The 72,089-nt window shown below is 37.9% G+C and overlaps 1 protein-coding gene across 1 annotated transcript; it reads right to left on the minus strand.

Annotated features, from left to right (window-relative positions):
• Window positions 1-37,878: 37,878 nt before the first annotated feature.
• On the minus strand, window positions 37,879-39,359 carry LOC130951656 (protein FANTASTIC FOUR 1-like). Its single transcript, XM_057880351.1, has one exon. The coding sequence runs from the start codon at window positions 39,176-39,178 to the stop codon at window positions 38,285-38,287; it is 894 nt and encodes a 297-aa protein (XP_057736334.1). The 5' UTR covers window positions 39,179-39,359; the 3' UTR covers window positions 37,879-38,284.
• Window positions 39,360-72,089: the final 32,730 nt, after the last annotated feature.

The following is a 72,089-nucleotide window of genomic DNA, read 5'->3' on the forward strand; positions in this document are numbered from 1 at the left end:
CTATTTGTATATTCTTTGTCTGATATAACTGTGTTTGCTATATATACTATTGCTGGTGGTTGGGAGGTTTGAAGGAATTGGAAAGGGAAGTATTAGTTAGACTGAAGAATCTTTAGTCAGATGCCCTTATATGGTTTAGCTTGTTTATAAGCTTTGATATTATCTGGAGGAAGCTCTAGGATTGCCTTTGGCTTTCCTCTATTATTATGTATTATATATGTGGAAGCTGTTACCATGCTGGGGACCTCTGGTTCTCACCCATGCGGATTTTGTGGTTTTCAGATGCAGGACGCGAGGTTTCCCGCTGAGGCATGCTGGAGACTTCTAGAATTGCGAAGATTCCTTGTTCTTGGGGACTATGTTTTAGTTTATGCGTTTTGCTTAGATACTTTATCTCCATTAAATAATACAAACTGTGATGACTCCTCTTATGGGAGATTTCGGAGAATAGGTTTTCTGTATCTGTGTCCCTTTGGGTTTCCTTTGGGGTTTTCCTTATTTTATCATATGTATATATTGTTATGCTCGGACCGGTTATCTTCGCATCCGGATCTTGAGTCTTGATATTCCTGTTTTTGACACTCTGTTGTATATATATATAATCACGCGTTGGATTATCCTTGTTCGTTATGTTATCGATCTGAGTGTTGCGCTTTAAGGTTGCGGTTTTTGTTTACCCCTTTTTCTACAAAGGCTCCTAGTTATAATCAATTATTCATATTACTATACGTACTAATTTTTGTTTTAGAGGTCGTAATACCTTGCCATCTCTGAATTATGACTTAAGCATAAGACTTTGTATGGTAGGGTGTTACATTATGGTATCAGAGCAGTTCGTTCCTGTAGAGCCTGAGGGATGGACTGATTATGCTTCTGTGCATTCTCTGTGTGTGTGTTATGTGCTGTTAGTATATCTGCTTGATATAATTGGCATAAACGTTCATGAGCATGCATTTGGGACTTTGAAGTACTAGACTTCCGATATTGAGACTGATCAACTTAATATCGATTGTTTGGTATGTATAGGAACCAGATGGCGCCTCGTGGACGCGGTAGAGGTAGTGCGAGAGGTCGTACGAACGCTCGTGCGCCGGAAAATAACCCTAATGACCCGGTGAACTTTATGGCTGCGTTGGAGAACATGGCTGCTGCTATGCAAGCCACTGCTGAGGCTCTTGGTCAACAGATAAATAACCATGGTAATGATGGAGGTGGAGTTCAAGGCCCGATGACACTGGCAAACTTTTTGAAGGTTAATCCACCTAAGTTCAAGGGGACTACTAGCCCGACTGAGGCTGATACATGGTTTCAGGCTATAGAGCGAGCGCTGCAAGCGCAAGTGGTACCTGAAGGACAGCGTGTTGAGTTTGCTACCTATATGCTTGTCGGTGAAGCGTCGCATTGGTGGCAAGGTATCCGACGTCTGCTGCAGCAAGGCGATGACTATATCACTTGGAATGTTTTTCAAGAAGAGTTCTATAAGAAGTACTTTCCGACTTCTGCTAGGACAGCTAAGGAACTTGAATTGTTACAGCTGAAGCAGGGCACCATGTCCATATCAGAGTATACGGACAAGTTTGAGGAGCTGTTCAGGTTCTCTCGCATGTGCCAAGGGACCCCGGTGGACTATGAGGAATGGAAGTGTGTTAAGTATGAAGGAGGACTCCGGAGTGATATCTTCAGTTCAGTGGGACCAATGGAGATTAGGACTTTCTCCGAATTGGTGAACAAGTGTAGGGTTGCTGAAGAGTGTGTGAAAAGGGCAACTGCTGAGAAAGGGAGTCAAAAGGGATCATTTCCACAGAACCGAGGGAAGAGCGTTGCACCTAGAGGTTCGTCTTTCAAGAGAGGAAGCTCTTTTAGGAGGCCCAACAACAACAACTCCCAAGGAAAGAAGTTTGGGAAGCAGCCTCAGAATGATCAAGCTTGCACTAGGTGTGGGAGTCACCATCCGGGAGCACCATGCAAGGCCGGATGGGGTTTGTGCTACAATTGTGGAAAAGCGGGGCATAAAGCCGCCAATTGTCTGGAGAGGCAGAAACAAGGTGCTGGGAAGGCACAACAGACTGGTCGGGTGTTCACCACTTCAGCTGTAGGAGCTGAGGGATCTGAGACACTCATTCGAGGTAACTGTGAAATAGCTGGTCAAACTTTAAATGCTTTATTTGATTCGGGAGCATCACATTCATTCATTGCATTTGAGAAAGCCCATGAGTTAGGATTGAAGATTGTAACCTTAGGTTATGACCTAAAGGTATATAATGCTACCCATGAAGCCATGGTAACTAGGCTAGGATGTCCGGAAGTTTCCTTTAGGTTCAAGCAGCGTGATTTTATTCATAACTTAGTCTGCTTGCCGATGATTGGTCTTGATCTTATCTTGGGATTGGACTGGTTATCTGAGAACCATGTTCTGCTGGATTGTTCTACAAAGTCGGTGTACTTTATGCCGAAAGATACAGAAGGGCCGGTCGTGGTGAATAATTATTACTTGAATTCGATGATGGTGAACTGTTCCGGAACCGAATGTCAGGGTATCATGTTGTTAACCGCGGGCGTTTCGGGTGATGATCAAAGGTTGGAGCAGATTCCGGTTGTGTGTGAGTTTCCGGAAGTGTTTCCCGATGACATTGATGAGTTTCCACCTAACCGAGAGGTTGAGTTTGCTATTGAGTTGGTGCCCGGGGCGGGACCAATCTCAAGTGCTCCTTATAGGACGTCACCGTTAGAGATGAACGAGCTAAAGTCTCAGTTAGAGGATTTGTTGGGAAAGAATTTTATACGGCCAAGTGTCTCTCCGTGGGGTGCTCCAGTATTACTGGTGAAGAAGAAGGATGGGAGTATGCGGCTCTGTGTGGATTATAGGCAGCTGAACAAGGTTACAATAAAGAATAAGTACCCATTGCCGAGGATTGATGATCTTATGGATCAGTTACAAGGAGCTGGAGTTTTCTCCAAGATCGATTTGCGATCCGGTTATCACCAGATAAGGGTGAGGGGTGAGGATATCCCTAAGACCGCTTTCAGGACTCGTTATGGTCATTACGAGTACACTGTGATGTCTTTTGGGTTGACGAATGCTCCTGCGGTATTCATGGATTATATGAATAGAGTTTTCCGTCCGTTTTTGGATAAATTCGTGGTTGTCTTCATTGATGACATACTAATTTACTCCAAGACTGAAGAAGAGCATGCGGAACACTTGAGGACCGTGTTACAGATTCTAAAGGAGAAGAAACTTTATGCAAAACTGTCTAAGTGTGAGTTTTGGAAGAGTGAGGTGAAGTTTTTGGGCCATGTGGTGAGTAAGAAGGGAATAGCCGTAGATCCAACTAAGGTGGAGGCTGTGATGGATTGGAAGCAACCAACCACCATAACAGAGATAAGGAGTTTTCTGGGTTTAGCTGGCTATTACCGAAGGTTTATCAAAGGCTTTTCACAGATAGCTTTGCCAATTACAAAGTTAACCCGCAAAGACACTCCATTTGTTTGGACTCCTGAGTGCGAGGAGAGCTTTCAGACATTGAAGAAAAAGTTGACCACTGCACCTGTGTTAGTGTTACCCGAGCCGAATGAGCCATTTGAGGTGTATTGTGATGCCTCATTGAAGGGTCTAGGATGCGTGCTGATGCAGCATCGTAATGTGGTGGCGTATGCCTCACGACAGTTGAGACCTCATGAAGTTAGTTACCCTACGCACGATTTGGAACTCGCTGCGGTTGTGTTTGCCTTGAAGGTGTGGAGGCATTATCTCTATGGGGTTAAGTTCCAAGTTTTCTCCGATCATAAGAGCTTGAAGTATCTCTTTGATCAGAAGGAGCTTAATATGAGGCAGAGGAGGTGGATGGAATTGTTGAAGGACTACGACTTTGAGTTGAATTACCATCCGGGAAAGGCGAACGTAGTGGCGGATGCGTTGAGTCGGAAGTCACTATATGCGGCTTGGATGATGCTTCAAGAGGAGAAATTGCTCAAGGGATTTGAGAGTCTAAAAATTGGTGCTCGAGAAGTATCCGGAACCTTGTGTTTGAGCCGATTAGAGATCTCAAGTGACTTTAAGTCCGAACTCCTAAAGGCTCATCAAAATGATGAAGCGTTATGGAAGGTGTTACCGGCTATTGAGCAAGGAAAACGGTGGAGAGTGTCGGAAGAAAAAGATGGGTTATGGAGATTCAAGGGTAGGATCATTGTGCCGGATGTTGGCACTTTGAGGCAAGATATTTTAAAGGAGGCACACAAAAGCGGATTCTCCATTCACCCGGGAAGTACTAAGATGTACCGTGATTTAAAGGCGATGTTTTGGTGGCCGGGTATGAAGAATGATGTGGCGGAATATGTTTCAAAGTGCTTAACTTGTCAAAAGGTAAAGATTGAACATCAAAGACCTTCCGGAATGTTGTAACCTTTAGAGATTCCGCAATGGAAGTGGGAAAGTATTGCAATGGACTTTGTGTCGGGATTGCCAAGGACTAGGGCTGGTTTTGATGCTATCTGGGTGATTGTGGATCGACTGACGAAGTCAGCTCACTTTTTGCCCATTCGGATGACTTACACCCTTGAGGAGCTAGCACGGTTGTACATAAAGGAGATTGTGAGACTTCATGGTGTACCTGCTACTATAATCTCTGATAGAGATCCTCGTTTCACTTCAAGGTTTTGGGGTGCATTTCAGAAAGCTTTTGGAACCCGATTAAGCTTGAGCACGGCTTACCATCCTCAAACAGATGGTCAATCTGAGAGGACGATTCAAACACTAGAAGATATGTTGAGAGCTTGTGTTTTGGACCAACCGGTGAGTTGGGATCGGTATATGCCATTAGTGGAGTTTGCATACAATAATAGTTATCATGCGAGCATTGGAATGGCTCCGTATGAGGCCTTGTATGGGAGGAAATGTCAATCTCCGCTATGTTGGTATGAAGCAGGAGAGAAAAGCTTGTTGGGACCGGAAATGATAGCTGAGACTACTGAACAAGTCAAGAAAATCCGTGATAGGATGCTTACGGCGCAGAGTCGTCAAAAGAGTTACGCCGATCAGAGGCGAAAGCCCTTGGAATTTGAGGAAGGAGACCATGTTTTCCTTAAGGTTACTCCGACTACGGGAGTAGGTAGGGCGATTAAAGCAAAGAAGTTGAATCCTCGATACATTGGTCCATTTCAGATCCTAGAGAGGATTGGACCGGTGGCGTATCGGATGGCTCTACCACCTCATCTTTCGAACCTGCACGATGTGTTTCACGTGTCGCAGCTTCGGAAGTACACCCCTGATGCTAGCCATGTGTTGGAACCTGAATCGGTTCAGTTAAGGGAAGATTTGACGCTTCCAGTGGCTCCAGTCAGAATTGATGATACTAGTATCAAACGGTTGCGTGGAAAAGAGGTTTCTTTAGTGAAAGTGGCTTGGAGTCGAGGCGGTGTTGAGGAACACACTTGGGAACTTGAGTCGGAGATGCGAACGAATTACCCGCATTTATTCTCAGGTAATTGAATTTGAATTTTGTGGGCAAAATTCCCAATTAGGTGGGTAGAATGTAAAACCCGGTTAATTAACGGCTAATTAACCCATAAATGAGAATTTGTTCTAGAAAGCCTAAAATGTGATTTTTATGGCTAAATGTGATAGAGGAGATTGAGACGAGAATTTTGGTACCAATTTTATAGAATTCAGACCAAGATTGGACCGAACGGGCCAAACCGGGCCAACCGGACCCAAAGTGGGCCCTTGGCCCAACATAACTTAACCAAAACCCTAGTTTTCAGCACTCTCTCTCCTCATTTGTTACACACACAAGCTGAAATTAGAAAGAAAGGGAGGAAGAACACTCTCTCAAGTTCTCTCCCTTGGTTGATCTTCAAATCACCATAACTTTTGATCTAGAGCTCCGATTGCCGCCCCGTTTGCGGCCACGCGTTCACCGCGGAGAGCTCTACAAAACCCATACAACCAATCTTGAGGTAAGCCACGTATTACTGTTCGAAATCTCAGCCCCTATTTTCGAGTTTCTTGGGTAAAATGTTGAGATTTTGGGTTCTTTGATGTTATAGGACCCAACTCTCTTGAAGGAGAAGGTTAATCTTGTCTCCTTGGACCTTGGGTGTGGTAAGATTCTCAACCCTAGTGTGATTTGTGATTTTATGATGTTTGGGTTTTGAGATGTTGTGTATGGGTATGATGGTTGTGGCTTAGGTTGTGTATGTGTGGATATTGGAGCTTGATTGGTGATTTTAAAAAGCTTGGAAAGGGTTTGGTGGTGCAAAATCTGTTCTTGGAAGTGTTGAGGCCTTGAGAGCTTGTGGATAAGTGGTTTAGAAGTGCCCCGGTGGAGCTTGGGAAAATCGGCTAAGGTATGGTTTCGGTTTTCCGTATCTAATATGTAATGTGGTAGGAAATACTTAGGCTAGAGGCCCTAAGATAGGCATTGAATTGTTGATGTTGTTGAATGATTGAGATATATGATGTGGTCATATATGTGATGATGATTATTAATGCCTTGGTGGTATGACGTATGAGAAATATGCATGTTGTGATATGTGCTTGATTATTGGTTATGGTTGAATTGTGGGTTGAACCATGTTGATGGTGAGTATGATGATGTTTGTGTACCATAATGATTTATTGGACTTGGTGTTGTTGAGAATTGGCATGGAAATAGTATATGATATGTCAATATGTTTGAGTTTGAGCCACTTGGGTGAAGTGGGCTAAAATGATGAGATAGTGATTTTGTATATTGTGGTTATGTGTCGATGTGTGAGTTGAGGAGGCTTGATGTTGGATTTGATACATTTTGAATTGATTTCAAAGAAAAGGGATGAAATTGGCATGTTTTGATTGATTTTGGAAAGAGTTGAAAATGGTTTGTTTTGAAAATGGCATATTGTGGTTTTGTATGAAAATGTGGTTTTTGGGCATACTTTGACGGGACATAACTTGGACTACGGATCTCCGTTTTGTACCAAATCTGTTTAGAAATGAAATTGGATCCGGGATGTCCATGCCGTTCGAAGAACGGGTGAAAAACGATTTAAAATGAGGAAGTTATGTCCGTTGGAAGATTGGGGTGTAAATCTGTGAAATTCTGCAGCTTTTTTTTAACTTAGAAAATTTTTAGCAGAATGACCCCTTGCGCATGGGCGCACCTGGCGCGTGCGCGCCGATCTTCCGAAAAGTGCCATTCACGCGTACACGTGATGTGCGCGGGCGCGCCGATTGTGCTGCACCCAATGCCCAGCCATTTTCCAGAGAGTTATGCCAGAACTGTGCCGGTGTTGTGCCTGGGGCACGAGAACACCCGCGCGTACGCGTGGTTGACGCGTGCGCGGCGATGGGCAAGTTTGGAATCCACGCGTTAGCGTGCATGACGCTTCCGCGTCGATGAGTTTTCGAGGCCATCCACGCGTGAGCGTGGAGTGCGCGTACGCGCGGCCCTGTTTTCATCCCAAAGTTGATTTTTGAGTTTTAAAAGCCAAATCTCATACTTCTAAGCCTCCGATCTCACCATTTATGTCTTAAATCATTATGGCATGCCTAGCTATTAAGAAGGGGCTAGTGAATGAAATAACTTGCGAGTGAAGCAAGGGATATATGAATGATCAATGAAGATCAAGATGATTATGTGAGATGCGGAGGATGGTGGTGGAAGTGCTTGTTATGCCATTGGCCGAAGGGCCGTGATTATTTATGAATATGGCTGGTTATGGATTTAACCGTGAGCCGGAATAGCTGTGTATGCTATGAATATTGGCTGGTTCTGGATTGAACCGTGAGCCGGAATGGCTAGTATGGATGTTGATCCATGGATGAGAATTCACGCATGTTGATGCTGAATTATTGATAATTGTGATTTGCACTTCCACTATCAGAGATACGAGTTTCCCTGGGTAGTAGCAGTGGCTAGCCACCACGTGCTCCAGGTTGAGGCTTGAGACTCTGTTGACCCTATGTCGTAAGTGTGGCCGGGCACTGTGAAAGGCCCGGATGAGCTCGAACCCCCGTAAATATTCACCAGTGAGGGTGATGGATATGGATCATGTTTATGATCAAGTTTATAACGAGTATAACTCGAGTTTGGGGATGCACGACAGAGGGACAGTCCAATGGTTAGCGACCAGGACTTGTCGGGTTGGCTATATAACCGACAAGATGATATCATCGGCCACTAGGGACAGGCATTCATCATATGCATACTATGTGAATTGTTTGAGATTGCCTATTTGAATGCATATTACTTGCTAATTGTCTAAATGTCTTAACTGCTCCTATTTGTATATTCTTTGTCTGATATAACTGTGTTTGCTATAATATACTACTGCTGGTGGTTGGGAGGTTTGAAGGAATTGGAAAGGGAAGTATTAGTTAGACTGAAGAATCTTTAGTCAGATGCCCTTATATGGTTTAGCTTGTTTATAAGCTTTGATATTATCTGGAGGAAGCTCTAGGATTGCCTTTGGCTTTCCTCTATTATTATGTATTATATATGTGGAAGCTGTTACCATGCTGGGGACCTCTGGTTCTCACCCATGCGGATTTTGTGGTTTTCAGATGCAGGACGCGAGGTTTCCCGCTGAGGCATGCTGGAGACTTCTAGAATTGCGAAGATTCCTTGTTCTTGGGGACTATGTTTTAGTTTATGCGTTTTGCTTAGATACTTTTATCTCCATTAAATAATACAAACTGTGATGACTCCTCTTATGGGAGATTTCGGAGAATAGGTTTTCTGTATCTGTGTCCCTTTGGGTTTCCTTTGGGGTTTTCCTTATTTTATCATATGTATATATTGTTATGCTCGGATCGGTTATCTTCGCATCCGGATCTTGAGTCTTGATATTCCTGTTTTTGACACTCTGTTGTATATATATATAATCACGCGTTGGATTATCCTTGTTCGTTATGTTATCGATCTGAGTGTTGCGCTTTAAGGTTGCGATTTTTGTTTACCCCTTTTTCTACAAAGGCTCCTAGTTATAATCAATTATTCATATTACTATACGTACTAATTTTTGTTTTAGAGGTCGTAATACCTTGCCATCTCTGAATTATGACTTAAGCATAAGACTTTGTATGGTAGGGTGTTACATCCTTCCAGGAGAAATTTGGATGATTTCTCCATGATGAGTTATAGGTGTTTCCATAAGGTTCACCTAAGTAATTAACCTCTGCCATGGCAGGGTTTTCAGGATCATAAGCTTCTTCAGAAGCTACCTCTCTAGTACTGTTGGATGCATGTTACAATCCATTCAGATTTTGAGAGATCATGTTGACCTGTTGAGTCAACACTTTGTTCTGAGCCAATATGGCATTCAGAGCATCAATTTCAAGAACTCCTTTCTTCTGAGGTACCCCATTATTCACGGAATTCCTCTCAGAGGTGTACATAAACTGGTTGTTTGCAACCATGTCAATGAGTTCTTGAGCCTCTTCAGGCGTTTTCTTCAGGTGAATGGATCCACCTGCAGAATGATCCAATGACATTTTCGAAAATTCAGAGAGACCATAATAGAATATATCTAATATGGTCCATTCTGAAAACATGTCAGATGGACATCTCTTGGTCAGCTGCTTGTATCTTTCCCAAGCTTCATAGAGGGATTCACCATCTTTTTGTTTGAAGGTTTGAACATCCACTCTCAGCTTGCTCAGCTTTTGAGGAGGAAAGAACTTATCTAAGAATGCAGTGACAAGCTTATCCCATGAGTCCAGGCTATCCTTGGGTTGTGAATCCAACCATACTCTAGCTCTGTCTCTTACAGCAAAAGGGAAAAGCAAGAGTCTGTAGACTTCAGGATTAACTCCATTTGTTTTTACAGTGTCACAGATCTGCAAGAACTCAGTTAAAAACTGGTAAGGATCTTCAGATGGAAGTCCATAAAACTTGCAGTTTTGTTGCATTAAAGCAACTAGTTGAGGCTTAAGCTCAAAGTTATTGGCTCCAATGGCAGGAATGGAGATGCTTCTTCCATCAAACTTGGACGTTGGTTTTGTGAAGTCACCAAGCATTCTCCTTGCATTATTATTATTATTATTTTCCTCTGCCATCTCTTTCTCTTGTTCTAATGTTTCTGAAAGGTTGTTTCTCTTAAAGATGTTTTTGGATTGTTGTAATTTAGCTTCTCTTAATCTTCTCTTCAGAGTCCTTTCAGGTTCTGGATCAATTTCAACAAGAGTGCCTTTATCCCTGTTCCTGCTCATATGAAGGAGAAAAAAACAAGAAAAGGAAAAGGAATCCTCTATGTCACAGTATAGAGATTCCTTTATGTTAGTAGAAAAAGAAGGGGTATAAGAAAGAAGAAGGGGGTTCGGTTTTTTTGGATGAAGAGAGGTGAAGAGAAGTGTTAGTAATTAAATAATTAAATAGAAGAAGAAAAGAAAAAGGAATTTTCGAAAATAATTTTGAAAAAGGGTTAGTGATTTTCGAAAATTAGAAATAAATTATAATTAAAATTTAAACATGAAACAATTAATTAATAAAAAAGAATTTTTGAAAAAAAGAGAGATATTTTCGAAAATAGAAGAGGGAAAAGTAGTTAGGTAGTTTTGAAAAAGATAAGCAACAAACAAGAAGTTAGTTAGTTGATTGAAAAAGATTTGAAATCAAAATTGAAAAAGATAAGAAGATAGTAAGTTAGATAAGATATTTTTGAAATCAAATTTTGAAAAAGATAAAATATTTGAAAAAGATCAAATAAAAGATAAAAAGATTTTAAGAAAAAGATATTTTGAAAAAGATTTAATTTTTTAAAATTACTTAGCTAACAAGAAACTACAAGATAAGATTCTAGAACTTAAAGATTGAACCTTTCTTAACAAGAAAGTAACAAACTTCAAATTTTTGAACCAATCACATTAATTGTTAGCTAATTTTCGAAAATATGATATAAAGATAAGAAAAAGATTTTGAAAAATAATTTGAAAAAGATTTTTGAAATTTTCGAAAAATAGAAAAAATTGAAAAAGATATGATTTTTGAAAAAGATTTTGAAAAGATAAGATTTTTAAAATTGAAATTTTGACTTGACTTGTAAGAAACAACTAATTTTAAAAATTTTTTGACCAAGTCAACCCAAAATTTCGAAAATTTGGAGGGAAATAAGGAAAAGATATTTTTTTTTATTTTTAAATTTTTAATTTATGAGAGAGAGAAAAACAACAAAAATACTTTATGCATGAAATTTTTGGATCAAAACAATGAATGCATGCAAGAATGCTATGAATGTCAAGATGAACACCAAGAACACTTTGAAGATCATGATGAACATCAAGAACACTATTTTGAAAAAATTTTTGATGCAAAGAAAACATGCAAGACACCAAACTTAGAAATCTTTAATGCATGGAAAATATGAATGCAAAAATGCACATGAAAAACAAGAAACAACACAAAACAAGAAATCATCAAGATCAAACAAGAGGACTTATCAAGAACAACTTGAAGATCATGAAGAACACTATGAATGCATGGATTTTCGAAAAAAAATGCAAGAAAAATTTTAAAGCATGCAATTGACACCAAACTTAAAAATTAACATAAGATTCAAACAAGAAACACAAAATATTTTTGATTTTTATGATTTTCTAATTTTTTTTGTATTTTTATTAATATTTTTCGAAAATATTGTGAAGAAAAACGAAAAAGAAAAGAAAAAAATTTTGAAAAATATTTTTGAAAAGAAAATTACCTAATCTGAGCAACAAGATGAACCGTCAGTTGTCCATACTCGAACAATCCCCGGCAACGGCGCCAAAAATTTGGTGGACGAAATTGTGATCCCTATTTTGTGCCTTTTGGCATCATTGTGAAATTATTCCTTTTAGAAATTGACCTTCCTTCACAACTCCGTTCAACTAACCAGCAAGTGTACTGGGTCGTCCAAGTAATAACCTTACGTGAGTAAGGGTCGAATCCACAGAGATTGTTGGTATGAAGCAAGCTATGGTCACCTTGCAAATCTCAGTTAGGCGGATTAAATATTGATTTATGGGTTTCGAAAATAGAAAGAAATAAATAATAAAAAGGATAGAAATACTTATGCAGATTCATTGGTAGGAATTTCAGATAAGCGGAATGGAGATGCTGTAGAGCTCTCGGACGCCTGCTATCCCACTGCTTCTACTCAGTCCTTCTTACTCCTTTCCATGGCAAGCTTTGTATAGGGGTTCACCATCAACTGTGGCTACTTTCTTCCTCACGGGGAAATAACCTGTGCGGCTGTCACTCGCACAGCTAACCAGTCTGGAGGCATCACCCATGGTTGATAGCTACATCCCATCCTCGCAGTGAAAGCTAATGCTCACGCACTCTGTCACAGTACGGCCAATCACCGGTTGGTTCCCTCCCCTACTGGAATAGAATCCCTCTTTTGCGTCTGTCACTAACGCCCAGCAGGTTACAGGTTTGAAGCACGTCACAGTCATTCATGAACGGAATCCTACTCGGAATACCACAGACAAGGTGAGACTTTCCGGATTCCCAGGATCCTACTCGGAACACCACAGACAAGGTTGGACTTTCCGGATCCAGATAAATGCCGCCATCTATCTAGCTTATACCACGAAGATTCTGTTGGGGAATCTAAGAGATACACATTCAAGCCTTGTTGCATGTAGAACGGAAGTGGTTGTCAATCACGCGCGTTCATAAGTGAGAATAATGATGAGAGTTATTAGCTCATCACCTTCATCATGTTCTTGGGTATGAATGAATATCTTGGAATAAGAATAAGATAGAGATTTGAATAAAAGAAAATAGAACTTCATTAATCCTTGAGGTACAGCAGAGCTCCACACCCTTAATCTATGGTGTGCAGAAACTCCACCGTTGAAAATACATAAGCAAAGGGTTCAGGCATGGCCGAATGGCCAGCCCCCTAAACGTGATCACAGGATAGAAAATACAATCCAGGATGTCTAATACAATAGTAAGAGGTCCTATATATACTAGACTAGCTACTAGGGTTTACATGAGTAAGTAATTGATGCATAAATCCACTTCCGGGGCCCACTTGGTGTGTGCTTGGGCTGAGCTTGATCAATCCACGTGTAGAGGCATCTCTTGGAGTTGAATTTCGAGTTATGATGTGTTTTGGGCGTTCAACTCCGGATCATGACGTTTTTCTGGCGTTTAACTCCAGAAAGGAGCGTGTACTTGGCGTTCAACGCCAAGTTGCGTCGTCATTCTTCGAATAAAGTATGGACTATTATATATTGCTGGAAAGCCCTGGATGTATACTTTCCAACGCCGTTGAGAGCACGCCAATTGGAGTTCTGTAGCTCCAGAAAATCCATTTCGAGTGCAGGGAGGTCAGAATCCAACAGCATCAGCAGTCCTTTTTGTCAGCCTTTTTCAGAGTTTTGCTCAAATCCCTCAATTTCAGTCAGAATTTACCTGAAATCACAGAAAAACACACAAACTCATAGTAAAGTCCAGAAATGTGAATTTAACATAAAAACTAAGGAAAACATCCCTAAAAGTAGCTCAAACTTACTAAAAACTATATAAAAACAATGCCAAAAAGCGTATAAATTATCCGCTCATCAACGAGGCAGGGTTTGGCTTGCAGCAATATGCTGGTGTACCTTAGTGCCATTTCCCTCTTCCATGGTGAATACCATGATGAGATAAGTGAACATTATCATCTTCCATGATGAAAAGCCATCAGTAGGGATATTTTTATTTTTCCAGCCCCTAAGTATCTTCTTTTGGGGCCTTCCTCCTTGGTGGATAGTGTACACCCAACACCAAACTTACGTTTGGTCTTAGGAGGGATTGAATTGGTTCTATCCAAGGGAGGAGTCTTGAATGCTGAATCCTTTATGCAAGTGCCTCCCTTGTCAGGGGGTAATGGAGGGTCAAGAACCTTGAATACCATCTAGTCCTCATGCAAGGTAATCCTTGTTTCTTGTGCCTCTTGGATTCCCAGCTTCTTCATCACAGATGAAGGTAGTAGATTTAAATGTAAGCCAAGATCATACAAGGCTTTGTCAAAAGTGATCTTTCCAGTAGTCCATAGGATCTGAAAGCTTCCTGGATCTGGCATCTTCCTTGGCAGCTCATTCTGAATTAGGATACTGTACTTTTTAGTAAGTACCTCTATTTCATCTTCCCTTAGGTCCTTCTTTTCAAAAAGAATATCTTCTAGACAGGCCGTATAGGGGGTATTTTTTTTCAATACCTTTGCAATAGAGATATTGACTTGCAGCTCCTTAAGGGCTGCTGGGAAATGAGCCAACTGCTTATCTGCCGATTCTTTCTGCACGCCTAGGAAAGGCAGCTCTTGAGGCTCTTTTACCTTTGCAAGGGTGAGCTCTGTGGTAATCACGAGCTCCTCATGCACACCCAGAGAAGAATCAACTTGAGGTTCCTTCTCTTCTGTAGGGGCGTGCTCAATGGCAGTCTCAGGATCCTTCTGGTCCGTGATTGCTTTAAATCCCTCAGTAGCATGCTCCTGAGGTTCAACCTCCTTGGTGAAGACTACTGTCCTACCTTATTTTAAGGTCTCCATGTCTAAAACTTCTGTCCTAGCCGGGGTCTCCTTATAGGAGTATAAGTGCTGGTTATTGGCAACTATCTCATGAGCTCATCTACCTCTTCATGTGTCTCTATAAAGTATAGAAGACTATTTGCAAAGTGATCCACTGTCTTTCTGGATATCTCAGAGATTGCTTCATAGAAGGTCTGAGAACATATGGGGAGGGCAATTCCTGAATATTAGCTTGTACCTCTTCCAAGCATCATGGAGAGACTCACTCTCCTTTTGCCTGAAGGTCTGAACACCGGTCACTAGCTTAGTTAATCTCTGTGAGGGAGAGAACCTATTCAGGAAATTGTTAATAACCTTATCCCAAGTGTTCACACTTTCTCTAAGTTTCATATACCACCATTCATTTGCTTGATCACTCAGAACAAATGGGAAGAGTTTTAGTCTGGGGATTTTAAGGTCTACTCCATTGGCCTCTACAGTGTCATAAAACTGCAGAAAGTTAGAGATGAACTTACTGGGGTCTTCCTGTGGGTGTCCATGAAACTGCCATTTTTGCCGTAATAGTAGGACCTGGTTTAGGTTGACCTTAAAGTCATCTAAGTCAATAGGAGTGTCAAATGTATCGGAGCCTAGAGGTCTCCCAATTCGTGCATTTCCCTTTGGATCCATAGTTACTCCGGTGTCTGATGAGCGGATAATTTATACGCTTTTTGGCAGTGTTTTTAGTATGTTTTTAGTATGTTTTAGTTAGTTTTTATTATATTTTTATTATTTTTTATTTAAAATTCACTTTTCTGGACTTTACTATGAGTTTGTGTGTTTTTCTGTGATTTCAGGTATTTTCTGGCTGAAATTGAAGGTTCTGAGCAAAAAATCTGATCCAGAGACTGAAAAGGACTGCAGATGCTGTTGGATTCTGACCTCCCTGCACTCGAAGTGAATTTTCTGGAGCTACAGAAGCCCAATTGGCGCGCTCTCAACGGAATTGGAAAGTAGACATCCTGGGCTTTCCAGCAATATATGATAGTCCATACTTTGCCCAAGATTTGATGGCCCAAACCGGCGCTCAAAGTCACCTACAGAAATTCCAGCGTTAAACGCCGGAACTGGCATAAAACTTGGAGTTAAACGCCCAAACTGGCATGAAAGCTGGCGTTTAACTCCAGAAAACGTCTCTACACATAAAAGCTTCAATGCTCAGCCCAAGCACACACCAAGTGGGCCCGGAAGTGGATTTTTCTGTCATTTACTCATTTCTGTAAACCTTAGGATACTAGTTTACTATTTATAGGATCTTTTGACATTGTAATCGGGACCTGAGGACCTCATAACAATTTTTTACACGTTTCTTTCCACAGTATGAGCCTCTAAACCCCATGGTTGGGGGTGAGGAGCTCTGCTGTGTCTTGATGGATTAATGCAATTACTACTGTTTCTTATTCAATCATGCTTGCTTCCATTCTAAGATATCACTTGCTCTTAACCCGGATGAATGTGATGATCTGTGACACTCATCATCATTCTCAACTATGAACATGTGCCTGACAACCACCTCTGTTCTACCTTAGATTAAGTAGATGTCTCTTGGATTCCTTAACAAGAATCTTCGTGGTATAAGCTAGAACTGATGGCGGCATTCAAGAGAGTCCGGAAGGTCTAAACCTTGTCTGTGGTATTCTGAGTAGGACTCAATGATTGAATGACTGTGACGTGCTTCAAACTCCTGAAGGCGGGGCGTTAGTGACAGACGCCAAAAGAATCACTGGATTCTATTCCGGTCTGATTGAGAACCGACAGATGATTAGCCTATGCTGTGACAGAGCATCAGGGACGTATTTTCACTGAGAGGATGGGAGGTAGCCATTGACAACGGTGAAACCCTACATACAGCTGGCCATGGAAGGAGCCTTGCGTGTTTGATAAAGATGACAGTAGGAAAGCAGAGATTCGGAAGATGGAGCATCTCCAAAGCCTCAGCCTGTTCTCCATTACTGCAAAACAAGTACCTTTTTCATGTTCTTTTGCTTTTTACAATCAATCCTGATAATTTCAGATATCCTGACTAAGATTTACAAGGTAACCATAGCTTGCTTCAAGCCGACAATCTCCGTGGGATCGACCCTTGCTCACGCAAGGTATTACTTGGACGACCCAGTGCACTTGCTGGTTAGTTGTGCGGGATTGCAAAAGTGTGATTGCAATTTCGTGCACCAAGTTTTTGGCGCCGTTGCCGGGGATTGTTCGAGTTTGGACAACTGACGGCTTATCTTGTTGCTTAGATTAGGACTGTTTTATTTTTGTTGGTTTAGAGTCTTTTAGTTGAGTCTAGTTTCATATTCTAAGTTTGGTGTCAATTGCATGCTTTTGTTTTTTTCTTTTAAATTTTCATGTTCTTAGTCCCTTTTTGATTCATAAAAATTCTAAGTTTGGTGTCCTCTTTGTGTTTTTCCTTTAAAATTTTCGAAAAAAATTAGTGTTTGATTTCTAAAAATTTTAAGTTTGGTGTCTTTTTGTGTTTTTCTCTTTCCTCTTTTTAAGAATCAAATCTTTTTCATAAAAATTTTTCAATCATATCTTTTTAATTGTTGTTTTCAAAATCTTTTTAATTACTAATTGATTCAGTTCTCAATTTGCTTTGATCTTATTTTATTTTTAATTTTCGAATTTTTATTTTATTTTCCTCTTATTTTATTTTATTTTATTTTGATTTTTTCGGTTATTTCAAAAAAAAAATAAAAATAAACAAAATTTATCCCTTTGCAATCATTATCATTTCCCTTTTGTCCATCATGGACTTAAGTGGAATTAATCAGTCCAAAAGGACTCTGGGGTCATTTGCTAACCCCATTACAGCTGCATATGGGAGTAGCATCTGTATACCTCCCATCAAAGCAAGCAGCTTTGAGCTAAATCCTCAACTCATTATCATAGTGCAGTAAAATTGCCAGTATTCCGGTCTTCCACAGGAAGAACCTACTGAGTTTCTGGCACAGTTTTTACAAATTGCTGACACAGTACATGATAAAGAGGTAGATCAGGATGTCTACAGACTATTACTGTTTCCATTTGCTGTAAAAGATCAAGCTAAAAGGTGGTTGAATAACCAACCTACAGCAAGCATAAAGACATGGAAACAGTTGTCAGACAAATTCCTGAATCACTTTTACCCTCCAAGGAGGATGACACAGCTAAGGCTGGACATCCAAGGCTTTAAACAAGAGGATAATGAATCCCTTTTTAATGCCTGGGAGAGGTATAGAGGTATGCTTAGAAAATGCCCCTCTGAAATGTTTTCAGAGTGGGTACAGTTAGACATCTTCTACTATGGGCTCACAGAAAAAGCTCAGATGTCTTTAGACCACTCAGCTGGTGGATCTATACACATGAGGAAGACAATTGAAGAAGCTCAAGAGCTTATAGACACTGTTGCTAGAAACCAATACTTATATTCTAGCAATGAGTTCGTTCCAAAGGAGGAAGTCATGGCATTAGTCACTGACCCTAATCCTCAAGAACAGATGAATGAGCTTAATCAACAATTGCTCCTGATGACTGAACAGTTAGCAGAATTTAAAGAAATGCTCCATGATACTAAAGTTGCTAACAAGAACATAGAACTGCAGTTGAATCAAGCAAAACAGCAGATATCTAAACAGATAACAGAAGGATGTCAAGCAGTTCAACTAAGGAGTGGGAAAACACTGAACACCACTGCTCAAAGGAGCAAAAAGCCAAACAAGGAACAATTGACAGAGGATAACCAAACCACTGTTCAAAATCCCTCTGAGGACAGTAAGAGCCCAGAGAGGAATGTTGTTGGCGTTCAAACGCCAGAAAGGGAAGGAAAGCTGGCGTTAAACGCCCATTCCTTACCCAATTCTGGCGTTCAAACGCCAGAAAAGGGGGAAAAGCTGGCGTTTAACGCCCATTCCCTGCCCAATCCTGGCGTTCAAACGCCAAGGGAGAATCAGACACCTGAGAGTGCTGATAATAATCCTTCTAACAAGGCCTCTTCAACCACTTCTGTAAGGAATAAACCTGCAGCATCTAAGGTTGAGGAATATCAAGCCAAGATGCCTTATCCTCAGAAACTCCGCAAAGCAGAACAGGATAAGCAATTTGCCCGCTTTGCAAACTATTTAAGGACTCTTGAAATAAAGATTCCGTTTGCAGAGGCACTTGAGCAGATACCTTCTTATGCTAAGTTCATGAAAGAGATCTTAAGTCATAAGAAGGATTGGAGAGAAACTGAAAAAGTGTTTCTCACTGAAGAATGCAGTGCAGTCATTCTAAAAAGCTTACCAGAAAAGCTTCAAGATCCTGGAAGCTTTATAATACCATGCACATTAGAAGGCGCTTGCACCAAGACAGCCCTATGTGATCTTGGAGCAAGCATCAATCTAATACCTACATCCACTATCAGAAAGCATGGGTTGGCTGGAGAAGTCAAACCAACCAGGATATGCCTCCAACTTGCTGATGGCTCCATTAAACACCCATCAGGCATAATAGAGGACATGATTGTCAAGGTTGGGCCATTTGCCTTTCCCACTGACTTTGTGGTGCTGGAAATGGAGGAGCACAAAAGTGCAACTCTCATTCTAGGAAGACCATTCCTAGCAACTGGACGAACTCTCATTGATGTACAAAAAGGGGAAGTAACCCTGAGAGTCAATGAGGATGAGTTCAAGTTGAATGCTGTGAAAGCAATGCAGCATCCAGACACACCAGATGACTGCATGGGCGCTGACATTATTGACTCTCTGGTAGAAGAGATCAATATGACTGAAAGCCTAGAATCAGAGCTTGAGGACATCTTCAAAGATGCTCAACCTGATCAAGAAGAACTAGAGGAAGTAAAGGAATTTTCGAAAATTCTTCAGGAGGAGGATAAACCTCCCAAACCTGAACTCAAACCTCTACCACCATCTCTGAAATATGCATTTCTAGGAGAGGGTGATACTTTTCCAGTGATTATAAGCTCTGCTTTAGATCCACAGGAAGAGGAAGCACTGATTCAAGTGCTAAGGACGCACAAGACAGCTCTTGGGTGGTCCATAAGTGATCTTAAGGGCATTAGCCCCGCTAGATGCATGCACAAGATCCTATTGGAAGATAATGCCAAACCAGTGGTCCAACCACAGAGGCGGCTAAATCCAGCCATGAAAGAGGTGGTGCAGAAAGAGGTCACTAAATTACTAGAGGCTGGGATTATTTATCCTATTTCTGATAGCCCCTGGGTGAGCCCTGTCCAAGTTGTTCCCAAAAAGGGAGGCATGACAGTGGTTCATAATGAAAAAAATGAACTGGTTCCTACAAGGACAGTCACAGGGTGGCGTATGTGTATTGACTACAGAAGGCTCAATACAGCCACCAGAAAGGATCATTTTCCTTTACCCTTCATAGACCAAATGCTAGAAAGACTAGCTGGTCATGACTATTACTGCTTTTTGGATGGCTATTCAGGCTACAATCAAATTGCAGTAGATCCCCAGGACCAAGAGAAAACAGCATTCACCTGCCCTTCTGGCGTGTTTGCCTATAGAAGAATGCCTTTTGGTCTGTGCAATGCACCTGCAACCTTTCAGAGGTGCATGCTCTCTATCTTCTCAGACATGGTAGAGAAATTTCTGGAAGTCTTCATGGATGACTTTTCAGTATATGGAGACTCATTCAGCTCCTGTCTTAACCACCTATCACTTGTCCTGAAAAGATGCCAAGAGACTAACCTGGTTTTAAACTGGGAGAAATGTCACTTTATGGTGACTGAAGGAATTGTCCTTGGGCACAAAATTTCAAGCAGGGGAATAGAAGTGGATAAGGCAAAGGTAGAGGTAATTGAAAAATTACCACCACCTGCCAATGTTAAGGCAATCAGAAGCTTTCTTGGGCATGCAGGATTCTACAGAAGATTTATAAAGGATTTTTCAAAAATTGCCAAACCTCTAAGTAATCTGCTAGCTGCTGACACTCCATTTATCTTTGATAATGAGTGTCTGCAGGCATTTGAGACCCTGAAAGCTAAGCTGGTCACAGCACCAGTTATCTCTGCACCAGATTGGACATTGCCATTTGAATTAATGTGTGATGCCAGTGATCATGCCATTGGTGCAGTGTTGGGACAGAGGCATAACAAGCTTTTGCACGTCATTTATTATGCCAGCCGTGTTCTAATGACGCACAAAAGAACTACACAACCACAGAGAAAGAGTTACTTGCAGTGGTTTATGCCATTGACAAGTTTAGATCCTACCTAGTGGGATCAAAGGTGATTGTGTACACTGACCATGCTGCTCTTAAATACTTACTCACAAAGCAGGATTCAAAACCCAGGCTTATCAGATGGGTGTTGCTTCTGCAAGAGTTTGATATAGAAATAAGAGACAGAAAAGGGACAGAAAACCAAGTGGCTGATCATCTGTCCCGAATAGAACCAGTAGCTGGGGCGTCCCTCCCTTCTACTGAGATCTCTGAGACTTTCCCAGATGAGCAACTCTTTGCCATTCAGGAAGCTCCATGGTTTGCAGACATGGCAAACTATAAAGCTGTGAGGTTCATACCCAAGGAGTACAGCAATGTGCAAAGAAAGAAATTAATTTCAGATGCCAAGTACTACCTCTGGGATGAACCATATCTCTTTAAGAGATGTGCTGACGGAGTGATCTGCAGGTGTGTACCCAGAGAAGAAGCACAAAGGATCCTATGGCACTGCCATGGATCACAATATGGGGGACATTTTGGAAGTGAGCGAACAGCCACTAAAGTCCTCCAGTGTGGCTTCTACTGGCCTACTCTCTATAAAGATTCCCGAGAGTTTGTGCGTAACTGTGACAGTTGCCAAAGAGCTGGTAACCTGCCTCACGGATATGCCATGCCTCAACAAGGGATATTAGAGATAGAATTGTTTGATGTATGGGGAATTGACTTCATGGGGCCATTTCCACCATCATACTCAAACACTTACATTCTGGTGGCAGTGGACTATGTATCTAAGTGGGTAGAAGCCATTGCTACACCCACCAATGATACCAAGACCGTACTGAAATTCCTCCAGAAAAACATCTTCAGTAGATTTGGTGTTCCCAGAGTACTAATCAGTGATGGGGGCTCTCATTTCTGCAACAAACAGCTATACTCTGCTATGGTTAGATATGGAATCAGCCATAAAGTGGCAACTCCGTATCATCCACAGACAAATGGGCAAGCAAAAGTCTCTAACAGAGAACTAAAAAGAATCCTAGAACGGACTGTGATAGCCCGAAGAAAGGATTGGGCAAAGAGCTTGGATGATGCTCTGTGGGCATACAGAACAGCATTCAAGACCCCTATAGGCACCTCTCCATACCAACTGGTGTATGGGAAGGCCTGTCATTTGCCTGTGGAACTGGAACATAAAGCCTATTGGGCAACCAGATTCCTAAACATGGATGCTCAGTTAGCTGGTGAGAAAAGACTGCTCCAGCTAAATGAGCTAGAGGAGTTCAGACTCAATGCCTTTGAAAATGCAAAAATTTATAAGGAAAAGGCAAAGAAGTGGCATGACAAGAGATTGTCAACCAGAGTCTTTGAGCCAGGACAAAAAGTTCTGCTCTTCAACTCCAGGCTCAAATTGTTTCCAGGAAAACTCAAATCCCGGTGGAGGGGTCCGTATGTGATTACAGGAGTGTCACCATATGGATATGTTGAGCTTCAGGATATTGATTCTGACAAGAAGTTCATTGTTAATGGACAGAGAATCAAGCACTATCTTGAAGGAAATTTTGAGCAGGAATGCTCAAAACTGAGACTTGAGTGATTCTTAGCAGAAGTCCAGCTAAAGACAGTAAAGAAGCGCTTACTGGGAGGCAACCCAGTCATTAGGAAGGTATATGAATTGTTCTTACAGAGGCAAGTATCAAAAATGAAGGAATTCACAGAGTTACAGAAGGATTCAGCTCAAAAAGCAGAGAAAATGAGCTTACTGACGAAAAAACGCCAGTAAGGGGCATTTTGGGCGTTAAACGCCAGAATGGGTACCATTCTGGGCGTTTAACGCCAGGAATGGTGCCATTTTGGGCGTTAAACGCCAGAATGGGCACCATTCTGGGCGTTTAACGCCAGGTGTGCAGCATCCTGGGCGTTTTGGAAAAACGCCCAGTGACAAAGGATTTCTGGCGTTTAACGCCAGCCAGGGCACCTGGCTGGGCGTTAAACGCCCAAAAGGGGTAGCAAATGGGCGTTAAACGCCAGAATGGGTGCCATTCTGGGCGTTTAACGCCAGAAAGGTGGGGGGACCACATTTTTGTTTTCAACTCAAATTTTTTTCAAACTTTCCTCTTTTTAACCATACTCTTCTACATAAATGCACTTCAACCTTTCATCATTTACTTTCAAATCTTCACAAATCAAAACCATTCTTCAAATCTATTTCAAATTAATCCCAAATCTTCTTCAAACACTCACCCTTTTCTCAATTTCTTTTCATATCTTCTCAAACCTCTCTCTTTTTTTCGAAAACCCCCCTCCCCACCTTATAAATACACGTTTGGCTACCTCACTCCATCACCATTCGAATTTCCTCTTCCTCCCATTCTCTTCTCTCTTCTATTTTGCTTGAGGACAAGCAAACCTCTAAGTTTGGTGTGCTTTTCCGTGATCACAAAGCCAAGATTCATCAATATCATGGCTCCTAAAGGAAAACAAACCAATTTAAGAGGAAAGAAAGAGACTAATCCAAAGAATCTTTGGAATCAAGAGAAGTTCTTAACTAAAGAACATGAAGACCATTATCACAAAATAATGGGTCTAAGGTCAGTGATCCCGGAAGTTAAATTTGATCTGAAAGAAGATGAATATCCGGGGATCCAAGAGCAAATTCGAAACAGAGGATGGGAAGTTCTAACCAATCCTGAGACAAAGGTTGGAAGGAACATGGTTCAGGAATTCTACTCAAATCTGTGGCTGACAGATAAGCAGAGAATGACTGGAACCGCTTACCATACCTACAGAACCATGGTCAGAGGGAAAGTTATGTACTTCCATCTGGACAAAATAAGAGAAATCTTCAAGTTACCTCAACTGCAAGATGATCCTGATTCCTTTAATAGGAGGATGGTGAGAGTAGATAAAGGGTTGGATCAAGTTCTAGAGGACATATGCCTCCCTGGAACTAAGTGGATAACCAATTCAAAGGGTGTCCCAAACCAACTCAAGAGGGGAGACCTCAAGCCAATTGCAAGAGGTTGGCTAGACTTCATTGGGCGCTCCATATTGCCCACTAGCAACCGTTCTGAGGTCACCATCAAGAGAGCAGTGATGATTCATTGCATTATGCTTGGAAAAGAAGTGGAGGTCCATCATATGATTGCCTGTGAGATCTACACAATTGCAAATAGGAATTCCACTGTAACCAAATTGGCTTACCCAAGCTTGATCTCCTTGCTCTGTAAAGAGGCTGGGGTGAAGATAGAAGAAGATGAATTCATACCCATTGAACATCCAATCACCAAGAAGACAATGGAAGGAACAAGAGAAGCAGGGGCGTGAAATTCAAGAGATGAAACGCCAAAAGTTCTCCTCTCAAGCTGAGGGAGCATCCACTTTTCAAAATCAAGGTTGTTGAGTCCTAACTCTGTGAAAATCTCTATCATTAGGAGCCTATTTTTTTCGTTTTTCTTGTTTTGTTTTCTATTTTTAGTCTCATCTTATATCTATATTTGAGTCTTGTTCTTAGTTCATAATTAATAAAATTTATGCCTTAAAGTTATGAATGTCCTATGAATCCATCACCTCTCTTAAATGAAAAATGCCTTAATCACAAAAGAACAAGAAGTACAGGATTTCGAAATTTATCTCTGAAACTAGTTGAATTAGTTTGATGTGGTGACAATACTTTTTGTTTTCTGAATGAATGCTTGAACAATGCATATGTCTTTTGAATTTGTTGTTTTAAGAATGTTAAAATTGTTGGCTCTTGAAAGAATAAGGAGAAAAGAGAACTGTTATTGAGGATCTGAAAAATCATCAAAATGATTCTTGAAGCAAGAAAAGCAGTGAATACAAAAAAAAATTTGGAAAAAAAAAGAGAAAGAAGGAGAAAAAAGAAAAGAAAAGAAAAAGAAAGAAATAAAGTGGTGATCCAAGGCAAAAGAGTGTGCTTAAGAACCCTGGACACCTCTAATTGGGGACTTTAGCAAAGCTGAGTCACAATCTAAAAAGGTTCACCCAATTATGTGTCTGTGGCATGTATGTATCCGGTGGTAATACTGGAAGACAGAGTGCTTTGGGCCACAGCCAAGACTCATACACTAGCTATGTTCAAGAATCATTATACTTAACTAGGAGAATCAATAACACTATCTAAGTTCTGAGTTCTTATAGATGCCAATCATTCTGAACTTCAAAGGATAGAGTGAGATGCCAAAACTGTTCGGAGGCAAAAAGCTACTAGTCCCGCTCATCTAATTGGAATTATGTTTCTTTGATATTTTGGAGTCTATAGTATATTCTCTTCTTTTTATTCTATTTTGATTTTCAGTTGCTTGGGAACAAGCAACAATTTAAGTTTGGTGTTGTGATGAGCGGATAATTTATACGCTTTTTGGCAGTGTTTTTAGTATGTTTTTAGTATCTTTTAGTTAGTTTTTATTATATTTTTATTAGTTTTTATTTAAAATTCACTTTTCTTGACTTTACTATGAGTTTGTGTATTTTTCTGTGATTTCAGGTATTTTCTGGCTGAAATTGAAGGTTCTGAGCAAAAAATCTGATCCAGAGACTGAAAAGGACTGCAGATGCTGTTGGATTCTGACCTCCCTGCACTCGAAGTGGATTTTCTGGAGCTACAGAAGCCCAATTGGCGCGCTCTCAACGGCATTGGAAATTAGACATCCTGGGCTTTCCAGCAATATATGATAGTCCATACTTTGCCCAAGATTTGATGGCCCAAACCGGCGCTCAAAGTCACCTACAGAAATTCCAGCGTTAAACGCCGGAACTGGCATAAAACTTGGAGTTAAACGCCCAAACTGGCATGAAAGCTGGCGTTTAACTCCAGAAAACGTCTCTACACATAAAAGCTTCAATGCTCAGCCCAAGCACACACCAAGTGGGCCCGGAAGTGGATTTTTCTGTCATTTACTCATTTCTGTAAACCTTAGGATACTAGTTTACTATTTATAGGATCTTTTGACATTGTAATCGGGACCTGAGGACCTCATAACAATTTTTTACACGTTTCTTTCCACAGTATGAGCCTCTAAACCCCATGGTTGGGGGTGAGGAGCTCTGCTGTGTCTTGATGGATTAATGCAATTACTACTGTTTCTTATTCAATCATGCTTGCTTCCATTCTAAGATATCACTTGCTCTTAACCCGGATGAATGTGATGATCTGTGACACTCATCATCATTCTCAACTATGAACATGTGCCTGACAACCACCTCTGTTCTACCTTAGATTAAGTAGATGTCTCTTGGATTCCTTAACAAGAATCTTCGTGGTATAAGCTAGAACTGATGGCGGCATTCAAGAGAGTCCGGAAGGTCTAAACCTTGTCTGTGGTATTCTGAGTAGGACTCAATGATTGAATGACTGTGACGTGCTTCAAACTCCTGAAGGCGGGGCGTTAGTGACAGACGCCAAAAGAATCACTGGATTCTATTCCGGTCTGATTGAGAACCGACAGATGATTAGCCTATGCTGTGACAGAGCATCAGGGACGTATTTTCACTGAGAGGATGGGAGGTAGCCATTGACAACGGTGAAACCCTACATACAGCTGGCCATGGAAGGAGCCTTGCGTGTTTGATAAAGATGACAGTAGGAAAGCAGAGATTCGGAAGATGGAGCATCTCCAAAGCCTCAGCCTGTTCTCCATTACTGCAAAACAAGTACCTTTTTCATGTTCTTTTGCTTTTTACAATCAATCCTGATAATTTCGGATATCCTGACTAAGATTTACAAGGTAACCATAGCTTGCTTCAAGCCGACAATCTCCGTGGGATCGACCCTTGCTCACGCAAGGTATTACTTGGACGACCCAGTGCACTTGCTGGTTAGTTGTGCGGGATTGCAAAAGTGTGATTGCAATTTCGTGCACCAGTGTCTCTGCATACATGAATAAGAGACAAAGAAAAATAAAAGTCTCTATGTCAAAGTATAGAGAACTCCCTGTGAGATATGAAGAAGAAAAGAAAAGAAGAATGAAGATAGAGGAAGGAGAAGAAGAATTCGGCTAGAGTGGTAGAGAAATTCAAAAATTAAAAAGTAAAAAGAGAAACTAGAATTAAAATATTTTTGTTTTTATTTTATTTATTTATTTAGTTCGAAAATAAGAAGGGAATTAAAAGCTAGTTAACTAAAAAGATTTAAAAATTAATTGATAATTTTTGAAAAAGAAAAGGGAGAAATAAAGAAGAAATTTTCGAAAATAGAAGAGAGAGGAGTTAGTTAGGAAGTTTTGAAAAAGAAGAAAGAGAAAACAACTAACTAATTGAGAAAAATTTGAAAACAAGATAAGATAGAAGATTAGAAAATATTTTATTTTAAAATTCTTTTTGAACAAGTCAACAAGATAAGATAAGAATTGAAAAGATTTGAAAAAGATTTTGAAATTAAAATTTAAAAGAAGATAAGATAGAAAAGGTAAGAAAGATAAGATAATGAAGTTAAGTAAAGATAAGTTTTAATTCAAAAAGATTTGAAATCAAAATAAAAAAAATAGTTTTTAATTTAAAAAGATTTTAAATTTAAATTTTAAAAGAAAGATAAGATAAGAAAGAATCAAATTTAAAAGAAAAGATTTGAAAAGAAGTTGAAGAAGATAAGATTTGAAATTTGATTTTTGAAAAAGATTTGATTTTGAAATTTTAAATTTTAAATTTTGAAATTGAATTTTAAAATTTGAATTTGAAATAAGATAAGATAAGATTTTGAAAAATTGAATTTTAAATTTTTGAATTTCGAATTTGAGACAAAATAAGATAAAGATTTGAACATGATTTGATTTTGAAATTTGAAATCGATTTAAGATAAGATAAAGATTTTGAATTTTGAATTTTGAATTTTAAATTTTGAATTTGAAACAAGATAAGATAACGATTTTGAAATTAAAATTTGAAATTTTCGAAAATAATTTTTAATTAAAGATAGAAAAGATATTTTTTTGATTTTTTGAATTAATGAAGAAAGAAAAAAACAACCAAAAGACACCAAACTTAAAATTTTTAGATCTAAGACACTAAATTTTCGAAAATTGAAAGGAAAAACACTAAAAGACACCAAACTTAAAACTTTTAAGATCAAAACAAGAAGAAAAACAAGAACACTTTGAAGATCAAGAAGAACACCAAGAACAAAACTCAAAGAATTCAAAATAAAAAAAACAAGAACATGCAAAGGACACCAAACTTTAAAATTTTGAAAACCAAAAAACACAAATTTCAAAAATTTTAAAAGAAAAGATTCAAGAGGATACCAAACTTAAAGATTGAAATAAGACTCAAACAAAGAACACTATTATTGAAAAATTTTTGGAAAAAGAAACAAGAAATTTGAAACCTTAACAAGAACAAGAATAAAAGATTCAAACAAAAGATAAAGATTAATAACAAAAAGAAAAGGTTTTGAAAAAATTTGTGAAGAAGAAAACAAGAAATAGGTAAGACTCAAAGTAAGAAAATCAAAAGAAAATACATAGTCAAAAACAGAAAAGGTTTTGAAAAAAATTTTGAAAAGAAAAATAAAAGATTCAAAACAAAAGTAAAAAGTACCTAATCTAAGTAACAAGATTATCTGTTAGTTTGTCCAAACTCGAATAATCCCCGACAATGGCGCCAAAAACTTGGTGCGCATGAATCCCCACACTTCGTACACTGAACCAGCAGGTGCACTGGGTCGTCCAAGCAATACCTGAGCGAGTCAGGGTCGATCCCACGAGGATTGTGGTTTGAAGCAAGCTATGGTTGTCTTGCAGATCTTAGTCAGGTAAATAGAAAAGTTGTTGGATTTGTTTAAACGCATAAAAGGAATAAAGAGAACTTAACTAGGTTGATATGTTTACAATGATAAGCAGATGGTTAAGGCTTGGAGGTGCTTTATTCTTCTGGATTAATTCTGGTCTTACTATTTTCTCAACTGTGAATGATTTCTTCTATGGCAGGCTGTATGTGATCAACGCCGGTTGAGAGGTCGCCAATGCTCCTCCAGATCTGAACCCCAAGGTTAGTGTGGATTGATTCTGATTGAGGGTGAAGCTTTTGTAGTCCATTCTTCTTAATTATCCTACTCAAAATGCCACAAACAAAGTCGAATCTTCCAGATCAGAGAATGCTATGCCTTTGGGTTTGAGCCTCTACCACAAAGACTCTAATCTCCCTATACCTCGGCTGAACTGGTGTCTCGAGAAGTCCCCAACAAAGTCGTCGATTAGCCATCTAAGAAATGATAATCAAGCCAGTGGTTTAATGCTTTCTAGTTACGTAGTCACACGAACCCAAGAAGAACACGGGTGGTTATCAGGCACGGGGTCTTAGAATGAAGAACGAAGATACATCTTAGAATAGAGAATCAAACACGGATTGAAATAGAACAGTAATACTTTTATTAATCCATAAAACTCAGCAGGGCTCCTCTCCTCAACCTAGGAGGTTTAGAAACTCATGCTGATAGAAAATACAATGATAAATGTGTAAAGTGTGTGTCCTTTCCTTGATGAGAGGTGTAAAAATAATTAAATACTAAACTAATGACTAAGGATTACATTAAGAAGGGTGAAACAATCTTTTAGTGCTAAAATTCACTTCTAAGGCCCACTTGGTGAGTGTTTGGATTGAGCTTGATTGAGATCCACGTGCTAGGAGGCCTCTAGAGCATTGAACGCTGGCCAGAGGATCCTTTATGGATGTTGGACACTGGTCTCTTCTCCTTTGGACGCTAGACGCCAGAATAGGACAGGAGGCTGGCATTGGAAGCCAGTTTTAGGCCATCAATTCTGAATCAAAGTATTGACTATTATATATTTCTGAAAAGCGCTGGATGTTAGCTTTCCATAGCTTTTAAGAAAGCTCTATTTGGATGTCTGTAGCTCTAGAAAAGCTCTTTCGAGTGCAAGGAGGTCAGATCTGGATAGCATCTGCAGTGCTTTCTCTGCCTCTGAATCAGACTTTTGCTCCAACTATTTAATTTCAGCCAGAAAATACCTGAAATTACATAAATACACACAAACTCAAAGTAGAATCAAGAAATGTAAATTTTACACTAAAACCTATGAAAACTTAATAAAACTTAAAGAAAACATGCTAAAAGCTATATAAAAATGATGCCAAAAAGCGTATAAAATATCCGCTCATCAACATGCAATTGGTGTCATATTTTTGGTTGTTGTAAATATGTTAATAGTGTAAATAGCTTACTTTTTGGTTACTTGGTTGTTTTTGCTAATACTTAGGTTTTTATTTTTTTTCTTGATTATTAATGTCTTTTGCTTTTATTTGCTACTTTCTCTATGGACTTTCACCCTTGTTGCTTGGAGTTTGGGTTTACTATGCTATAGGGTATGATGACTTTAAATTGGAATTGCATCATGAAATGGGAGAATCAATTGAGGGATGAACCGTATGCGTATGAGCGACACTCATGGCAACCACCTCTCCCATGTTATAATGAGTCAAACCCTCCCCAATATCCATACAAAATCCAAAGATATGAACGGTACCCACTACACAACCCTCAACCACCAAACCTTCAAGCACCACATTACCCACCTTCATGAAATCTAAATGTTTATATACCTTGTCACCAACCAAATGAACCATCACCTCCTTACACACCACCTCAATACCCTCACCCACATAATACACCTTCCAGTTATACAACCTTTTTCCAACTATTGAACTTTCTTTTTTACCAAAATGTAAAGTCCCCCTTACCCTAAGAACAACAAAATCTTTAAACTTTTCTCCAAGAGCAAAAAAAATTTCAAAAGAAGCAAGGGGAGTTCATGGCTACCATAGCTGAAGCGGTAAACCGCTTAGCCCTATTACGCTCAAGCAATCAAGACATTTTCTTTGAAGAATTTGGAGGATCAACTAAGGAGTGTAGTGGGGAGAAGAACATGGAGTCTAAAAGAGAAGAGGTGGAGTTAAGGCTTGAGTCACAAGAGGAGGAAGGTAAAATAATTGAACCACGAGAGATAAATGGAGAATTGAGGGAGTTTGATCAAGAAGTAGATTTCATCATCAATGATTTTTTGTCCACCTTGGTCAATTCCCTCAATGATCTTGATGAAACTTTCTCTTATGAATTTGAGAGAGATATGGGTGGTAAGGAATAGGTGGTCACCCAAGAAGTGAAGGCATTCATGCAAGAGTCCAATAGGATGACTCCAATTCAAGGGCAATTTGAGTGGGTAACAATATCCTTCATGAACTTCATAGGCCCACATCAATTTGCTATCTTGGAAACAAATCACCAACTTAAGATCCTTCTTGAGGTGTTCAACAATGAAGGAATGGGTGTTGGTTGCAAAAGGAGTTCAAGGCTCACCAAGAAAGCCAAATCAAGAAGTTGAACTCGGAAGTGGTACAAAGTCCAATTAGGAGGAGTCCAAAAGTTAATTGGGTGCTTCAAAGAAAATTTAGGAGGTTGTTCATCCAAGTGCAAGAGCAAGAATCAACAAGAAGATGATCGGAAAACTAAAGTGTGGGATCTGGACATACGATTCTACAACCAACAATCTTGGGTCCCAATTGCTTGCTTGAAGTTACTTGAGAGCTTGACGTATTTCGTTTGGGATCCCAGAGGATTTTGAAAAAGCAAACATGGATGGCAATTCAAGGAAGAGTAGAAGCACAAACCACCTTGACACAAGCTTCACTCGAAAACTTCAACTTAAAGACTTTAAACCAAAGTGCTAGGTGGGAGACACTCTACTATGGTAACATCTTTCTAACTCTTTTCTCTTTTAGTTTTTTGCTTATTGAATTTTGTCCCATTGAGTGGCTTAGTTTGATTTGATTCTAGGCTTAATTTAGTTGCATTTTAGTTAGACCATGTGATGAATGATATGTTTTGGGGTTAAAAAACTTTGATTGATATCATTATTGGTGCCTTAGAGGCATTAAAAGTTTTGCAGAAACAGAGCATTGTGCGTACGCACACTTCTCCTAATTTTTGACATTTGTGTATACACACCCACCTGTATGTACACACACTTGTTTTTGCACCCTCTGTTCAAAGTGCTTGCATTTGCTTGTGCAATTGTAGCCCAACACTTTTTCATTCTGTGTAAACACACAGCTCTTGTGTGTACGCACACATGATCCTTTTATCCTGCTCAAAAAAAAAAAAAGACTCTTATGTGCATACCCTTATGTGCATACGCACAACCTGTAACACCCTTCCTGTAGACAGCGCTCGCACATCATTGTGCATATGAGCACTCCTAATTTTGCTAGAGTGCGTACGCACACGTCCTTGTGAGTACTTACACGTCCTTGTGCGTACGCACAAGTCACGTTCTGTATGTGAATTTGAAAGTTACTCTTTCGCTCCTGACCCAACTCTTTTTTTCTTCACCCCTACGATCCTACCCAAGCCCAACCCAGCCCGCCACCCCCTTCTTCCGGCGATCCCGTTGCTGCCGCGTCGCCGCCACCCTTTTATCTTTCTTCTCTTTTCTTCTTCTTTCTTTTTCTTCTTATCTCTTTAATCTATTAATTAGTAGATTAATCTAAAATAAAAAAAATATTTTTTGGCTCACTTTGTTTCCATATATATATATATATATATATATATATATATATATATAACAATTAGAACATCCATATTAGAACAATCATATTATATTTAACTAATAACACTAATAATTAGAACAATCATATTTAATTAATATTTATTTAATTTGGATCACTAAACTTCACAATCATAAACAATATCTTTGGAGTATAGAGCTTATTAGACAGTTAATGATTTATTATTAATTTCATTCGATCTGAATATTAATTAGACTCAATTAACATGTGTTCCAATAGTGCACTGATAAAAATTATTATTAGTAAAATTTTTTAAATATTTTCTCTTAATAAATATAAAACAAATACATAAAACTTAAATTTTTTGTATTTTTAATAAAAAAATTTTTAATTTATAATTCTAACATATTTTCTTACAACACAAGTTAGCTAAACTCCTATTAATTTAAAAAATCTTTGTATAAATGATACTGTTATATATATATATATATTAAAAATTAAATTGGATCTATAAATAATCATTTAAAAATTAAATTGGATCCTTTGATTATAGTTTGTCCTCTTTTTTCAAATAAATTAGACAATCCAATTTGGTTATTATTAGTTTAAAAAAATAACTTCATATAAAAGAACACCCAAACTTTCAATAACAACGTATTACACTACGAATTTGTTTGGGTAAGTTTCAAAAAAAAAATTTTTAAGTTATTTTTTTTTAAAAGATTTTATAGAAAAGTAAAAGTAATTTTATATTTTAATATCTCTTGCAAAAGATCTTTTTATTTATCAATTATATTTGGATATAACCATATAAAAGTATTTTTTTATTTATTTATTACGTGAAAAATATTTTTTTTAAAGAAAAAAGATATTTTAAAAAAATATATAAATTATAGCTTCTTAAAAAAGATGTTTTTTTAATTTTTCTAGTACTTTTACTTTTATTACTTAAAATTTATCAAATATGTTAAAAAAAAATTTCATTAAAAAAAGATATTTTTTTATCAATTTAATGGTACACAAATAAAACTACATATTTAATCCATATAAAAAAAATTAACCCAAAAAGTATAGTTTCTTAAATAAAAATTGAAAAAAAAAGTTTTACAATAAAATTTCAATAATATTAGTTTATTAAAAATTTATTATAAAATAATATTATGTATCCAAATTTTTTTATTGACTAAATTTAATTAAATTAATCTAAAATAATAAAAAATTGTTGTAATTAATATTATTTCTAATCTTATTATTTAATTTAGTTAAATTTAATTTATAAAAAAAATTAAATGTATAACATTCCTCCACATTGTATCTCCCCATTCTTTAATGAATTGTCAACGTCTTTGAACAATCAGAACTGATTTCTCCTATTTGACCAATCATCACATTAATTAATCAAGGAAAATTGGTTTTTGGTAAAAAAAAAAAAAAAAATGCACACCAATTTTCTTCTGCGTTTTTTTTTTTGTTTGTTTTGTCGCTAGCATATGCTTATTCATCTTTTTAGAATGAACATTTTCGCATTGCATAGTTCATAGTGCTACTGTACTTAGGATGTCAATGGGGCGGGACAAAAACAAAAAATGTCTCCCTATTTTCTGTCTCTGTCTTTAGAATTAATTTTCGTTCTTATCCCTTTTTTGTTATAGAGAAATAATTGTCTTCTTCGCATTCCTTACATTTTTTGCGAGTTTCATTTCTCATCTCCTTATATTTAACATTCATATGGAAACTATAATAAAAAATATAAAAAAGTCAAAAAATAAACTACAAAATATTATTACAAATATACAAATATATCTTATCTAAAATTATAAATCCAAAAATATAACATAACAAATCATAGTCCATAAAATAATGAAAAACTTGTTGTGTGGGAAGAGTTAAGTTATGTGGTTGGGTTATGCCCAGGCCCCCTTTGTTCCTTGGGGGATTTTAATGAAATTGCACATGTGGAAGAAAGGCGAGGCACTGATAGCTTGCCTTTGTCAGCACAAGAGTTTAAGGATTGGATATATGATGTAGGATTGGTGGACTTGCCAATTAATGACCGGAAGTTTACATGGTTTAGAGGACGCTCTTGTAGCCATATTGATAGAGCCCTTGTTAGCCTGGAATGGCTTGAGGCGTTTCCAGAAACTCGCTTGAGAGGTGGTTCACGGAGATTGTCAGATCACTGCCCAATTATAGTGGAAAACAAGAGGATAAGGGTTGGACCGAGACCGTTTCGTAACCTTGATACGTGGTTTACACATGAAGGGTTTCTAAGGATGGTTAAGGAGGAGTGGAGAGGGTTGGGGGATATATAATTCACCGATAAATTGAAGGCATTGACAGCTCCTTTGGCAAGATGGCATAGAGACAACTTTGGTGACATTGATAAGAAAATCATGAAGATTGAAGAAGAGATCAAGAAAATTGATGACATGGTTGGTAATGGGACGTATGACGGAACAGTGGAAGCAAGGAGGAAGGCTTTAGTTACTTACTGCGAGAAGTGGTATGTGAGGAAAGAAATAAATTGGAAGCAGATGTCGAGGTCTAGGTACGCGAGGCACATGGATAAAAACACGAGGTATTTCCATAATCTAGCTTCTGCGAGAAGGAGGAATAATAGAATTGATGCTCTGGTCATTAATGGAAGGTTGATAAGGAATCAAGCGAGGATTAAGATAGCCATAAAGGAGTTCTACAAAGAGCTATATCGTCAAGAGACGTCTCCGATGGTGGGGTTTAGGGATGGGCTGGTGGAAAGGATCGCCGAGGAGGATACTAGGACTCTAGAGATGGTACCAACACCGGAGGAGGTTAGAGAGGTAGTATGGGATTGTGAATCATCCAAGACTCCAGGAAGTGACGGTTACAACATGAATTTCATAAAGAAGTGTTGGGGCGAAATCGGCTCTGAATTCACCACAGTGGTAATGGACTTCTTCCAAACTTCTAGATTGCCGACATACGCCAATGTAACCTGGTTGGCGTTGGCCCCTAAGTTTTCTTGTGCTAAGGAAATCAAAGATTTGAGGCCGATTAGCATGGTGGGATGTGTGTATAAAGTTATCTCAAAGATGCTAGTTAGGAGGATGAGAGCAGTTATGCCAGGATTAGTAGGTGAGACACAGAGTGCGTTTGTCAAGGGCCGAAAGATTCATGATGGGGCGCTCATCGCATGTGAAACAGTTCAGTGGATCAAAATGAGGAAGTTGGAAGCTGCGATAATAAAGTTAGACTTTCAAAAAGCATATGACAGAGTAAAGTGGAAGTTCGTAGACCTTGTACTGCAGAAGATGGGATTTAGACAGAGATGGAGGGCATGGGTTATGGAGTGTGTGAGTTCCTGTTCTATGTCAATTTTGATAAATGGCTCATCTTCTAAGCCGTTCAAGATGGAAAGGGGCCTGCGATAAAGTGATCCTTTATCTCCGTTTTTATTCGTACTCGTTGTTGATGTCTTACGTAGAATGCTTGAGGAAGCAGTTAGAAATGGGCGCGTATCACCATTGTTGGTTGGAAGAGATCAAATTGAGTTGTCGCATTTCTAGTTTGCTGACGATACTATTTTGTTCTGTCCTCCTAATGATGAGACCATCAAGAATTACAAGAGGTTGCTTCGGTGCTTTGAGTTGATGTCAGGTTTAAGTATTAATTTTGAGAAGTCGAGTTTAATTCCTATTAAGTGTGACGAACAGTGGGTACAGCGTATGTGCAGTGTGTTAGGTTGCAAGCAAGACTCCCTTCCAGTTAAATATCTGGGCATATCTTTAGGAGCGAACCCAAGACTGGTTAAGACGTGGAAGCCGATAATAGACAAAGTAGAGGAGAAGCTTAGCCTTTGGAAAGCCAAGGTGCTCAATAAAGCCAGTAAGTTGGTGCTTATCAAATCTGTGTTGAATAGTCTTCCGATTTATTATTTAAGCCTATATAAGATGCCAAAGGCTGTTGTAGAAAAACTGATATCCTTGCAAAGAAGTTTTCTATGGAGTAAGGAGGATGGAAGGCCTGGTATAGCCTTGGTGAAGTGGGAAGTAGTGCAGACTCCTAAAAGGTTAGGCGGGTTGGGAGTTAGAGATGCTATGATACGCAATACAGCCCTTTTGTTTAAGTGGTGGTGGCGATTCTCTAAGAAAGAGTGTCTGTTGTGGAAGAAGGTAGTATGCTCTCGTAATAAATTGAATCCAAATGAGCTCCTATCCTCTCAGAAACTACCTGTTCGGGAGGGGTCCGTGGAAGGGTATATGTCAGATTCAGTTCAAGGATCAAGAAGTTAGGCAGAAGATGATTATTGGTTTGACTATGAAGGTGGGTGATGGGAGACGTACTCAGTTTTGGGAGGATGTCTGGATTAGTGGAGGTTCTTTGAAAGATCGATTTCCAAGGCTCTTCTTTGTTTCAAACCAAAGAGGATCATTGATAAGAGATTGTGGGTTTTGGGATGGGTTAGTTTGGATATGGAACTTCCAATGGATGAGAGAACTTTTCCAATGGGAGTTGGATTTAGTGAACCAGCTTCTTAATACTTTGAGACTAGTCAAACTTGCATTTGGGAGAGAGGATAGAGTTGTGTGAAAATATGATAACAAATGCATTTTTTCTACTAACTCATTTGTGCAGGTGTTGCATGTGGAAATGGTTCCGGAGGATATATCAAGTTACAGCTTTACTAGGTCGATTTAGAAAGGGCTTGTTCCTCCTAGAGTGGAGCTATTTGTTTGGTTTGGATTGATTGGCAGGGTCAATACAAAGGCGAGACTGCGTCGACTAGGGGTTATTAGCCAACAAGACACTCTATGTGTTTTATGTAACACAAGAGATGAAAATGATTACCACTTGTTTCTTAGTTGTAGTTTTACTTGGCAGGTGTGGTGTGCTTGGTTATCTTATATTGGGTTACAATGGACTTGCCCGGATACATTGAAGGAGCACTTTCAGAATTGGACTGAGGTATAAAATAGTAAGGAAGAGCGCAAGAGATGGATGGTGTGTTTTTGTGCGATCATGTGGAACATCTGGTTGGAACAGAACCAAATGATTTTTCAGAATAAAGAAAAAGGAGCTCAAGAGATTATAAGTTTGTCCTTCCAAAGTTTCACTGAGTGGTTAGGTGTTGATTCCTTTAGTTGTTGATGGCAATGCCGGAGATGACAGAGAGATATTTATAGTCAGATCGATTGGTTCAATTTCTTTTTATTGCTTTTCTTTTACTGCACTTGCTCCACTCTTGTGTTTAGCTCTTTTCTTCAAAAATAAAATAAAATAAAATAAAATCTTAAACAATAAGGTTAAAGTTTTTCAATAAGTGAAATTATTAAAAAAATTCTTATATTATAAATAAAGTAAGAGTTATTAAGTAAATTTAAAAATTCGAAAAATTATTAGGGATGGGGCGGGGATCCCGCTCGGTTCTCGCACCTGTTTCAGAGGAATTTTACTCCTCGTCTCCATTTCTATAGAAAAAATTTTTCACCATTAGGATCCATTCGGAACGATCCCGAATCCTCCCTACTGAGATTTTTGACACCCCTAACTGTGCTAACATAATAGCATCATTACCCATTGATCAATCAACTATTTTATAAAAAAAATCCACAAAGCACCACAGACCCTGTATACAGAGAACTTAATAAGCAAAAAATACTATTAAGAGACAGAATTAGAGCAAGCTGCTACAATAGTATATAGAACGAAATCATATGCATATGCCTTAATATAATTAATTAAATTCCTCACCAAAAGAATATAATAAATAAATAAATAATCTCTGAATCTCTCTCACTCTCGCTCTTTTGTATTTTACTCGCCCTCTCTTTGAGATCTATTCCCCTTACTTTAAAAACAATGAATAAAAAAAATTTACTACAGAGGATATCCCTGGATCCTTCTTCTTCTTGTGCACTAGAATTAGAATGGTAGCTATCGGCTAAACGACACCGTTATGTTTTGTTATGTACACTTACGGTGCAACAAAAACGGATTATTGGATCGGAGCCTCTGTCTTGTCTCTGTTGTGACAAAAGCAACACTTTCCGCAGCAGAATAATAGTTCAGAATCACATAAAACACACCATCACGTTCATGCAATGCTGATCACTCCATACATGTTGAGATTGTGATGATGATGATTATGATGATTATTATTTTGGCTTTGATTCACCAATTGGTGATGACACCTCATAAACCCTTCAATTTTGTTATTGTTAAACTTCCAATCCCCAACAATAACCCTATCTTCTCCTTCTTCTTCTTCTTCTTCTTCTGATACTAACGATGTCGATTCATCTTCTTCTTCTTCTACTTTGAATTCTTGTTGTGGTTCTTCTTCTTCTTCTTCGTCTTCGAGATCGTCGTCGCATTGATCTGGAACAAGAAACATCTTCAACCTTCCGTGTTCTCTCGAAGCGTAGAGAATCTCAGGTCTTTTGATTCTCACTTTGTTGAGTTGCAACCTTCCATTCTCCCTCACCGGAATAAGAGCGAAACTTGCTTGTCCCTTCTGGTTCAACGAAGAAAGCGGCGGAGGAAATGACGGAGCAGCCGCTGCCGCCTTCGAATTCCTCAGTAACTCTCTTCTATTATCATTCCTATTATCCTCAACATCAAGATCTTCGATCTTCTCCGTTATCTTTTGATCTTTGTCTTCACCGTCCACTAGCGTTTCCTCGATGCTCTCAAACCCTAGACTCTCGGTGCAGAACGTCCGCTTGCAATTGCCATCGGTTTCTTCGTCAACAACCACGGTTTTCGACGGCGGAGGAGGAGGAGGAGGAGGAGGAGGAGGAGGAGGATCGGTGATCGCCCGCGCCAAGATTCGCGAAGAGGATCGGTTAGAAGTCTTGAAACTGTTCTTGAAGGCGCTGAAAACGTGGAAGAAGAGAGAATAGAAATGCTTCTTGAATGTATGAAGAAGAAAAGAAAGAGGAAGAGAAAGCGAAAGAAGAATAGGGAGGTACAAAGAAAATATCGTCATGGATTGTTCCGGGATCAATAATGTATGTTTCTCAAATCAATCTTATTTTAAAAAAGAATAGAGGAAAAAAGGATTAATAGAAGAGAGTTGTGATGTGTGCTGTGTCCAAGAGAAGACAAAAGAAGAGAGATGGCTAGGGTGAGGGTCTTAATATCAACACCCTCATCCCAAAGATAGAGAGAGATATATAGTATTATTATTTATGTATGGATAATGGTGAGGCTGTGAAGAGACAAGAGAGAGTGGGGAAAAAATCAAAGAAGAAGAAGAGTGTGAAAATTGATTAAGACGAGAGGGTATGTTGGTGTTTGAGCTGTAGTGAAAAGCTTCCTCACTTTTCAAACCCTATCCTCACCTTAAATATTGAGCTGGATGATGAAATTAAAAAACATGGAAACTAATTTTAGGGTGTTTGATGAGTAACTGGAAAAGGTAATTTAATTTTGGAGAGAATATAAGATATTCTATTATATTTTTTTGGATACTTTAAGAAATATTTTTTTTTTCTTTGAGAATTAAGAAAGGATTTTGCTAGTTTGATTGATGTATTTTAGACACACAAAAAAAGAGGTATTTCAAATTTTACTTATTTCAGAAGGATTTTTTAAATTTTTCAAACTTTTTTTGATATTTCAATTTATTCTGTTTTTTATTTTTTCTTTCCTTATTTTCTTCCAATTACCTTATGAAAGTAATGTAATTATCTTATTCAAAGAAAAAATCTTATCAATTCACGCAAGAAAATTATTTTATCTAAACAAAAATTTTGAAGAAGGAATTTAGTTAAAACATTTGAATACTGTGTTTGGATAGGGTAATTAAAAGAAGAAAATTAATTTTAGAAAGGATTCGAAATATTTGTTATTGTCTTTCGTTTCGGTATCAAAAAAGGATTCGAAATATTTTATGATAAAATCATATCTCTGCATATTTAATTGAAAATTTTATAACAAAAAAAATAAAAATTTAAAATAATTTTTTATGAAAGAACGTTTAAATAGTTATTAGAATTTATTATTTTTGTCCATCAGTTAGTCATAAATATTTAAAAGTATGAGATAACATATGTTGTTAAATTACTAGAATAAAGAAATTGAGTTGATGTCTAAGTGTGTGTTTGGCAGGGTGAACGCAGATATGGACAAAATCGCGATCCGATCCGTATTAAAATCATTGGATCGGATATCGGATATCGGATATCCTCGGATATATTCGCAAAATACAAAAATATTTTTAAAAGTTTATTTTTATTAAAATATATTAATAAAATTCATTTTTTCTACCCTTTTAAATATGTTTACTCTTAAAATAATATTAAACATACTTTTCCTAAATAATAAAATTAAAATAATACAACATATATGATCATTATTAGTTGAATAAAATATAAGAATATTTATTTATTTATTTATTTATTTATTTTTGCGGATCTGCGAATATGCAGATGGGTATGTGGATACCTACATAAAATCCGCAATCCGATCTTATAAGTGTGCGCATTGAATCCGATTCGATCCGATAGCCTTATGGATTGGATCCATATCCGCACTTTTTGGATCGGATTCGAATAAATACTATGGATATGCATATTAGATCCCATCCATGAACACCCTAATATTTGGATTAAAGTTTGTAAAAGATAGTTTGTACAAAATTGATTTTGGATAAAAGTGAGTTGGTATTAATGTGATTTATGTTTGACAACTTTATATCAAAATTGATTGTAATAAAATAAATGTTGTTTGAATTATGTTTTTCAAAATCACTTTTAAGTGAAAATTTATTAAAAAATATAAATTTAAATAATTATTTTAGTTTAATTTAAATATTTAAATAAATTTTATGAATCAATTTTATAATAAAAATTAATATTTAATTACTAAATTAAAAATAATATATAAAAATTGATAAAATATATTTTATATCAAAAACAAAAATAATATATGAATAATATATTAAAATATATTTTATTAAATTATATTATTCATAATTTTTTAATACTTTCTTTACTCTTTTATTTAATACTATTTTAAAATATAAATTTTAATTATTTATGCATTTATTATTAGTTATAATTATTTTTTTATTTACTTTATTCTTTTTAATGAAATCAATAATTTATATTATAATAAAATCACAATAATAAACTAATATACAAGAATTATACTTACAAATTTTAATAGAACCAAATAAAAAATAAATTTTTTTATACAAAACAAAAAATAAAAATTTCATACAAAAATTTAATTATATATTTAAAAGATTTGAGTACTAAAAAGACTACAAAAAAAGAAATAAAGGATAAAATTGATTAAAAAAAATTTAATTCCAACGAGATTCTTTAAATGCACGTTGAGAACGTAAAATTACTTTGACGTTTAGAGTAAAAAAAATCCAAACATAAAAAAGAAGCGTTCAATGCACTCAAACGTGTTTTTCTTCTCTTCAATGCTAAACCAAACACAGCTTAAGTGATAGTAAAAAATAATAAATTTTGATGATCTTCTTATTACTCTTTTTTAAAATTCAATGATACTTTTATTAGTTTAATTTTAATGCATTGACAATATAAAGTCACATCTATTTTTTTATGACCATTCGCGCAGTCAATATAAAAAATAATTATTTTATTGATGTGGCATTATGTAATTAGATGCACGTATAAAACTACTTTGACAATACATAAAAATTAAATTCTATTTTTATAAAAATTTTTAATTGCCTAAAATAGAAATACTAATTTTCCCTTCAAGTGAAGGAATTTAAATTTCTCTTTCTTAGGAAAGTACAAATCTAGATCCGATCCAAAAAATCTATGGTATTTATCCGATGCGAAATGTACGGACGTAATTTGATCCACAAATCCATCATATCGATTCAATTCCATTTGTATATAAATAAAACTAGAAAACAGATTTCAGATATGTATCCACAGATTTAGTGTGTGTTTGGATTACAGTTTGCAAACCAGAGTTTGCATAAAATTGATTTTGTAAAATTGATTTTGATGATAAGTTAGTTTGGGTTAACGTGATTTATGTTTGGTAATCTTTATATCAAAATTGATTATAATAAAATAAATGTTGTTTGGATTATACTACTCAAAATCACTTTTAGATAAAAAATTACTAAAATAGACATCAATTTTATATACCTACAAAATCAGAATACTATAAAAAATAATATAAAAAATATTTATCATATAAATAAAATAAATACAATAAAAAATAAAAATATAAAAGAGAGTACTATAAATTTTATAATGTCACACAAAAAGAAAATATTCTATAATTTTTTTTTAGTATCGTCAGTACTCTTTAATTTAGTATTATTTTAGACTATAAATTTTTATTATTTATGACTCTATTGTTACTTATAATTAATTTTTTATTTATTTGTCCTTTTTTTATAGGATCATAATTTATATTATTCAAAATTTTGATAATAAACGTAGTATATAATAATTACAATTACAATTACAAATTTTACAAATTCAGAATAAAAAATAAAAAAATTAATACAAAACAAAAATAGAGTACATCAAAGAATAGAAAAAAAATTATATAGATAAGAAATAATAAAAATTCCATAAAACCAACAGCATATATCATATGAACAAAAAAAATATCATAAAACGTAAATAAAATTCATATGAATAAAATCAAATAAAAATAAAAAAAATTCAATTTGTTAGTGATTGAAATAAATCTGAACGATTTTGATGAAAAAACTGGAACTAAAAAATTATTAAGAAGTAGGAAGAACTACAAAGAATGACTGTGAAGATAATAGTTACTAGTATCATTCTTATAAAAGAAAATGAAGGGTAGGGTTGGTAAAAAAGAAATATTTTAGCTTCTCCTAAACATGAAACGTGAAACGCAGAAGCTACAAATTTGAGCTTCTCCTAAACGTGGGTTCAGAGGCAGAATCAATTCTGCGTTCACAAAGATAAAAATTGCCAAACATCAAAGTGAAACTTTCAAGAAGCTCAAACGGGCTTCTCTCCTCCCCAACGTGTTTTTCAAACACACCCTTAATCTGGAACTTACTACCCGTAAATACAAATATAAAATTATAACAACTCTAATTTTTGTAATAACGCAAATTTTTTTGAAATAATATTTTGGAGCGATTAATTTTATTATGATGAGTCGATTTCGAACTCCGAAATAAAATAGATAGTAATATAATTTTATTATTATCTTATTTATTTATTTTACTTGCTCTAATTATAATGAAACTTAGATAATAATATTAATATTATTATTAAATCCGACTTTTATCAATAAAAATTAATTATTGGTATTTTTTGATGAACTTTGAATTGCTAATGTTTCGTCAAATATCTTTTAATTTCTAAATTACTAATGTCATTTATGTTAGTAACTCATACATATTCAACCTTATTATTATTATTATTATTATTATTATTATTATTATTATTATTGACCAAAAGAAGAAAAAAAAAGAAAAAAATATGAAATCACATTAAACAATAGCATTTCATGTTACACAACCTTAATCATCATCATATATTATTCATCATATCTCTTAATTCTTTTCCCAAGTGACCGAACAAAATAAAGAAAGAAAAAAGGAAGCTCGTGACACCTAACTACTTATTATTGTAAGCATGACACCTAATCAGTTTATATCATATTAATCATCATCAACTAATCTCATTTGGTTTTCATTTTATACACGGTGAGAAGAGAAGTGACCTAGAGTGAGAGAGAGAATCGTAACTCCCACCAAACTTTCGGCTTCGATTTCTTGCGATCTGTAACTCCAATAAAAAATTTAATCTGGTAAAAATGTTCGTGTTCTCCTCCTCTACACATTGGCGTTATTTTTGTCCAGTAGAAGTCGATGGTGACGTAGCTCCTCTACCCCTTGAATTCGGTCAACTGGAGTTCTAAAAAGCACAGACAATTCCGAACGTTTTCTTCTTCAACGGCTCTGTCAGAAGGCTTCTCCAAAACTTTGAGTATTTTGATTTCGTACGATGGTAGGTTTTGGTAAATTCTCATTGGTGAAATTGCTATTTGATAAGTGAATTGATGTCATGATTACTTATCGATTGAATTTGACTGAATTTATATTGAATTTTTGTGATATATTGATATTTGTGATAAGTTTGAGGTTTGAAGGGTTTAAGTGCAGCCAGGAACTGAGTTATTCTGATGAATTTGATTTCTGGATTACGATAGGATAATTTGAAAATGTTGAAATTTGTCTGGTTTGATCTATTGAAAATAATTTGAAAAGAGTGTGAAAAATGGTTTGGATGGAATCCAAGAAGGATAGCAGAGTCCGGGTTTTAGAGGGAATGCCGCCGAAATTTTGTTTTAAGTCTTAAGAATTTATTTGAAATTTTATTTAGAAGAAAAAGATTGAATTTAAGAACTTGTAGTATTTGATTTTCGATTTATTAAGAAAATAGTTATATATTGGATTTAATTCATTTAAGAAAATTATATATTTTGAGTTCAATTTATTTAGAAAAGAATTATTTTACAATTTTAAATTATTTAAGAAAAGTATTATGTTTTAAGTTTGATTTAAATAAGAAAAGGGTTTATGTTTTGAATTTTACTTAAGGATTTCATTCGGAGAAGTATTAGTGAACTTTAAAAATAAATAGTTAAGCTGCTGATGTGAAAATGTTAAGCCATGGACTTTTTGTGTGAATGGTTGTACGGGGATGCCCGTGTATATAGAATGGCTTCCAGGAGAAAGAGGCACAAGCTTTAGCTGAAGAATCAGCGCCTGCAAGTACTTACAGAGGTCATGTTTGACATACTTCAGTTGGAGAATCAGCGCCTTCAAGAGGTTGAAACCTTGTAGAGGTTATGCCGCTAGAATGCCTTATCTAACTTGCGAGTCAGATTGCGTCGGGTGCGGGTCAAAATCGACAAATGAGCTCATTACCTGCGATGGGACTAGACATGCATCATCTTTGTTGTGCATTTGTATTTTACTTGATGTGGTGAAATTGTTTGTGATTGTCTTCCTATGTTTATGCATTCCTTATTGCTACTTTGAATTGTGGTAATTAGATACTTCTCTGTGACACTTGTATATTTTATTGTGAATTACTTGAACTGTGGTAATCCTGACTAAACTAACTACCCCCGACCCTATTAAGAACTCCCCAGTTCTTACTCCTTTTTTTCCTCCCCTTCAGATGGAGACCGGAGTTATATTTTACGAGATGGACCCTCCCTATATATATGAGGACATTATACAGTACAGGTTTTACGTAGTAGGTGCGAAGATTAGGGCCCGTATGTATATTCTGCGTGATCACCCCTTTCGTCACCCGATTGACACTCCACAATTTAATTCCGACATGCCCTACGAGTTTCCGATGCAATGGCTCCACCCGGATGCTCCATTTCACCTGTTTTATGACAGGTCGGTGTCTCACCAGTATCTCGATCAGCCTGCGGATCAGACGGATCCTGAGGCTACTGAGCTCATGGAGGAGCATATTCCAGAGTCTGTACTGGAGGAGGACATCCAAATAGAGCAGATCTCAGTATCGTCATCCAAGCCATCTTCTGAGGAGTCGCTCGCCGCCTCAATTAATGGACCGGCGAGTGCTGGTCAGACTAGTAGCATGAGTGCCAGTGCCCCTCCTGAGATTATAGAGATTTTCAATGACGAGGACGAGGATTCTGAGGAGTGTTCTGATGTGATTGTGATCTCCTTTGACGATGATAGCTGAGGCCTGGGAGTTGAGGTTGTGTCTTTTGATAGTTTTTGTGTTAGCCTAACTTTTGTGTTAGTCTCTCACTTTAGATTAGACTCACTGAGAGAGTAGGGTGTACATAGTTGACTAGGCTAGTTCGAACGCCAGCTTAGGGATTTTCTATATGAACCAGGACCCAGAATGTCGATTTGTACATAGTAGCAAGATGTGAAGGGTTGTATGCTAACTTATGATATATATATATATATATATATATATATATATATATATGTTTTATTTAATTCCCCATTATGGCTTGTGTATGTTTAATTAGAATCTTTTTGTAAAGTAAAAGTTTTTTTCTCCAAAAAAATTCGATAGTGCGCTAACACAATTATAGGCTTAATAATAAATAGCTAAAGTTTTAGGTGAATAAATTGGTGACACTTAATTTCCAATATATGATCCTAACGTATTGAAAATTAGGTCATTACAAAAATTATAAAAAATAAATTAATTATTTTATTTCTATTATTATTCATATATGTTTGATTATTTTATTTTTATTATTTAAGAAAATAAAGTTTAATAACATTTTGAAAGTAAATAGATGTAAAATAATTTAAAAAAATTCAAATTTTGTAAATTTTTTAATTTTGATATTTTAAAGATATTTTCAATTTTTTTACTAATAATATTCAATTTAATCTGCAAATTGGTGAATTAAATTAGTTTCGAACTTAAAAAATATAAATATCTCATTCGATCTTATATGATATTTTTATTGCATATCAGATCAAAATTTTATTCATATTGATCTAATCTCATTCACCCACACCTCTCCTCTTTCTCTCTATTTCATTTCAAACTACATGTCAATTAATTAAATAAATCTTAAAAGCTAATAATTAAATAATGAAACCAATCACATTATTAAAACGAAAGATCATATACATTCTGTAAAAAACATGAAGTGTAATATAAATATATTTTTGTGTGTTTTTATTATTTTAGAATTAATCACCTTGTTTTTTTGTTACTATTTAATCGTTTGTATTATCTTAATTTGTATAGTTGCATTTATAATTTCTTTTCCCTTAATATTCAACTTTATCAGATATGTAAAAAATAAAACATTATAAAAAAATAAATTTAATTATTTTATTTCTATTATTATTCATATATGTTTGATTATTTGGTTATTTTATTTCTATTATTTACAAAAATAAAGTTTAATAACATTTTGAAAGTGAATAGATGTAAAAAAGTTTAAAAATAAATCAAATTTTGCAAATTTTGCAAATTTTAAAATTTTAAGATATTTTCAATTTTTTCTCAGTAATAATATTCGATTGAATTTATAAATTTGTGAATCATATCAGTTTTGAGTCTAAAAATGTAAATATCTGAGTCATGATACCATTTTTTTCAAAATGCTAAGCTGATAGAAAAAAGTACTATGAATGATTATGTTTGTAACACTTCTCTTGAAGCAAATTTTTTTTTTGGATTTGCTTGATTTTTGCATAAATTTTTTTTCTTTTTATTTGTCTTATACTATTTTTTATTTTATTTTTGGGGTTCACCAATGATTAGATCTTCTGGACATAGGATTCATGTTATGATACCAGTCTTCCTAAAGATTTAAGTTGAGATAGTACTATTGATGATTATATCTTTAAGTCGATCTTATACGATATTCTTAATGCAGATCGAATTGAGATTTTGCTGATATCAATCTAATCTGATTCACCCACATCCGTACTCCTTCTTCTATTTCATTTCAAAATACACGTCAATTAACTAACTAAATCTTAAAAGCTAATAATTAAATAATAAAACCCTAACCACATTATTAAAATTAAAGATCATATACATTCTATAGAAAAAACAAAGTATAATATTAAAAATATCATTTTTTGGTGTATTTTTATTAGTTTAGAATTAATCACTTTGTTTTTTGTTATTATTTATGATTTGTATTTTCTTAATTTATATAGTTACATTTATAATTTCTTTTTCCTTAGTATTTAACTTTATTACCTATTATCATTTTTAAATATTATCTCATAATACTTATATCAATTTTTTTTTTAAATTTTATGATAATAATTTTATAATAAAAAATATTATGTGAATACCAAAAATAAACCACCAAATAAGCTATTATATTCAATGTAACTCATTTTCAATATGTATTTTATATTTAAACATGTTGTTCTTATCCTAACCCACAACTTAGCCAGACCCAAAATGAATAAAACCCAATCAATAAATGTTATCTGATCGACATCTACCCGACCTTATAGAGGTCAGACGCAATGGCATGAGTTCAACCCTACTTATCTAAATAAGTAACTAACTCATACTATCTCTTCTATTTATCTAGAAAGGAGATCTCAACAACTTCTCTATCCAAAGGGAGTAACCAACCCACTGTCAAAGGGAGAATTATTCAAAAGGTGGTTATTGATTCTACTTCTACACTTATAAATATCCTGACACTCTCAGGTATGATTCGAATTCCAATATACAAAAAATCTGCCTAAAACCCTTGCTAACTTAAGCATCAGAATCCCTTGCATATACCACCACCACCTTTTCACAAGAATTCGGACGGCGATACCTCGACACCAGAAGACGTCGGATGCTGCACCAAAAAGAGTCTGGACCTCACGATCAGGCCCAAATTCATCCGTTTCAGGTAACTCTTAGAACATTGGCGCCATTACTGGGGATCTGGTAATCAACACCGTACGATGGCGGACGGATAGACACAGGCTTTCAATTCTAAAGCCTAAGAAGAAGAGCAATATAACAATGAATGGGCGTTAGTATACCTTTCCGAATCGATAAAAGGAAATGCGTTGGCAGAGAGCGCATCCGTCAAACCCGGAAGGACACAGGATAAGCTCAAAAGTCCACCGATATGAAGGATTTGGGCCAAGAGATCCTACAGAAATTATGGAACTTGTCCATGAACATCAAGGTTGGCTGGAACAACTCTAGCAGGAGCTAGAGTGACAACGATAATCTGAAAGAGCCTTGAGAAGGGAGGTACGACGACGAAGAAAATTAAAAGAAAAACTCTTGAAATTAAAATTCGAGTTCAAGGGTAGGAGAGCCCGAGAAGATCAAGAAGAAATGCCACTAGCAGGTGAAGATCCATTTATAGAAGAGATCATGCGGGCTAGTTTATAGAAACTTTAAAAGGCCAGACATGGGCTTCAATGATGGAATGACCGACCCGAGACATTATCTGAGTAATTTCAAAAGTCGCATATATTTGGTAGAAGTGTTGGATGCGACTCACTATAAAGCTTTCCCGACTACGTCAACCAAGACGACGATGAAGTGGTTCGAAAATTTATCACCCAGATCAGTTACCTGCTTTGACGACTTGGCAAGATGTATTCTTACCGACTTTCCCTCCAAAATGATAAGGTCAAGCATGCACCAAGCCTCTTGGGAGTAAAGCAAGAAGTCAGAGAATCTCTACGGGCGTATATGGAAAGATTCAACAAGGCATACTTGGAGATTCGTAACCTACCCACCGAAGCACTCATCGTGGGACTAGTTAATGGCCTCAAAGAAGGCTCTTCTCCCAGTCCATATCAAAGAAGGACCTGACCTCTTTTATACGAGGTGCAAGAGCGAGCCGAGAAGTAAATCAACATGAAAGAAAATGCTCAGTTAAGAGAGCTTGTCCCAAGACAATACAATCAATATTCAGCTCGAGACAAAGAGAAAGAACCAAAGAAAAAAGAAGAATACAACTCAAACAAAACCCGAAGGTATCACAACTATACCCTATTACGAGTTTTCCTTGTAGACGTTTACAAAAAGAACTGCCACACAAAAAAGATTCCACCTTCTAGATCAATGAAAAATAAAAAAGGTGAAAGTCAGTCAAAATACTGCGAGTACCACAAAATTTATGGCTATTCTACCAATGATTGCTATGATTTACAAAAGTAATCGAATAATTGACCAAGGTCGGTTGGATAGGTAAAGGCTAAGAGGCTGGATGATCTGAGCAAGAGGAAAAGAGATGAAGAATACACCATAAACCCCTGAGAAACACATCCACATGATTGTTGGAGGATTTGCGGGGGGAGGAATAACAAAATCCTCCCACAAGAGACATTTGAAAGAGGTATATCAGGTCGACGAGGAAGCTGAGACGCCCAACCTACCTGCCATCACCTTCATAATAGAAGATGCTCAAGGGGTAGCACCTGGACATGACGACCCTGTCGTTCTCACAATGATAGTTGCTAATGCAAACCTCTACAGAATCTTGGTAGATCAAGCAAGCTCGGCTGACATCTGGCGCATGAAATTGAATTCCATAATATTCGCACAGATAGATCAGCAAGTGCTCCGGGTCGTCCAAGTAATACCTCAGGTGAGTGAGGGTTGATCCCACAAGGATTGTTTGTTTGAACAAGCAATAGTTATCTTGTAGATCTTAGTCAAGCGGATAGAAAAGATGATTATTGTTGGGAAAAATGCATAAAATAGATAAATAAATAAACCGTTACTAGATAGGTGTGAAATCAATGGTATGAGAATGGTTGAAGTTTCAGGGATGTTTCTTCCTTTTGGATCAACTTTTCTTACCATCTACTCTAACTTCTGATTGATTCATTCCATGGCAGGCTGTAAATGATTAATGCTGGGTCAGTGGTCATTAATCTCCTCTGCTTCAGGTCAAACGCCGAGTCAGCGGTCATCCAATCTGAACGGGGGTGAAGCTCTAATAGTCCATTCCCTTGGCAATCCTACTCAAAGCCCCAAAGACAAGGTCAAATCTTCCAGATCAGAGAATGCTGCTCCGATGATTCTAGCCTATACCACAAAGGCCCTAATTTCCCCACACCTCCGCTGAACTGATGTCTCGAGAAGTTCCCAATGAAGTCATGGATTAGCCGTCTAAGAGATGTATAATCAAGTTTATGGTTCATTACTATCCCGTCAAGGACTCGCAAGAACCCATGTGAATAGGGATGACAGTCAAGTTACACTCCCAATTCATTAGGATAAAGAACAAAGTTACATCTTAGAATGGAATTAGGCATAGATTGAAATAGAATAGTGACATTATTAATTCATGAGAATCAGCAGAGCTCATAACCTTAACCTAGGAGGTTAGTGACTCATAGCTTACAGAAAGTGATAAAAAACGTGTAGAGTGTCCAAGAGCTGAGGTAGAAGATCTTAAACATGGGTGATCTTCTCCTATATATACTAATCTAATGACTAAGGGTTACAAAAATAAGGTAAACTAGTCTTTTATTGCGAAAATCTACTGTCCGGGCCCACTTGGTGAGTGTTTGGGCTGATCCTAGGGTGTCTCCACGAGCTAGGACTCCTTAGGGGCATTAAACGCTGGCTTGGGACTCCCTTTTGGGCGTTGGACGCCAGCTGCTCCCTTTTAGGAGTCCAACACCCGGAATGGAGTAGGTAGCTGGCGTTGAACGCCAGTTTTGAGCCTTCATTTCCAAAACAAAGTATAAACTATTATATATTTTTGGAAATCCATGGATGTTAGCTTTTCATAGCCGTTAAGAGTGCATCATTTTGAGTTCTGTAGCTCTAGAAATGCTCCTTCAAGTGCATGGAGGTCAGATCATGACAGCATCTGCAGTCCTTTCTCTGTCTCTGAATCAGACTTTTTCCAAAACTCCTCATTTTCAACCAGAAATTATCTGAAATCACATGAAATGCAACAACTCAAAGTAGAATCCCAAAAATGTGAATTTTGCACTAAAACCTATGAAAATATAATAAAACTTAAACAAAACATAACTAAAACTATATGAAAATGATGCCAAAAAGCGTATAAAATATCCGCTCATCAGAATACCAAACTTAAACTATTGCTTATCCCCAAGCAACCAAAAATAAGGTAGGATTAAAAAGAAGAGAAGGATGCTATAAATCTCAGAGTTTTCCATGAAGCTCAGTTTCAATTAGATGAACGGGACTAGTGGCTATTCACTTCTAAATAGTTTTGGCATCTCACTTTCCTTTGAAGCTCAGAATAGTTGACATCTTTAGAAACTTAGAATCCAGATGAAACTATTGATTCTCCTAGTTTAGTTCTTTTTTATTCTTGAACACAGCTTCTTTTGAGTCTTGGCTGTGACCCTAAGTACTTTATTTTCCCGTATTACGACCGGATACATAAATGCCACAGACACTTAACTGGGTGAATCCCTTAAGATTATGATTCAGCTTTGCTAGAATCCCCAGTCAGTGGTGTCCAGAGTTCTTAAGCACACTCTTTTGCTTTGGATCACAACTTTAACTTCTCAGTCTCAAACGTTTCACTTGACATCTTCACACCACAAGCATTTAGTTAGGGGGGGGGAGTTCATTTGAACTTTTAGGCCAAGATTTTTTTTCTTTTATGCCCTCCTAACCATTGATGCTCAAAACCTTGGATCTTTGTTCTTGCCTTTTGGTTTAAAGAACTATTGGATTTTTCTTTTTCTTTTGCTTTTTTCTTTTGCACTTTTTTTCGCATGTATTGCTTTTTTTTATTTTATTGCTTTTTACTTTTTGCTACTTTTTTTTGCTTCAAGAATCAATTTTTTTTGGATTTTTCAGATTACCAATAATATTTCTCTTTTTTTCATCATTCTTTCAAGAGCCAACATTCTTAACTCCAACATCAAACATGCACTATTCATTCATACACTTAGAAAGTAAAAGCAATGCCACCACATCAAGTAATTGAACTATTCTTATTATATAACTTAAAATTCATGTATCTCCCTATTCTTTTTCAAATAAAATTTTCTTTCAAGTAAGGTGAGTGACGTTAGGATTTTTGCTAGTAAAGAATTTTATAAAGTTGCGTTGTAAGTATAGATTCTGAACCAACAGAAATCCCTTCGTACAAACGTTTTGGTTGTCACAAGTAACAAACCCCTTTGAAATTGATAACCGAGTATTCAAACCTCGGGTCGTCTTCTCAAGGAATTGCAGGGAGGTATGTTCTTATTATTGGCTATGAAAAAGGTAAAATTGGGGGTTTTGGAATTAAGGAAGAAGTATGACAAGTAATTTAAATGACAATTAAAATAAATAAATACTGTAAAGCAAACTTTTGGCAAGGTATGAGAAATTGGAAGTCCAGACTTAGTTATTCTTATCAATAATAATGAAAGTTGAATCTTAATTCCACTTAGTTAACCTTTGCTAAAGCAAAGGAAAGTCAAGGGACTAATTAGTTAGACCTTCGAATCCTATTTATTTCCTAAGTAAAGGTTGGGATTATTGAAGTTCAGTTCAATTAGCAAGATAACAGTTATCAATTATGTTGAGCTAAGATAACTCCTGAGTTACTGATTTCTTAACCAAGACCAAAAGGAAAGGAAATTAAATCTACCGGAATAAGAATATCTTCAGATTGGGAATGATCAATAACATGAATAAAAAGAGCAATATTGAACTGAAATATTTAAATAAAAAAATCATAACATGAATGTAGCATAAGCCAAATAGGCAATATAACTAATACAAGCAAGCATTAATGGTATCTGAAAATAAGAGATAACTGTCAAGAAAAAGAACATTGAACCTGGTAAAAAGATAATCCTTGAAGCAAATAAAATCCTAAAACTAAATCCTAATCCTAAAGAGAGAGAGGAGAGAACCTCTCTCAAAACTAAATCTAAATCATGGAAAGTGAATTATGAAAAGCATGATCTGAATGGATGCATTCCCCCACTTTATAACCTCTGGTCTAAGCCTTCTGGACTTGTATTTGGGCCAAAAAGGGCTTCAGAATCCGCTATGAGCATTTTCTGCAATTTTTGGTGCGTGGTCTCTGTCACGCGTCCGCGTGGGTCACGCGGTCGCGTCAATTGGAGTCTTCCTTGTCGCGCGGTCGCGTCAGTCATGCGGCCGCGTCATAGGTGTTCTTCTTTAGGCGCGCAGTCGCGTCAGTCATGCGGCTGCTTCGCTTCTTTTTCGCGCTTGGCATGCGGCTGCGTCGTCCATGCAGTCGTGTCACTCCAGTTTCTTCACAAACTCTGTTTTATGCTTTCCTTTCATTTTTGCATTCTTCCTTTTCATCCTCTGAGCCATTCATGCCCTATAATATCTGAAAACACTTAACACACATATCAAGGCATCTAATGGTAATAAGAGAGGATTAAAGATAGGGAACTTAAGGCCAAAGAAGCATGTTTTCAATCAAAGCACATAATTAGGAAGGCAAATGTAAAACCATGCAAATAGTATGAATAAGTGGGTGAAGAGTTGATAAAATCCACTCAATTAAGCACAAGATAAACCATAAAATAGTGGTTTATCAGTGAGAGATGTATGGAATATTTCATAGCCTTAAGACATAGATAAAGATGATTATGTACTAGAAATAGACAATAAGATACATGTAAAATAGAAAAGTAACATAAGCAACAGGAGATAAAAGGATCCACCTTAGTGACGGCGGCTACTGCTCCCTCTAGAGAAGCCAATGGACCGCTTGATCTCTTCTATGCCACGCCCTACCTCTGTTGTTCTTCTCTCATGGCTCTTTGATGTTCTCTTATTTCATGGAGGATGGTGAAATGCTCTTGGTGTCATATCCTCAACTGATCCATGTTAGTGCTTAATTCTCCTAGAGAAGTATGCAATTGGTCCCAATAGCCTTGGGGAGGAAAATGCATCCCTTGAGACATTTCAGGAATTTCTTGTTAAGGCGGCTCCACATGCTCTTGTTGAGGTGCATGTGTAGGCTCACTAGTTTGCTCCATCCTTATTTTAGTAATGGGCTTGTCTTCCTCAGTAGGAATGTCTCCTTCTATGACAATTCTAGCTGAATTGCACATGTGACAGATAAGATGGGGAATATATATATTTTGATAAATCTTGTAAAAAACTAACTCTAATAACTATATGTTAATTATTTTTATGGAATGTGTTCCGAGGGTTACCTAAAACTGTAGGTCGATCTCGGACGAGATCTTCTGTACTGGTCGGAGCTGTTGTGTCCGACTTGTTGGACTGGCTGAACTGCTGATCCTTCGTCACCGGAGGGTGGGGGGTACCTGCAAGAGACTCCGATGCTTAAGTTAGCATGGGTATTAAACAGGTTTTATGTAGAATCAGAGTATGAGTTATACCTGGGTGCTCCAGTGTATTTATAATAGTGAGATGTGGCCTCCTGTGGATAAGATAAGTTAGTTATCTTATCTTATCTTTATCTTATCTTTGAAGTCATCTTATCTTCAAGGGAACCGCCTTTATCTTTCTGGGCTTTAGCTACCTTTAGATTGGGCCGTGTTCCTTCGTTTCGGGCCTGTTTTGGGCTCCTTTAGCGAGTTGGCCGAGCTCTTTGAGAAGAGGTCAGGCATTTGGCCGAGCTCTTTGAGAAGAGGTCGGATAGTCTGACCTGAAGAGGTCGGTCGGCTTGTCGCTAAACATCCCGGGTCAGACAGGTTGACCCAGGGTATGAACAGTGCCCCTGCTTGAGTTCGATCTTTCCATGAGATCATGCTTTTCAGAGCTTCGATCTCTTTGGAAGTCGTGCTCGAGCATCTGTCTAGCTTGTTTCTTCATTGCTTTGTAATCTTTGTAGATTTTCTAGAGGTTTGGTACTTCACAGTCCAACCTCTTTTGAGTGGTAGCGTGGGTTTTCTACCCTTGCCTTCTGGATCACGCCTTGCTTTAAGTTTGTGTTGACAACCCTCTACTTTGGCGAAGTTGTCCTTGCGGTTAATATCCGGACTTTTAGTGATTTGTCCAATGACTTTTTTAGTGTTCTTTATGTAGAACCTTTTTTAGTCTCGGATGACGTTCGTAGCCCTGTTTGAGATTGTGCCTTCTTTTGAGTGGAGTTGTATCCCATTTGGCTGAGCACATTTGAGCCTTAGGTTGTTTTCGAACCTTTATGGCTTGTTATTTTTTTTGAGATCATACTTGCACCTCTTCTTTAGCTGACGTCGACCTGTATGACTTTGCCCCTGCTTGAGTTCAGACTTTTCCGTGAGACCGTGCTTTTAGAGTTTTGATCTCTTCGGGGAAGTCGTGCTCAAGCATCCTGACTTTGGTCGATCTTTGAGTAGTTTCTCCTTGTGCGAGTCTGATATTGCCCCTTTTACTTTGTTGAGGGGACTTTTCAGCCTTCTTCCGACTTGTTTGTCTTCGCTGTTCGGGCTTTTTAGTCATAATCCAACAACTTTTTAGGTAGTGTTCCGATGGGGAACCTTTTTATAGTTTGTTTGGATGACTTTTTAGCTCTGTCTTTGAGGCTGTGCTTTTCGCTTTTTAATTAGTGTCTTTTTTCAAGACTTCGTACCTTTTAGCAAAACATTCCTGGCCTTCCTCTGGCTGTTTGCGAGATGTCTTTGTCCGTTTTTGTGGATCTTTGTAGAGTGTCGGTACTTTGTTGTCTGACCTCTTTTGATCACTTCTGATTTTGTCCACTTTCTGCTTATTCGAGGTGGTCCTTGGGGCTAATTTGTCCGACGACCTTTTAGTGCTTTTGTAGAACACTTTTTAGTCATTCTGAACAATTTTAATAGCCTTGTCATGGAGCCGTGGCTTTTTGGGCGGAGCTATGTCCGTTTTAGCGCACGTTTTTCGTTGGTTCGACTTCTTTTTGTCGGTCCGAGCTGTAGCTTTCGTTGGTCCGACTTCTTCTTGTCGGTCCAAGCTGTAGCTTTCGTTGGTCCGACTTTGTCGGTCCAAACTGTAGCTTTCGTTGGTCCGATTTCTTCTTGTCTGTCCAAGCTGTAGCTTTCGTTGGTCCGACTTCTTCTGTCGACCCTTCTTTTAGCTTTTGTTGGTCCGACTTTCTCTTGTCGGTCCAAGATTTTATTTTTTGCTGGTTTGACTTCTTCTTTTCGGGGATCTCCTGAGTTATTTCTGTAATCCTCTTTCTTGGACTTTGTTCAGGTCTCTTTCAGGGATTACTTTTATAACTCTTTCGTCGTTTGGGCCGACTTTGTCATGTCGGGCTCTCCTTAGTTATTTCTGTAATCCTCTTTCTTGGACCTTTGTTCAGGTCTCTTTCAGGGATTACTTTGATAACTTTTTAGTGGTAGGAGTCCGACTTGGTTATGTCGGTCTCCTTTAAGTTATTTTTTGTAGTCCTCTTTCTTGGATCTTTGTCAGATCTCTTTTAGGGACTACTTGTATAACTTTTTAGTGGTAGGAGTCCGACTTGGTTATGTCGGTCTCCTTTAAGTTATTTTTTGTAGTCCTCTTTCTTGGATCTTTGTCAGATCTCTTTCAGGGACTACTTGTATAACTTTTTGTTTTGGGCTGACTTTGTTATGTCAGGCCCTTCTAAGTTAAAGTAATCCTCTTTAATAGGGTTGGCCAGACCTCTTTCCAGGGTTTACTTATAACTTGGGTTGACTTGGTTCGACTTCTTAACGTTCGACTAGTCCTTAAGTTATTATTTTAGCGATCCGTAAGACCTCGTCAGGTTCTTTTTTAGATCACTTTCGATAACTTCTTACATTATTCTGTGTTCATCTTTTGCCGATTTGTAGAAAGTGGTTGTCATCTCTAGATCGTCCTTTGGGTGAATCGCGTTTTCACCTTTATCGGACGGTTGTCTTTATCGTGATCGTGCAGTGAAATTGTTTTTCACTTTCTGCCGATCTGTTGCTTTATAGTCGGGCGATGAACTCTGCTTTCACTTTTTTGCCGACCTTGTCGAAATCGGGTGATGAATTCTGGTTTCATCTTTGCCGACTTTTATCATGATCAGGCGGTGAATTTGGTTTTCACCCCGTCGACCTTGTCGTGATCCGGCAGTGAAATTTGCGTTTCAGATTAATGCGTCTTGGTATAGCAGTGAATTTTGTTTTCACTTTGTCGAAATCAAATGATGAATTCAGTTTTCATCGTGGTCGGGCGGTGAAGTTGGTTTTCACCTTGCCGACTTGTCGCTTTGTAATCGGACGATGAGTTTGGTTTTCATCTTGCCGACTTTGTCGTGATCGGGTAGTGATTTTGGTGTTTCACCTTGCCGACCTGCCGTAGTCGGGTGTCTTGGTAGGAAACTTTTTAGGGAATCTGCAATCTTTTAAACAATAATATAAAGATAAGAGTGTGTACATGTTAGTACTTACCTTTCTAGGTCGGGCAATCTTTTTGGATCTCGGCCTGGTGCCCTTTTTAGATTGCAGGCATGCCATGACCTTGGTAGCTCTTGCCCTTCGAGTTCGGATAGTCTGTAGCAACCTTTCCCCAGTTCTTCTAAACAACTTGGTATGGTCCTTTCCAGTTGGCTGCTAGCTTTCCTTCTCCAGGTTGAGTTGTTCCGATATCATTTCGGATTAGGATGAGGTTGTTGTTGGCAAAGCTTCGCTGTACTACCTTCTGATTGTATCTTGAGGCCATTCGACGTTTTAACGCCTCTTCCTTGATCGGAGCTCTCTCTCGGACTCTTGGAAGTAGGTCGAGTTCTTTTCTTTTAGATTTGGGAGTTGACCTCTTCATTGTAGAAGATCATTCTGAGGGATCCTTCTTTGATCTCTACTGGGATCATTGCCTCCATTCCGTAAATCAATCGGAAGGGTGATTCCCCCGTGGTGAAGTGTGGAGTTCTCCGATATGCCCATAGGACTTGTGGGAGCTCTTCAGCCCAAGCTCCCTTTGTGTCCTGTAGTCTCCATTTTAACCTAGCTAGTATGACTTTGTTGGCAGCTTCTGCTTGTCCATTGGCTTATGGGTGTTCTACGGATGTGAATTGGTGCTTGTAATAATGTTTCTGTACAAGAATTTCTGACTTCTTTGAGCAGTGGCATTAGCTAGGGGCTCTGCCTCAATCCATTTTATGAACACCCCTACAATGAGGAACTTGACTTGTCCCAATCCTTGGAGAAATAGTCCGAGGAGGTCGAGTCCCCTCTTTGCGAACGGCCAAGGTGATGTTACACTGATGAGCTCCTCTGGTAGCGCAATGTGAAAGTTGGCATGCTTTTTGATGTAAAGCTTTGACTTTGTATTTGGGTTTTTGCTCCGTTGTTGCCTCCAAAGGGTGCCCTTGGACCTTCGTGTGAGTCTTGGGGTTTCCCTTTTACTGTTGTATCTGATACTTGATATTTTGCTGTTATTGTTCGAGTTGTTGCCCGAGTTGTTTGGTAGTAACCCCATAGTTGACCTGTATCTTTAAGATGTATACTAAGATTCCGGACGGCATGTCTAATTGCCTGGATTCCATAGTTTTTTAATGCGTGTTACTGTGGCTGACCCTGAGTACATCCCTGAGATTGACTTGTTGTGGTCTTGTGATGTAGCCTGGATGAGGCTTCTGTTATTGCCCCCTAGTTTGGTGTTGGCTAGTTTTAAAAATGCATCAGCTCGGGCGTTCTGCTCCCGAGGTATGTGTCGTACCTCATATCCCCGAATTGTCCGAGCTGTTGGTGCTGGCTGGTTTTGAAAGTGCATTAGCTCGGGCATTCTGCTCCTGAGGTATGTGTCGGACTTCATGTTCCCGAGTTGTCCGAGTTGTTGGTGCTGGATGGTTTTGAAAATGCATCAGCTCGGGCATTCTATGTTTCTATGTGTCGGACTTCATTTTCCCCGACTTATCCGACATCTTTAGTGTGAGGTTGACCTTCGACTTGTCCGACCTCTTTGGTGTGAGGTAGACCTTCGACTTGTCCGACCTCTTTGGTGTGAGGTGGACCTTCAACTTTGTCCGACCTCTTTGGTGTGAGGTGGACCTTCAACGCGTCCGACCACTTTGGTGTGAGGTGGACCTTCAACTTTGTCCGACCTCTTTGGTGTGAGGTGGACCTTCAACGCGTCCGACCTCTTTGGTTTTTGATTAGGCAAGTTGATCGGATCTTCTCAGTGTTGCCTATTTCTCGGTAGATATCCACAACAGACACCCGAAGGGGGTGTAATTGTGGTATTTTCTAGGCTTCTCTCCATGTTGATCTTCTTTTTTCTTGGACTCTTTATCCTTATCCCGAGAGGAGTAGGAATGTTCAGTTTTTGAGATCTCTCCTAGTCGAGAGTTTTCCTCTATGTTGATGTACTTCTCTGCCCGTTCCTGTACCTCGTTCCGAGATGTTTGGGTGCTTCTTAGATATTGAGTGGCTAAAAGGTCCTTCTCATAGACCACTGATGAGACCCCTGATAGCTGCTTCTGTTAGCAGACTTTGTATGTCCAGACATGTTTTGTTGAATCTTTCCATGTAGTTGCAAAGGCTCTCTCGATCTCCTTGCTTGATCCTTAATAGGCTTGATGCGTGTTTGGCTTTGTCCTTCTGGATGGAGAATAACGGATTGCATCTGAGGCCTCCGTGAGATACATCCTGCTTCTGAAATTGCTAAGATGATAGCTTGGATCTGATGTGCCGTCGTACGGAGTCATGTTAGGAGCTTTGATGTCCCTTGGGACTTTTAGCTTTCATGATCTCTTTGGTGAATGGGTCTTGATCTTTGTGGGGGCTATCTTCGTGACTGGATCGAGCCGTCTTGGTTTTGAGATCAGCTTCGAGTTTTAAGAGCTTATCTTTTAACTCTCGGCGTCGCCTAGTTTCCCTTCGAAGGTCCTTCTTGGCTTCCCGTTGATGCTCGGCTTCTTTTTTGAGTTGTTGGAGGCAGTTTTGTTGAGCTTGTAGTGCTTCCATGATTTCTGTGTTTGGAGGTTGCTTATCTCCCCCGTTTTGGGGTGTGCTTTTGGGGGTGGCGTCCGCATTTTTATGCGGCGTCCTGTTTTCTGGATCAGAATCGTGGTTGTTGTCATGGTTGTCCGCCATGGTGATGGGATGACTTCCAGGTTCCCCGGCAACGGCGCCAATGTTCCGAGGGTTACCTGAAACTGTAGGTCGATCTCGGACGAGATCTTCTGTACTGGTTGGAGCTGTTGTGTCCGACTTGTTGGACTGGCTGAATTGCTGATCCTTCGTCACCGGAGGGTGGGGGGTACCTGCAAGAGACTCCGATGCTTAAGTTAGCATGGGTATTAAACAGGTTTTATGTAGAATCAGAGTATGAGTTATACCTGGGTGCTCCAGTGTATTTATAATAGTGAGATGTGGCCTCCTGTGGATAAGATAAGTTAGTTATCTTATCTTATCTTTATCTTATCTTTGAAGTCATCTTATCTTCAAGGGAACCGCCTTTATCTTTCTGGGCTTTAGCTGCCTTTAGATTGGGCTGTGTTCCTTCGTTTTGGGCCTGCTTTGGGCTCCTTTGGCGAGTTGGCCGAGCTCTTTGAGAAGAGGTCGGGCATTTGGCCGATCTCTTTGAGAAGAGGTCGGATAGTCTGACCTGAAGAGGTCGGTCGGCTTGTCGCTAAATATCTCGGGTCAGACAGGTTGACCCAGGGTATGAACAGAATGAAAAAAATTATTTAAAATTTGAACCCTTTATATTAAAATTTTTGGATCTGTCTCTGCTTTGTTGTATATATTTTAAATATTTCCATTTTAAAATTTGTATATTGATATTGTACTAACTAAACAAATCTGTTAATTAAAATTTAAAATAGCTGCAATTATCTATATTTATAATGGGAGAAGGTTAATCGAATACAAAATTACATAATAAGTTAGATATAAAAGAATTACATAATAAGTGTGCGGTTCGTATTTAATAAAACTAAATCGATTCTTTAAATAAACCTATCCAAAATTGTATGGTTTACATTAGGTCCATTGATTAGTGCAATTTTGATAAAATAAAATTTTAAGATTTTAAATCCTAAAAAAAAAAATCTCATTTTAAATTTATAAAAGTTGGTTTAAGAATAATATATTAATAGAACAAAAGAAAATTATGTAATAAATTAGATATAAAAAAAAAATCGAAAACCAACTTTTTTTTCAAGCAAATAATTATTAAATAATTTTTTTTCCTAACTACAAAGACAAACTTATTAGTAATTATAAGTCTTTTATATGGATATTATTTTAGTTATTTTAATTTAGTTATACTTAATTTTTTAGTTTTAGTGAATTTAGATTGTTTAGGATAGGTTTGATTCGATTTAGGTTAGTAGGTTTGACTTGTTGAAAGTGTTTGAGAATTTTTTATTGTTGATGGATGTTGCTGCTTAAATCATATAATTCTATGTTAGTTTATTATAAATTGTTTAAGTGAATTGTTAATGGATAGAGTTTGTAGCGCATTCTAGTTATAGATAAAACTTTGCCAAAATTTTTAAAAATCTAAATATAATTGAAGTTTATAGTCAAACAATTTTTTTATAAAAGGTAAAATATGTTTTTTTTTGTCTCTAACGTTTGAGATTTTTTTCAAAAATATATCTAATATTTAATTGTACTCAATTTCGTCCCTAACATTTTCAATTTGTATCAAAATTATCCCTTGGATGTTAATTTCATCTGAAATATTGAGAAAAAAATTAAAAACGTTTAGGGATAGTTTTGAAATAAATAAAAAATATTAAGGACAAAATTGAATAAATAAAAAATATTAGGGATAAAATTAAATAAAATTAAACGTTAAGGATATTTTTGAAAAAAATTACAAACCTTAAGGATAAAAAATATATTTTACCCTTTCATAAACTACTAATCTTAAGTTTCCATTGATAGGTTTACGCTAGACAATAATGCATGTACATAAGAGTGTACTAATATCATCAAACTGATATACGACCACCCATACGAGCTACAAGAAGATCTTTGCTGAGACCAGAGAGCGATGGTTTTAGAAATAGACGGTAAAAACTCTACATATTCAAACCTTACTTAGTTTATATCTTCTATTTTGTTTAATCATATATTTGATTTTGATGAATTATTTAGTGAATGTTCTTTGTGCAAGAAAAATTTATATGGGACAATACTCACGATGTCATAATCAAGAAGATCTTCGACTATCGAATAGCTAGTGCAGTTGCATTAGATGATAGAGGACGTACATGAGTGATGCAACCATCTCACTATTTGGCTCTATCTGAACATTAAGAAGGTACTGTACGTCTATTGAGAGACTGATGAGGGGTTCAAGCGTCGCTGTCTCACAAATAGAGATAATAGGGCATCGACTAAGTCGTTAAAGTATACTGGTGGGTCAGCAACTTTTATGAAGACAAAGGCCATGCTGGTATGTAACTTATTTCAATTTGTTATTAAGTTCGTTATGTTTTTGAAATATAATTTCATTATTACTTGATTTAACATGTTTCAACTTGCGTAGTCTAAGTCATTGAGTCGTAATGCGACGATGGCATTCAAGAGTTTAAGTACACGTACATTTTGAAGGAGAACAAGAAGAGATTTGCTTATCAGCGGGTTGTAGATAATTATCTGAGTAAATATCATGGAATATAAAGTTTTTAATCAGCTGTAGTAATAATCATAACTTGTGTTATGATAAGCGGATATTTTATACGCTTTTTAGGGGTATTTTCATATAGTTTTTAGTAGGATCTAGCTACTTTTTAGTATATTTTTATTAGTTTTTATGCAAAAATCATATTTCTAGACTTTACTATGAGTTTGTGTGTTTTTTTGTGATTTCAGGTATTTTCTGGCTGAAATTGAGGGACCTGAGAAAAAATCTGATTCAGAGGCTGAAAAAGGACTGCTGATGTTGTTGGATTCTGACCTCCCTGCACTCGAAATGGATTTTTCTGGAGTTATAGAAGACCAATTGACATGCTCTCAATTGCGTTAGAAAGTAGACATCCTGGGCTTTCCAGCAATATATAATAGTCCATACTTTGCCCGAGTTTTGATGACGCAAAATGGCGTTTAATGCCACGTTTCTACCCTATTCTGGCGTTAAACGCCAGAACTGGGCTAAAAACTGGAGTTAAACGGCCAAACTGGCAGAAAAGTTGAAGTTAAACACCAGGAATAGCCTATGCACGTGAAAGCTTCATTGCTCAGCCCAAACACACACCAAGTGGGCCCCAGAAGTGGATTTCTGCACTATCTATCTTAGCTTACTCATTTTCTGTAAACCTAAGTTACTAGTTGAGTATAAAAACTACTTTTAGAGATTCATTTAGGACCTGATGATATTTTACATCTGAATTTGTATCTTCTACGGCATGAGTCTCTAAACCCCATGATTGGGGGTGAGGAGCTCTGCTGTGTCTCGATGGATTAATACAATTACTTCTTTTTTCTATTCAATCACGCTTGATTCTATTCTAAGATATTCACTCGCACTTAAACATGATGAATGTGATTATCCATGACACTCATCACCATTCTCAACCTATGAACGCGTGCCTGACAACTACTTCCATTCTACCTTAGATTGAATGTTTATCTCTTGGGTTCTTGGTTCACAAGTTTGACTGCCTCTCCTGACAACAGAGTGTTCAATCTGTGAGATCAGAGTCTTTGTGGTATAAGCTAGACTCAATTGGTAGTATTCTTGAGATTCGGAAAGTCTAAACCTTGTTTGTGGTATTCCGAGTAGGATCTGGGTTGGGATGACTGTGAAGAGCTTCAAACTCACGAATGTTGGGCGTGGTGATAGACGCAAAAGGATCACTGGATCCTATTCTAGCACAAGTGAGAACCGACAGATGATTAGCCATGTATATGGACCTTTTTCACTGAAAGGACGGATGGTAGCCATTGACAACGGTGATCCACCAACATACAGCTTGCCATGGAAGGAGCCTTGCGTGCATGAAGAAGAAGACAGTAGAAAAGTAGAGATTCAGAAGACAGAGCATCTCCAAAACTCCAACCCATTCTCCATTATTGCATAACAAGTATTTATTTCATGTTCTTTTATTTTTCACAATCAAAACTAAGAACCATTATTGATATCCTGACTAAGAGTTACAAGATAACCATAGCTGCTTCAAGCCAACAATCTCCGTGGGATCGACCCTTACTCACGTAAGGTATTACTTGGACGACCCAGTGTAATTGCTGGTCAGTTGCACAGAGTTGTGAAAAGTGTGAATCACGATTTTGTACCAGGAGGGCAGGTGGTGCTATCAGCGCGCGCGCACGCTGTGCGCGCGCATTGCGCATTTAGAATAATAGATGCGTATGCGCCAAGCGCGCGGACGCATGGATGGCGTTGTAAGCATGGGCGCGGATGCGTACAGCGTGCGTCCGCGTGGGTGGCTAGCCAGGCTAGGGCTTAATATTGGCCCAGAGTTAGCGCAACTCTCGGGCTTGAAGTATGATGCTGCATTCTGGTGCACGAAATTGTGATCACTACAACTTCGCACAACTAACCAGCAAGTCCACTGGGTCGTCCAAGTAATACCTTACGTGAGTAAGGGTCGATCCCACGGAGATTGTTGGTATGAAGCAAGCTATGGTCACCTTGTAAATCTCAGTCAGGCAGACTCAAATGGGTATAGTGATAAACGAATAAAGCATAAAGATAAAGATAGAGATACTTATGTATATCATTGGTGAGAGCTTCAGATAAGCGTATGAAGATGCCTTCCCTTCCGTCTCTCTGCTTTCCTACAGTCTTTATCCAATCCTTCTTACTCCTTTCCATGGCAAGCTCATGTAGGGTTTCACCGTTGTCAGTGGCTACCTCCCATCCTCTCAGTGAAAATGTTCCCATGCTCTGTCACAGCATATGGCTAATCAGCTGTCGGTTCTCGGTCAGGCCGGAATAGAATCCATTGATTCTTTTGCGTCTGTCACTAACGCCCCGCCTGCTAGGAGTTTGAAGCACGTCACAGTCATTCAATCATTGAATCCTACTCAGAATACCACAGACAAGGTTAGACCTTCCGGATTCTCTTGAATGCCGCCATCAGTTCTCGCCTATACCACGAAGACTCTGATCTCACGGAATGGCTGGCTCGTTTGTCAGGCGAGCACTCGGTTGTCAGGCGATCAACCATGCATCGTGTTATCAGGAATCCAAGAGATATTCACTAGAGCTTTGATTGCTTGTAGAACAAGAGTGGTTGTCAGTCACTTTGTTCATGAGTGAGAATGATGATGAGTGTCACGGATCATCACCTTCATCAAGTTGAAGAACAAGTGATATCTTGGACAAAGAACAAGCAGAATTGAATAGAAGAACAATAGTAATTGCATTAACACTCAAGGTACAGCAGAGCTCCACACCTTAATCTATGGTGTGTAGAAACTCCACCGTTGAAAATACATAAGAACAAGGTCTAGGCATGGCCGAATGGCCAGCCTCCCAGTGATCAAAAGATTCAAAGACCTAAAGATGATCTAAGATCCCAAGATGAAAATACAATAGTAAAAGGTCCTACTTATAGAAAACTAGTAGCCTAGGGTGTACAGAGATGAGTAAATGACATAAAAATCCACTTCCGGGCCCACTTGGTGTGTGCTTGGGCTGAGCAAATGAAGCATTTTCGTGTAGAGACTCCTCTTGGAGTTAAACGCCAGCTTTGGTGCCAGTTTGGGCGTTTAACTCCCATTTTGGTGCCAGTTCCGGCGTTTAACGCTGGAATTTCTTGAGGTGACTTTGAACGCCGGTTTGGGCCATCAAATCTTGGGCAAAGAATGGACTATCATATATTGCTGGAAAGCCCAGGATGTCTACTTTCCAACACCGTTGAAATCACAGAAAAACACACAAACTCATAGTAAAGTCCAGAAAAGTGAATTTTAACTAAAAACTAATAAAAATATAATAAAAACTAACTAGATCATACTAAAAACATACTAAAAACAATGCCAAAAAGTGTATAAATTATCCGCTCATCACAACACCAAACTTAGATTGTTGCTTGTCCCCAAGCAACTGAAGATCAAATAAGATAAAAAGAAGAGAATATGCAATGAACTCCAAAAACATCTATGAAGATCAGTATTAATTAGATGAGCGGGGCTTTTAGCTTTTTGCCTCTGAATAGTTTTGGCATCTCACTCTATCCTTTGGAATTCAGAATGATTGGCTTCTTTAGGAACTCAGAATCCAGATAGTGTTATTGATTCTCCTAGTTAAGTATGATGATTCTTGAACACAGCTACTTATTGAGTCTTGGCCGTGGCCCAAAGCACTCTGTCTTCCAGTATTACCACCGGATACATGCATGCCACAGACACATAATTGGGTGAACTGGTGGACGAAATTGTGATCACTATGTTCTTCTATCTTTTGAGCTTTAGTATGAATATACCCTTAGGGCACTGTTTATTTTCTTTATTGGAATTCACAACTCCGTTCAACTAACCAGCAAGTGTACTGGGTCGTCCAAGTAATAACCTTACGTGAGTAAGGGTCGAATCCACAGAGATTGTTGGTATGAAGCAAGCTATGGTCACCTTGCAAATCTCAGTTAGGCAGATTAAAAAGGTAATTGTGATTATTGGATTGTAAATAAAAAGGAATAATAAAAGGGATAGAAATACTTATGCAGATTCATTGGTAGGAATTTCAGATAAGCGGAATGGAGATGCTGTAGAGCTCTCGGACGCCTGCTCTCCCACTGCTTCTACTCAATCCTTCTTACTCCTTTCCATGGCAAGCTTTGTATAGGGGTTCACCATCAACTGTGGCTACTTTCATCCTCACGGGGAAATATCCTATGCGGCTGTCACTCGCACAGCTAACCAGTCTGGAGGCATCACCCATGGCTGATGGCTACATCCCATCCTCGCAGTGAAAGCTAATGCTCACGCACTCTGTCACAGTACGGCCAATCACCGGTTGGTTCCCGCTCCTACTGGAATAGAATCCCTCTTTTGCGTCTATCACTAACGCCCAGCAGGTTACAAGTTTGAAGCACGTCACAGTCATTCATTACCGGAATCCTACTCGGAATACCACAGACAAGGTGAGACTTTCTGGATTCCCAGGATCCTACTCGGAACACCACAGACAAGGTTGGACTTTCCGGATCCTCATAAATGCTGCCATCCATCTAGCTTATACCACGAAGATTCTGTTGGGGAATCTAAGAGATACACATTCAAGCTTGTGTTGCATGTAGAACGTAAGTGGTTGTCAATCACGCGCGTTCATAAGTGAGAATAATAATGAGGGTTATCTAACTCATCACATTCATCATATTCTTGGGTACGAATGAATATCTTGGAATAAGAATAAGATAGAGACCGAATAAAAGAAGATAGAATTACATTGATACTTGAGGTACAGCAGAGCTCCACACCCTTAATCTATGGTGTGCAGAAACTCCACCGTTAAAAATACATAAGCAAAGGGTTCAGGCATGGCCGAATGGCCAGCCCCCAAAACGTGATCAATGATCTCCTAAGATGAAGAATAAAATAAAACTGAGACCAAAGATGTCTAATACAATAGATAAATGTCCTATATATACTAGACTAGCTACTAGGGTTTACATGAGTAAGTAATTGATGCATAAATCCACTTCCGGGGCCCACTTGGTGTGTGCTTGGGCTGAGCTTGATCAATCCACGAGCTGAGGCATTTCTTGGCGTTGAACTTTGAGTTATGACGTGTTTTGGGCGTTCAACTCCGGATCATGACGTTTTTCTGGCGTTTAACTCCAGACAGCAGCATGAACTTGGCGTTTAACGCCAAGTTACGTCGTCATTCTTCGAATAAAGCATGGACTATTATATATTGCTGGAAAGCCCTGGATGTCTACTTTTCAACGCCGTTGAAAGCGCGCCAATTGGAGTTCTGTAGCTCCAGAAAATCCATTTCGAGTGCAGGGAGGTCAGAATCCAACAGCATCAGCAGTCCTTTTGTCAGCCTTTTTCAGAGTTTTGCTCAAATCCCTCAATTTCAGTCAGAATTTACCTGAAATCACAGAAAAACACACAAACTCATAGTAAAGTCCAGAAATGTGAATTTAACATAAAAACTAATGAAAACATCCCTAAAAGTAGCTTAAACTTACTAAAAACTATATAAAAACAATGCCAAAAAGCGTATAAATTATCCGCTCATCACAACACCAAACTTAAATTGTTGCTTGTCCCCAAGCAACTGAAAATCAAATAGGGTAAAAAGAAGAGAATATACTATAAAGTCCAAAATATCAATGAATATTAATTTAATTATATGAGCGGGACTTGTAGCTTTTTGCTTCTGAACAGTTTTGGCATCTCACTTTTTCCTTTGAAGTTATGAATGATTGGCTTCTCTAGGAACTTAGAATTTCGGATAGTGTTATTGACTTTCCTAGTTAAGCATGTTGATTCTTGAACACAGCTACTTATAAGTCTTGGCTGTGGCCCTAAGCACTTTGTCTTCCAGTATTACCACCGGATACACAAATGCCACAGACACATAACTGGGTGAACCTTTTCAGATTGTGACTCAGCTTTGCTAAAGTCCCCAGTTAGTGGTGTCCAGAGCTCTTGAGCACACTCTTTTGCTTTGGATCACGACTTTAACTACTCAGTCTCAAGCTTTTCACTTGGACCTTCATGACACAAGCACATGGTTAGGGACAGCTTGATTTAGCCGCTTAGGCCTGGATTTTAATTCCTTGGGCCCTCCTATCCATTGATGCTCAAAGCCTTGGATCCTTGCTTTAAAATTTTCGCCCATTCTCTTTTTTTTTTTTCACTGCTTTTTCTTGCTTCAAGAATCAATTTCATGATGTTTTTCAGATCATCAATAACATTTCTCTTTGTTCATCATTCTTTCAAGAGCCAACAATTTTAACACTCATAAACAACAAGATCCAAAGACATATGCACTGTTCATACATTCATTCAGAAAACAAAAAGCATTGTCACCACATCAATATAATCAAACTAAATTCAATAATGATTTCGAAAATTATGTACTTCTTGTTCTTTTGAATTAAAACATTTTTCTTTTTAAGAGAGGTGAAGGACTAATGGAATTTATTCATAGCTTTAAGGCATGGTTACATACTAATGATCATGAAAGAAAGACACAAAACATAGATAAACACAACAATTAAAAACCGAAAACAGAAAGAAATAAAGAACAAGGAATGAATCCACCTTTAGTGGCGTCTTCTTCTTGAAGGTCCAACAATGTCCTTAAGCTCTTCTATGTCCCTTCCTTGCCTTTGTTGCTCCTCCCTCATTGCTCTTTGATCTTCTCTTATTTCTTGGAGAATGATGGAGTGCTCATGATGTTCCACCCTTAATTGCTCCACATTATGGCTCAAATCTTCTAAGGAGGTGTTAAGTTGCTCCCAATAGTTGTTGGGAGGAAAGTGCATTCCTTGAGGCATTTGTTGATGATGAACTTCCTCATGTTCTCCTTGAGGGCCGTGAGGAACTTCTCTTGTTTGCTCCATCTTTTTCTTGGTGATGGGCTTGTCTTCTTCAATGGAGACATCTCCTTCTATGATAACTCCAGCTGAGTAACATAGATGGCATATAAGGTGGGGGAAGGCTAGCCGTGCCATGTACGAAGGCTTGTCAGCTATTTTGTAGAGTTCATTGGAGATGACTTCATGAACTTCCACCTCCTCTCCAATCATGATGCTATGAACCATGATGGCCCGATCCATAGTAACTTCAGATCGGTTGCTTGTAGGGATGATGGATCTTTGAATGAACTCCAACCATCCTCTAGCTACAGGCTTGAGGTCCAGTCTTCTTAGTTGGACTGGCTTGCCTTTGGAGTCTACTCTCCATTGGGCGCCTTCCACGCATATGTCCATAAGGACTTGGTCCAACCTTTGTTCAAAGTTGACCCTTCTTGTGTAGGGGCGTTCATCACCTTGCATCATGGGTAAGTGAAACGCCAACCTCACATTTTCCGGACTAAAATCCAAGTATTTCCCCCTAACCATTGTGAGATAATTCTTTGGGCTTGGGTTCATACTTTGGTCATGGTTCCTAGTGATCCATGCATTGGCATAGAACTCTTGAACCATTAAAATTCCAACTTGTTGTATGGGGTTGGCTAGGACTTCCCAACCTCTCCTTTGGATTTCATGTCGGATTTCCGGATACTCATTCTTTTTGAGCTTGAAAGGGACCTCAGGGATCACCTTCTTCTTTGCCACAACATCATAGAAGTTGTCTTGATGGCTTTTGGAGATAAATCTCTCCTTCTCCCATGACTCGGATGTGGAAGCTTTTGCTTTCCCTTTTCCTTTTCTTGAGGAAACTCCGGTCTTGGGTGCCTGGTGGACGAAATTGTGATTACTATCTTTTGAGCTTTAGTATGATGTTTACTCTTAGGGCACTGTTTATTTTCTTAACTTGAATTCACAACTCCGTTCAACTAGCCAGCAAGTGTACTGGGTCGTCCAAGTAATAACCTTACGTGAGTAAGGGTCGAATCCACAGAGATTGTTGGTATGAAGCAAGCTATGGTCACCTTGTAAATCTCAGTTAGGCAGATTAAAATTGTTTATGGTTTTCGAAAATTAATAATAAAATAAGAAATAATAAAAGGGATAGAATACTTATGCAGATTCATTGGTGGAAATTTCAGATAAGCGGAATGGAGGTGCTGTAGAGCTCTCGGACGCCTGCTCTCCCACTGCTTCTACTCAGTCCTTCTTACTCCTTTCCATGGCAAGCTTTGTATAGGGGTTCACCATCAACTGTGGCCACTTTCATCCTCACGGGGAAATATCCTATGCGGCTGTCACTCGCACAGCTAACCAGTCTGGAGGCATCACCCATGGTTGATAGCTACATCCCATCCTCGCAGTGAAAGCTAATGCTCACGCACTCTGTCACAGTACGGCCAATCACCGGTTGGTTCCCTCCCCTACTGGAATAGAATCCCTCTTTTGTGTCTGTCACTAACGCCCAGCAGGTTACAGGTTTGAAGCACGTCATAGTCATTCATTACCGGAATCCTACTCGGAATACCACAGACAAGGTTAGACTTTCCGGATTCCCAGGATCCTACTCGGAACACCACAGACAAGGTTGGACTTTCCGGATCCTCATAAATGCCGCCATCTATCTAGCTTATACCACGAAGATTCTGTTGGGGAATCTAAGAGATACACATTCAAGCTTGTGTTGCATGTAGAACGGAAGTGGTTGTCAATCACGCGCGTTCATCAGTGAGAATGATGATGAGGGTTATCTAACTCATCACATTCATCATGTTCTTGGGTACGAATGAATATCTTGGAATAAGAATAAAAGAGAGTTGAATAAAAGAAGATAGAATTTCATTAATCTTTGAGGTACAGCAGAGCTCCACACCCTTAATCAATGGTGTGCAGAAACTCCACCGTTGAAAATACATAAGCATAAGGTTCAGGCATGGCCGAATTGCCAGCCCTCTCCATGATCAAGTGACCGAATGAATAAAGAGTTTAAAGTGGTCAAAAGATGTCTAATACAATAGATAAATGTCCTATATATACTAGACTAGCTCCTA

This window comes from Arachis stenosperma, chromosome 9, assembly GCF_014773155.1.
Source record: "Arachis stenosperma cultivar V10309 chromosome 9, arast.V10309.gnm1.PFL2, whole genome shotgun sequence".
In the NCBI taxonomy this organism is placed as follows: domain Eukaryota; kingdom Viridiplantae; phylum Streptophyta; class Magnoliopsida; order Fabales; family Fabaceae; genus Arachis; species Arachis stenosperma.

Excerpts from the sequence above, each read along its gene's own strand:
- LOC130951656 (XM_057880351.1), bottom strand. The coding sequence starts at position 39,178 with ATGACGATATTTTCTTTGTACCTCCCTATTCTTCTTTCGCTTTCTCTT.